Raw genomic sequence first — 69,853 nt, forward strand, 5'->3', positions numbered from 1 at the left:
AATGGGGGGTTTGGAGTCTTCACCTAGGGTTATGTTTGAAATTTAAAATGTAACCGCAAGCATACAGATCAGTGTAGCTACGGGTCGAACACAGAGAGAGCAACCACTTTATTTTTTTATTTCTTTTAATAATGCGAAAGTGAACCGATTAATGGTTTTGATCTAATTCTAATTACCGTCCTAAACATATGTATCTAAAATAACGTCCTAAACATATGTATCTAAAATAACGTCCTAACCATTCGTCATCTAAGAATTTAAAGACGCAAGCCACGTAATTAAAATTAAATAATTAAATAACTGAAAATAAACAACCCACGTAATTAAAAAAAAAATAAATAAATAAAGGAAAAAAAATACTGAAATAAAAATAAAGTAAAAGAAAGGGGATAAAGCTAGAGAGAGACTCACAAGTAGGTTTCTCTACTTAGCCCGAGGGATGCATCATAATATGAGCTTCCCTACTTGACCAGAGAGTCACTCTTACAAGGGTTACTCTACTTGGTTTTAAGGAAAGGGAGACAATTAAAATAAAAACAATAAATTGATGGTTCTATGGCTAGGAGGGGTCAAGCCAACACATACACTAGCCATGAACCTTGAGGGAAAGGGATGGCAATAATGTAACGACTGAAATTAAAATCTTAACTTAAGAAAGAAAGGGTAGTCAGAAGAGGGAATGAGAGGGGGGAGAGAAGACTACTGAAGAAGCCTACTTACTTGAACTTCAACCCTTGAACTGAAAACTTGATCGATTTGAGATACTACCAGTACTAAAAACCAGATTTGAAATAAACCAAATCTGAAATTTCTAGTACTAGAGAAAACAAACCTTGAAAAAAAAATTGCTCCACGGATCGTGATCTTGTCACCTAGATCTAAGCCTAGAACTATAACTTAAAAATTTACAACTCAATTGCATAAATCATAAACATAAAAGGGCTGAAAAAAAATTAAATAGTGCTTGCATTAATTAAAATAAAAAAAAAATCTATTACAAAAGTGATTAAAGAAAAGATAAAGAAGAACTAAAACTAAAGAGAGAGCAAGAGAAAGAGAGAGCAACTAAAAAAAACTAGAAGAAGAATGAATTGTCTCCCCTCCTCTTACATGAGTTGTATTTATAGGGAATGGGGAGGTAGGGTAACAATTTTCTCTTTCCTAAAAGAGAAAAACCCACAATTGATTGTGAGATCTTTTGAGACCAAAAGTGCTAAGGTGGAGGAGAGAGAAGAGAGAAATAAATTTTGAGAAATTTCCTATAATTTTTTTGCTTATTTTCTTTCCTCTTTTTTTTTTTCTAATTTATTTTTCTTCTTTTTCTCTCTCCTAGGGACGATTTTCTTCTTGCTTTGTGTGATTTGGACAATATTTTGGTGATGATGTGGAGGAGAGAGAAGATTTGGACAATCTTTATTTCTCCCTTTTTTTTCTTTCCTTTTTTTTTTCTTCTCTTCTTGCTTCCACGATTTTCCTTTCCTTTTTTTATTTTTTTCTTCTTGCTTCCACGATTTTCCTTGCTTCTAATTTGATGTGGAAATCCCCTCCATGCCCTTAGTGCTTTAAGTGAGTGAAAAGCAGGAAATCTTCAACAAAATTCTCTAAAAAAAACAACCAGTGAGTGAGGAACTTGAGACCTCTTGATGAGCAAGGGAATTTTGTACACCATAGCTCACCAACTACGCTAGGTAGTTGTTGTTACCAAAAACAAATCTTTAATCACTTAAGGATGTGGTCCATCGATCCTTGTTGGCATTTAGAGTATTCATTGTACCTCTGGGACAATTACAAACGGGCTGGTTCTGCATCTCGGTTCAGTTCTGATCCATTATTCTTTTTCTGGCCCGAAAAGAATAATCATTTGTACAGGTGACCAAATGAATGTGTACTTTTAATTGAACACGTCCATCTTGCTCAGAATTTTGTCCTCTTCATAACTATGAAAAGAAATGTGACCTCTTTACGTGTAAAATTGAAGATATAGCGCCCGATAGTCCTTAAGGCCTTGAAAATATAAAACCTGCAAAAAGAGAGTAAAACCCAAGGTAGCTCCATTCTAAATATGTAAAAGGCATGTTTTACTACCCTAGATTTCACACATAAATGTGCTCATCAGAATTTTCCCACACTTAGACTTTGCTATTCCTTGAGCAAAACAAAACGAAAAGAATAAAAACATAACTCACTTTCGTAGGAATCACGGTTGCACTTAGGTCACCCCTAGTGGACGAGTTGTGTCTCGTGGGTGTTTGCAGTGAATATACACTCAAAATTCAGAATAAAAAAATTCCAACTTTGGCTAAAGGTAAGGCCCATACCAATCCAGAGCAAAGATAATTTCTCTGACAAAGGGCCCCCACATTTGAACTTTTATTACCCTTTATCAATTCCAGACACTAGCATATTTCTTAATTTGGAACTCACCTCGTCTCTTCCAAAACATCCTTATCTTAGGGCAAAACCACTTGTGAAGAAATAGGGAACCAATGACTAAGGCGTTGGAGTATTTTTTACCAAACATGTTACCAAGCATTAATGACATTTGCACATTTTTTCTCTTTTTTTTTTTCACTAATAAACTCTATTCTACTCCACTACTTTTGGCCTGAATGACATGGTGAAGCAAACACCAGACATCCAAGTTACTATGTAGCTTCGCTTTTTGCATATGCCCACAAAGGCAGTGATGCTAGAGTTACTTCAGAAGTTTCCTCCCAAGGAATCTCGATCAAGACACCACGCTTCCTGAGGCGCAATGCCCTATCTAGTTCCAAGGGAATCAACTCTTATTATTCTTTATACCACATTTCACATTTCATTTAAAATTGTGCATTTGTCAACCCATGCCAAATTAAAAAGAAGGTCTCAACTCCAAATCAAAAGTACAAGGAACCCACAAACTTACATATAGTCCATCACCATAAAACAGGGGTCTTTTATTTTTCAAAAGAAAGTCTCATCTTAAGACATAGGCTTGTTTCTTTCTTCTCAACAGGGTTTTTATACGTTCAAAATGGGTACCTTAATCAAAACTTTTATTTTCATATATCAAGCATCCGAATGGTCTGATCATTAGCCAAAAACCAAAGTAGGACTTCATCCTTAGCAAGCTCAAAAATAAAAAGAAAAACAAACAAAACAAAGTGAAAAAAAAAACAAAAACTAGTTTCCCTCCCCCACACTTAAGTCATGTAATTTCCTCAATGCATGGAAAGAATTAAAAGCAAAGACAATGCAAGGGGGTCATACTTGATTAATAGTTAGTCATCAATGTAAAAAGGTTCATGGAGATCCATGACCTCTTCACTACTAGTAGTAGGAAACTCGAGGAACGGTTTCAAACGTTGACCATTAACCTTCGAAATTACCCCTGTTCCTGGATTCAAAATCTCCACACCCCCATGGGGATATACATTATGAACAATAAATGGGCCAATAAAATCCGCATTGGAGAACCTTTGCGGCAGTCTTCTTAGGTCCAAAGTGTCCACCACATGCATGATCATGACAAAAAGAGAGAATGGAATGTTGCTCATGATCAAGAACACATCATCAGATAATCTGATCCGGACATATCTTAAACAAATAAGGATCATCCCAGAAAAAGTGCTTAACTTGGGAATGAAACCTATACTTATCTTAGGTGGACCAGTGATCCAGAGTCACACCTGAAACTAAGAAGTTGACAATGTCAGCAAACCATGGTTCACTGGACATTGCAAATAATTGTTCATCTGGAAAGTTCTCGTTGACTGGAGAATCAATAGTCAAGGAATTGGGAAGCCGGGATAAATGGTCTGCAACTAGGTTTTCAACTCCTTTCTTATCCCTAGTTTCTAAATCAAACTCCTGCAAAAGTAAAACCCACCTAATGAGACGGGCTTTGGCATCCTTCTTCTGAACTAGGTATCTGAGGGCAGAATGATCAGTATACACTACCACATGTGAACCAACTAAGTAAGACCGAAACTTTTCTAATATAAACACAACAACTAAAAATTCTTTTTCAGTGGTTGTATAATTTAGTTGTGCATCATTTAAGGTCCTACTAGCATAGTAAATGACAGTGGGTAACTTATTAATCCTTTGACCCAAAACTGCTCCTATGGCAAAATCCGAAGCATCACACATCAGTTCAAAAGGTTCAGTCCAAACAGGTGGTTGAACAATGGGTGCATTGGTCAACTCCTTCTTAAGTTGCTTGAAGGATTCTAGGCACTCTTTGGAAAACTCAAAAGTCTGATCTTTGACAAGTAATGAGGTGAGAGGTCGGGTTGACTGACTAAAATTCTTAATAAACTTTTTGTAGAAGCTTGCATCCCTAGAAAAGATTGAACATCCTTAACAGATTGAGGAGGTGGTAAATTATCAATTAAATCCACTTTGGCTCTATCTACCTTAATTCCCTCCTTGGATATTATATGGCCTAAAACAAAACCAGATTTAACCATAAAATGGTATTTCTCCCAATTCAAAACCAAATTCTTAGATATGCATCTTTTCAAAACTAGGGAAAGATGATGAAGACATTCAGAATAGGAATTCCCATGAATTGAAAAGTCATCCATAAATACTTCTAAGAATTTTTCGACCATGTCAGAAAAAATGCTCATCATGCATCGTTGGAACGTAGCAGGGGCATTGCAAAGCCCAAAGGGCATACGCCTGTAAGCAAATGTTCCATATGGGCATGTAAAAGTGGTCTTATGTTGGTCCTCTAAAGCAATTGGGATTTGATTATAGCCAGAATATCCATCAAGAAAACAATAGTATTCATGTCCAGCTAACCTCTCTAACATCTGGTCAATGAATGGCAATGGGAAGTGGTCCTTCCAGGTTGTCGCATTTAACTTCCTATAGTCAATGCACACACGCCATCCTGTTTGGACACGGGTAGGGATCAACTCATTATTGGCATTAGGAACTACAGTCACACCAGACTTCTTAGGCACTACGTGAAATGGGCTTACCCATTGGCTGTCAGAAATAGGATAAATTATTCCATGATCCAAGCACTTTAGGATCTCTTTCTTAATGGCTTCCATCATCATTGGGTTAGCTCTCCTTTGGGGTTCCGTGGATGGTTTGGAATCCTCCATAAGATGTATATGATGTTGCACAATAGAAGGGCTTATACACTTGATATCAGCCATGGTCCAACCTAGGGCTTCCTTATTATCTTTTAACACTTTAAGTAACTCCTCTTCCTGGATAGAAGTCAAATTTGAAGAAATTATTACAGGAAGAGTCTGGTTAGGCCCTAGGATAGCATACCTCAAATTAGATGGCAACTCCTTAAGATCTAGCTTAGGGGGCTCAACTATGGAAGGTTTGGGAATGGAATTGGAAAGGGGTCCTAAGGGCTTCACGAGTGTATGAAGACTCAAGACTTCAGAAAAGAAATTTTCACTGTCATCATCCAACTCATCCATACACTCTTGGAATTCTGAATCAAAATCAATATCAAAGTTGGTAACTAAATCATCAGAAAAATCCAGAAAATCCTCAAGCATATTAATCTCTTCTTCCATATGTGGTTGCTTGCCAATCCTAAACATGTTAAACTCAACAGTTTGGTTACCAAAAGATAATCTTAGGAAACCATTTTGACAATTGATGAATGCATTACTAGTAGCTAAGAATGGTCTTCCTAGAATTATTGGGATCTCATCCTTGGTTGAGAAGGGCTTAGTATCTAACACAATGAAATCAACAGGGAAAATAAATTCACCCACCTTTAGTAAGACATCCTCAACCATCCCTTTAGGAATCTTAATAGACCTATCTGCCAACTGAAGAGTAGTTCCAGTGGATTTCAATTCTCCCAATCCTAGTTGCTTGTACACATGGTAAGATAAAAGATTCACACTTGCGCCAAGGTCAAGTAAGGCATGCTCAATGTAGGTGTTGCCTATGACACAAGATATGGTAGGGCTCCCTGGATCCTTATACTTGGCTGCTATAGGCTGAGTAATTATGGAACTAATGTTACCTACCAAGAACGCCTTTTTGGGCACACTAGTGATACGTTTGTGAGTACACAAGTCTTTCAGTACCTTTGCATAGGCGGGGATCTGGGATATGGCATCCAAAAGAGGGATGTTCACTTCTACCTTTTTGAAGACTTCTAAAATTTTATCCATGGAAGCAATCTTCTTTTTGTTTACCAAGCGATTAGGAAATGGGACAGGAGGAACGAAAGGACTGTCAGAGATTTGCCCTTTTTCAGAAGAATCATTTTTGGTTTCCTCAACCAAATCATCTTTAGTTTCAAAAAAATCTTTAGGTTCATCATACGAACCTAAAACAAGAGGCACACTTGTGTCCTCAACTGAAGAAGAGTTAACAGGACTAATAGATGGGGAAGATTTAGAAACACTTTGTTGGTACTCTCTACCACTCCTAAGGGCATAAACAACATTACATTGGTTAGAGGGCCCTTGTTGGGTCTGACCTTGTAATATATTCAGTGGTGCATTAGTTGGTCCTTGTGAACTAACAGGCTGATGATGCCTAGGGTTAGGCTCTGGTTGACTGGGTAAAGTTCCCTTCTCCCTCTCACGCATAATTGAGACAACTTGGGTAAGTTCTCTCGTAAGATTTTGATGGCTTGTCATGAGGAGGGCCATATTTTTTTCCAAGTCCCTAATTCTACTTGCCTCTCCAGTGTTAGTAAACCCAGGGGGTTGCTGATAAGATGATAGGAGAGGGGCCCTAGGAAAACTCGCCTGAGGTCCTACATTTGACCTAGGAAAAGTATTTTGGGAAAAAAGATTGTTGTGCAAAGGAAGGCCTTTGGGGTCCAGGTTGACCTTGATTATAGAAATTGGAAGGTCCTGCTTGGTTGCCTTGATTCCAAGAGAAATTTGGGTGATTTCTCCATCCTGGATTATAGGTGTTACTATATGGATTATTCTGGTATAAGGCATTAACACTATCATTAGAAGTGCCCCCAGAGGTGTTGGGGCATTCTTCTATGACATGTCCAGGGGATTGGCACCAAGCACAAATCTTAACTAAATGGACTGATGATGGCTCTCTAGGAACAATAGCCTCAATCCTCTTGATTAGGCTATCCAAATGGGCTTCCTTGGCTACTATCCTATCCACAAAATATCCTTTTCCTCCTATGGTTCTTTCACTCTCGTGGGTTGATTCCCACTCACGGGTTTTGTCAGCTAAGTCAACTAAGAATTCCCATGCCTTTCCTTCATCTGTAAAGGATGTGAATCCCTCAGGGCACATAGACTCTATCATTTGTTTAGTTGGATAATCAATACCCTCATAAATTATTTGACATAAATGCCATAGGTCTAGGCCATGGTGAGGGCATTCTTGGAATAGATCCTTGAATCTCTACATAAGTTTGGAAAATGACTCACTAGGCTTTTGCCTAAACTGAAGGATATCACTTCTAAGCTTATTGGTCTTGTGAGTTGGGAAAAACTTCTTAAGGAAGACAACTGTGAACTGTTCCCATGAGGTTATGAAATTTATGGGCAATCCATACAACAACTTTTTAGCTTGGTCTTTCAATGCAAAAGTGATAAACCTAAGCTTAACAGCATCATCAGAAAGTTATTGGATCTTAATTAGAACACATACCTCTTCAAATTCCCTTAGAAATAGGTATGCATCCTCAGAGGTCAACCCATGGAAGTGGGGTAACATAGTGATGTATTGAGATTTGAGTTCAAAATTATTGCCCTGGGCTTGTGGTAGAACTATGCAAGAAGGTTGGGCTATTCTAGCAGGGTAGAACCTATCTTTCAGAGATTTAGGTGAAGGGTTTTGCTGTTGGTCTCCCATATTGAAGGGTTTTAAAGAGAGCAAACATATATGGTCACTACTTGTTGGATCTCTTCTTTCTAACTGATTCTTAGTATTACGTACCCACCTAACACTCATGCAATAGAAAACTACCCGCAACTAAAGTAAGACAAGCACAAAAGAATGGATAGCAAAACTTTTTTTTAATGATTTTTTTATTTTTTTTAATTTTTATTTTTATTTTTTTTGGCTTTTTGGGAGCTTATCGGCAGGGATCCGGGGTTGCTCAGGTCAATTCCTGAGGTACTGCTACAGGGCGAAACCTGTCTTTATCATACTGTGAGGCATGGCGACCTCCATCGATACAACTATGATTGCAAGTTGTTTTTCTCAGGAATTTAACAAAAGAAAAGGAAAAACAAAACAAAGCAAACAAAACACTCCGATTTACTAAAAGAAAGCGAAAAATAACATGGAACTGTCTCCCTAGCAACGGCGCCAAAAACTTGTTTGAAATTTAAAATGTAACCGTAAGCGTACGGATCAGTGTAGCTACGGGTCGAACACAGGGAGAGCAGCCACTTTATTTTTTTATTTCTTTTAATAATGCGAAAGTGAACTGATTAATGGTTGTGATCTAATTCTAATTACCGTCCTAAACATATGTATCTAAAATAACATCCTAACCATTCGTCATCTAAGAATTTAAAGATGCAAGCCACGCAATTAAAATTAAATAATTAAATAACTAAAAATAAACAACCCACACAATAAAAAAAAAATAAATAAAGGAAAAAAAATGCTGAAATAAAAATAAAGTAAAAGAAAGGGGATAAAGCTAGAGAGAGACTCAAAAGTAGGTTTTTCTACTTAGCCCGAGGGATGCATCATAATATGAGCTTCCCTACTTGACCAGAGAGTCACTCTTACAAGGGTTACTCTACTTGGCTTTAGGGAAAGGGAGACAATTAAAATAAAAACAATAAATTGATGCTTCTATGGCTAGGAGGGGCAAAGCCAACACATACACTAGTCATGAACCTTGGGGGAAAGGGATGGCAATAATGTAACGACTGAAATTAAAATTTTAAATTAAGAAAGAAAGGGTAGTCAGAAGAGGGAATGAGAGGGGGGAGAGAAGACTACTGAAGGAGCCTACTTACTTGAACTTCAACCCTTGAACTGAAAACTTGATCGATTTGAGATACTACCAGTACTAAAAACCAGATCTGAAATAAACCAAATCTGAAATTTCTAGTACTAGAGAAAACAAATCTTGAAAAAAAAATTGTTCCACGGCTCGTGATCTTGTCACCTAGATCTAAGCCTAGAACTATAACTTAAAAAATTACAACTCAATTGCATAAATCATAAACATAAAAGGGCTGAATAAAAATTAAATAGTGCTTACATTAATTAAAATAAAAAAAAAATCTATTACAAAAGTGATTAAAGAAAAGATAAAGAAGAATTAAAACTAAAGAGAGAGCAAGAGAAAGAGAGAGCAACTAAAAAAAACTAGAAGAAGAATGAATTGTCTCCCGTCCTCTTACATGAGTTGTATTTATAGGGAATGGGGAGGTAAGGTAACAATTTTCTCTTTCCTAAAAGAGAGAAACCCACAATTGATTGTGAGATCTTTTGAGACCAAAAGTGCTAAGGTGGAGGAGAGAGAAGAGAGAAATAAATTTTGAGAAAGTTTCTATAATTTTTTTGCTTATTTTCTTTCCTCTTTTTTTTTCTAATTTATTTTTCTTCTTTTTCTCTCTCCTAGGGACGATTTTCTTCTTGCTTTGTGTGATTTGGACAATATTTTGGTGATGATGTGGGGGAGAGAGAAGATTTGGACAATCTTTGGTTCTCCCTTTTTTTTCTTTCCTTTTTTTTTTCTTCTCTTCTTGCTTCCAAGATTTTCCTTTCCTTTTTTTATTTTTTTCTTCTTGCTTCCACGATTTTCCTTGCTTCAAATTTGATGTGGAAATCCCCTCCATGCCCTTAGTGCTTTAAGTGAGTGAAAAGCAGGAAATATTCAACAAAATTTTCTAAAAAAAACAACCATGAGATTCGAACTTGAGACCTCTTGGTGAGCAAGGGAATTTTGTACACCATAGCTCACCAACTACGCTAGGTAGTTGTTGTTACCAAAAACAAATCTTTAATCACTTAAGGATGTGGTCCATCGATCCTTGTTGGCATTTGGAGTATTCCTTGTACCTCTGGGACAATTGCAAACGGGCTGGTTCTGCATCTCGGTTCAGTTCTGATCCATTATTCTTTTTCTGACCCGAAAAGAATAATCATTTGGATGGGTGACCAAACGAATGTGTACTTGTAATTGAACACATTCATCTTGCTCAGAATTTCGTCCTCTTCGCAACCATGGAAAGAAATAGGACCTCTTTACGTGTAAAATTGATGATATAGCACCCAATAATCCTTAAGGCCTTGAAAATATAAAACCTGCAAAAAGAGAGTAAAACCCAAGGTAGCTCCATTCTAAATATGTAAAATGCATGTTTTACTACCCTAGATTTCACACATAAATGTGCTCATCAGGTTATGGGCCTAGGACCCAGGGGTTAAGCATCCAATCTGCTTGGTTCAACCGATCTTATTGCTAGATGCTTGAGAGTGAATATTTTCTATAATTATTACTATTTCATATGTATGGCTAAGTTATCACACATATATACATTAAAATTCAAACTATTACATACACTAAAAACAAGGCTTATTAGATATTTACATTATGCTTAAATGAGGAGAGAGATTATACTTGAATTTGACCCTTGTTTCGGGTCAAGAGGGGTGGACCCCTTATTGGTACTGGCTCTGATTGTCTTTTGTGTTCTCCTATCTCAGGGGAAGATGGTCCTGACCTCCAACTTCCTTTCTTGAGAGATGCTGATTGTGATGGTATCCGGACAGAGTTCTAGCTAGGAACAGTTGCTTTCGGATTTGGATTCGAACAGAGCTTCTAGTAGGGAAGGCTATTTTTGGGCTTGGGATGAGGTGGCACTTGGTAGAGCTTCTATTGGGGATAGGCTAAGGGAGGCCTAGGCTGTGGTGGCACTTTGGCAGAGCTTCTGCTGGGAATAGGCTAAGGGAAGGCTAGGCTGAGGTGGCACTTCGGATAGGGGTTCGGCTAGGAAAGGCTCTTTCTGAAAAGAAACGGGCCAACCTAAAAATGGATTGAAGAACTCCAAATTCTCGAAGAACACTTTGACGATCCGAACAGAGTTTCAGATCTTAACAAAGACCTCTTCGTAGACCCAAAGAACCTCAAAAAGGGGGGGTTTCTATCTTAAGAATGCTAAAAAATGCTCAAGAACACTCAAGAACGTACTATTTTTGGTTAAAAACTGGATCTAACTAAGAATTTGAATTGAAGATCTTCAAGATCCTGAAGAACACTTTGAAGATCTGAATGAGTTTTTGGATCTTGACGAAGATCCGAATGAGTTTTTGGACCTTGACGAACATCGCTCTGAAGATCAGAAGAAAATCAAGAGGGGCGAGGGGAGGAAAATTTCACTCTAAAAGGGGATTCTGGTGTGTTAATGTCTTTTACTTTTTAAGGGAGGGGGTATTTATAGTTTTTTTTCAGCCAAATAGAAGAGGGGTAATCCTTTTATCCAGTGGACGAAAAGGGGGGCTCTTACCTAAAGTGAAGAGATAGGATTTTTATCCAATGGGTAAAAGGGGGGTTGAAGGCAAAAATGGATGGGGAGGGCTTTTGTCTAGAGGGTAAAAGGGGGTTTTCAGAAAAATAGGAGGAGAGAGAAATTTTAGCTAAAAAAGGTGATTTTTAGAAAAGTGGGAGGAGAGAGAAGGTTTAGGTGGAAAAGGCAATTTTCAGAAAAGTAAGAGGAGAGAGAAGGTTTAGCTGAAAAAGGTAGTTTTAAAAAAAGCAAGAGGATAGAGAAGGTTTAGCTAAAAATGGCAGTTTTCAGAAAAACGAAGGAGAGAGAAAGTTTATCCAAAAAAGATGGTTTTCAAAAAAGTGAGAGGAGAGAGAAGTTTTAGTCAGAAAAGGTAGTTTTCAGAAAAATGGGAGGAGAGAGAATGTTTGGGCAGGTAGTGCGGGTGATGTCATGGGTGCACGAATGCATGAGTGTGCGGGCAATGTGCATAGTGGGTACGTGCACGCTAGGGTGTGCAGCCAATGTGCACGGTGTGCGGGCCACCTGCGCATGGTGCAAGCAAGGTGTGCATGGCATGCAGTAGGGGCGTGCACATAATGCTGTAGGGGCTTGCATCTGTGCGGTATGGGTGTGCAGGGGTGTGTGCATGTCTGTGGGACTATGTTCATGGCATGGCTGCGTGCATGTGCTGTAGCCTGTGGGCAGCGAGCACACACTTACGGGCTAGCCTGTTGGCCAGAGCGCGCAGTGTGCACGCGAATATGGGTTTGTTGGTGATGATTATGGGAGATCTATCGGTCCGATTTTGGTGTATCATAAATCGTTGGAATCATATATCTAAGCACTATTTATCTGTACGATCACCTTGACCGGATTCCTTCATATATAAAAAGTCAAATTGGACCCCTTCTCTGCCGTGCGGGGATTTTCAGGGTTTTGGGTAGGGGAATGTTTCCATTAGCACCTTTGTCGGTTGGAAGTTGGAAGTCGAAAGTCGGAAGTCACGTCCAAGATCCAAATTTCATCATAGCCAAAGGATGACAAAATTGGGTGTCTACAGAATGCCCCTCTTTGGCTGAGGCCTATGGCAACAGCTGAAGGGCAAAGAAAAAAACGACCACATTTTCTCACCCGGAGTATATACTGCCGTCATCTTGCTCAGTTATGACAGAGTTGAAAAAATGCAATAGATAATATCTCTAAAGTTTTAGGACTTACGTGGGCTACCAATTAGGGGAAAGGAATTCGCTGCTCTTCCAATCCTACAAAAAAAGTTAGTACTTTGATCTTGATTCTTCTTTAGCTAGGCTTCGCAAGTGCCAGTTTAGGGAATATGGTGTCTAGGCAGGGTCTTTCGAGCTGATCAGGACTATTTGGGACCGATGGTTAGAAGAGAAGAATTTTCTGCTCTTCCAATCTTGCAACAAGTAAAAAAAATGTTTAATGCTTGGATTTTCCTTAGCTAGGCTTCACATGTGCCAATTCAGGGATTTGATCTATGAGATCGGGCCACTCAAATCTGACTCAAAGAAGAAGGGCCTCCTGGGGCCAGGTTAACAACATTGGGCCACCTTGGGCCGAATAAAAGTGATTGGGCCGCCTGGGGCCAAGTAAATGCAATTGACCCACTTGGGGCCGGGTCAATGAGATTGGGCTGCTTGGGGATGAGTAAATGCAATTAGGCCACTTGGGGCCGAGTCAATAGGATTAGGCTACGTGGGGCTTGGTAAATTTCGTCTCCTCTTGATTTTTCCTTGATTCTTGATTTTTGGTTTAGAATTCGATTCTTGATGTTGATTTGGAATTTTTTGATTCTTGATGCTTGATCTGGATTTTTTAAAAAAATTTTTTTTTTGGGTATAAAATGCGTCCCCTCCCCTGTTCATTCTTCATTCTAACTTTTCTGAGTAAAGTGAGTTCCTGGAACCCTATGGTTTTTCTTGAAGTTTTTTCTTTTGTTCTTGGTGTTCTTCATTTTGCTCTTGGAGTTCTTGAAGATATTCATCTTGTTCTTGAGGGAGGAGCTATTTGGAGAATTTGATATTCTTGAGGGCTTTTATGTAATTTGGGAAACTTTCTGAGGCGTCTTGTAATTTTTGAACTTTTTTGAGGCTTTTTGCAATTTTTGAAAATATAGCTAAAAGGAGGAAGGGGAAGACTTTGGGAGAGGTTCAGCTCGAGAGTTGCAGCAGTCTTTCTCACAGGGATGAGGGCCGGGCCGATTGGTATTCTGGGCAAACCCTTCACAATAGCCGGAATCACATCTGCAACTCCATATGGGGTTTCTGGGTAAGTCTTTACATTTCATTCATTATTTTGATCATTTTTTATTCCTGTTTTGTATTGTTTTTGCTTTTTGCTACTTCTTTTCTTTTATAATTTATTTATTATTTCCAGTAGCATGAGGGGAAAGAACTGCCTACCTTGGCCTCTTATGGCCATTCGAACATGGTTCAGTCCTAGTATAGGATGCTCCCTTGCATGGTGAAGGAGATGGTTGATGACAGCTATCTTTACCGGCTGGCCCTTGTAGAGACCCAAAAGTTTAATCCGACATTAGTGGGGGCCCTGATGGAGTGCTGGTGGCCGAGGACTCACACTTTTCACCTTCTTGTTGGTGAGATTACCATTACGCGTATGTGCTTTTATGCCCTGACAGTCATTCCATTTAGGGGTAGAACTATGACCTTACCCGTAGGATACCCGACTGCCAGGGAGTTCGTAGATCTGACCGGTATCACCATTAAAGCCGGCCAAATGTGCATCCACCTAAGGGAGATTAGTGCCTGATGGTGGAGAGTTGGCCCGGGGGAGATCCAGGCAATATGTCTCAGATAGCACGTTCCTTCCTACTATTTTCCGTGGGTCAGTGCCTCTTCAGTGACCTCCAAGGGGGAATAGATATCCGCCTGGTGTTCTTCCTCAAAGATCTTCGCACAGTAGATACCTAGGACTGGGGTAGGGCCGCCTATGCATATCTCCTGTGGTCCCTGGACCTGCTGTCCTATGAGGATAGGGGCCTTAAGGGGACAGGCTACATCATCCAGGTAACTTTCCTTCTCATTTCTGTTTTCTTTCAGTCATTTGGTCTGCACTTTCTTACTTTGATTTCTTAAAACAACCCTAGTGTTTTGAGCATCTGGGAACCATAGCCCCTAAACTGAGGGATCCTGAGACATTCTTCTTCCCCTTGGCCATAAAATGGGGAGATAACCAGGTGGTCCGAGCCCGATGCCATCCTCCGGGGACCACCACTCGTTCTCTTTCGAACGATCTCACTGAGGTATACCATGTCTGATATTGAAATTCTATTCGCCTGATGTTGTACTTACCCTTCCTTGGTTTTTCAGGATACTTGGAGACCATTCAATGACCTTGTGTTTCAGGATTCTGAGAGAGTCGTCTGGGTTCATCAAATATCTGAGAACCGAGTCCTTTTCCAGGGCCTATGGGGCCATGCCTGGTACCTCGGAGAGAGAGTAGTACCCCAGTGGTTAGACATCGATCCACATTCTTCTCCCAATCTTCCTCTACCCACTATATATTGTCCAGAGATTGTCCTTGTAGACGAGATGAAGTACTTAGCTAACGGAGTATGGGAGGACTCCTTTTTTGATCCGGATAGGGACTACGGAGCCTTCCTAGAGGAGGAGACAGTGTGCACCCCTCTTGGTCCCAATGGTCCAATGGTATGTTGCCCTTTCATAAGTATTTCCTACAGATTCTTCCTTGTTTTTGTCTTGACTGATGTTCTTTCAGGGGAGAGTGAGACGTGTAGATCCTTCTGCTATTCGATCGCATGTCAGTGGTATCGATCCTTCACAAACAAGGCCCTCTACTAGTGCCGGTGGGTCTCTCAGAGTTGCTAACGTCTCCTTTCATGGCTTCCCTGCCTGGACCTATCCCAACGTGCCCAACCCCAGTCTCCCTCATCTTCTGGAGCCGAACACAGATGTAGACACTTCCCTAGGGCTGCCTATTCCTTATGATTATGTGAGTATCTGGTCATTTTCCAATTAACTCTTGACTTCCTTTGGCTGATACGCTCTTTCTCAGGGGTCCCCGGAGGTCTATGCTGAGATTATGAGGATGCACTATGGCCTGTGCAAGGTGATAGTTGCCAAAGATCGTGAGATTACCCGATAGGGTGCACTGATTGAGGACCTAACCTAGAGGCTGGAGCAGGTTGAAGTAGCATCTATGGACTCCCTGGTGCTTTATGAGGATGGTTCAGAGTACGGTTCAGATGATGGCTTCTAACCTATAGGGATTTGTTCCTGTATTTCCTGCAAACACAAACACATGGATATTTTCTTTCTTTTTTTTCTTTTTCCCTCCCCTTGTTTGTTCATTAATTTATTGCAGCATCTCTATGAAAACTTACTTTTGGCACAAAGAAAATCTTTCTTCTTTTTTGTGTTTTTTTTTTTTTTTTTTTTTCTTGCAATGCTTAGGCACAATCAATTCCATAACTCAAGTCATAATTAGAATAATTGGAATAACATAAAAATCCAAATACTTCCTCATTCCATTACCAAGTAAATTACAAAAAAAGGGGGACCACTTTCCTACCACAGATGGGATAGGTGAACAATAAGGTGGGGAGACAATTCTTGAGGTGGGTGAAAGTTCACTAACTCTTCTGGGTCCGTCTCCTCGAGCACGTATTGTCGACTAATGTACATAGAAAAATAAAAGAACGTGTGAGTCAATCCCATTAATTTGATGTAGTTGTGGCCAAGGGTCTTCATCAAAAAATCCTCTTGTGGCTTCCCTGGGCACCTCCATGTGATATCCTGCACAGTCGTTTCCTACAGCTACTTTTCCCAATCGGTGATAGACTAAATTCCAAAACTTCTCTCTTATCCCGGTAATAAAAAACTCCGAGTGGGCTTCCCCTTAATGGTGTGGTGAGCTTTAGTTTCTCGAGGAGCCAAATCTGAAAAATAGTAGGACTTCCCTAATAATGATCTAGTCCGAATCTATGGCCATAGCTCATGTCGTCAAATCCCTTGAACGTTTCTGCAAGAACCGTAGGGATGATGTCACCTCCCTTCTTTAACTGTTTTACTACCTCAAACAAAATAGATGGTGCACCATGCCTGGGAGTACGGAGAACATAACGAGCTATCATGCAAATTAAATAAGCATCTTGGGATCGTTGCTGATGCATTCCTCCCATTGGTAGATATTGGATGAAGATCTGAGCCACCTTCATAATGTCGATCTTCCCATACTTGACAAATCACTTTTCTTCTTCTTCCTTCCATCCGAAGAAACCCTAAATTTCTTCTAAGCAATATTTCTTCAAAGAGGGTTGGAACAAACTACCTTTGGTGGAGATAGCATACAAACCCAAAATTCTTCACGAGTTGGGCAAATCTCCACTAATCTAAATCGAAATACATGTAGGTCGGCATCCCAGTGTTGAGGCACCTATCGGAGTAATTGGTGATGTAGCATCATAAATCCAACTTGGCCAAGAAATGAGACATTCATGGATTCCAGCAATCCTGGTGCCCTTATATTTATGTCTACGGTCCATTTCCTCAACGTCTTATCCAATGAGCCTATGAATTTTCCTGAAACCAATACAAACAACGAGATATGATGATTTATCAAAGTATTACTCATTGGCTAATGATTCAAACAAGCCTTTACCACTGTTGCATCAAGCTCTTCCTTTTTTCTTTTGACTTTGACTGATCAAGGGTGGATAATAAACTGGCCTTGATAAACTGGTGCTAGGTGGCGATTTTCTTTTAGAGGATAGAATCCTGGATAAGAATGGACGGACCATAGGTGAATGATAGATACCTAATGGCCTTGCATGCCAAATGGCGATTCTTGGGGGATAGAATCCTAGGTAAGAAGTGATGGACCAATGGGTGGATGACAGATACCTAATGGCCTTTCATGCCAAATGACGATTCTTAGGGGACACAAACTATGATAATCTTTTAAGGTACTTTGATTATTATTCAAGGAATTGATTTATTGCCTTTAGATGGTTGAGACCGCACTTGCACATGTCAAGTTGCCTATGTATCCCTTGAAAGAGATCAAGTCTGATGTAGTTCAGGCCATTCACCATTTTTGACATAATATTTCTTGAGTTGATCTATGTTAACCAGTCTGGGTATTTCTTCGTCATTGTGGTCTACGAGTTTCACAGCTTTGCCTGGTAGAATTTCTTTGACAGTGAATGGGCCACTCTAGTTGGGCCTGAATTTTTCTCTTGGGTCATGAATTGGGGCTCTTTGTTCTCGAAGAACAAGTTCACCATGTGACGTGGCTTTACATTCTTGTTAAAGGCCCTAGCCATTCTCAATTGATAATTATTCAGATTATTTATGGCTTTCATACGCCTTTCATCGAGAAAGTTTAGCTCACCCATTCTCCTTCAGGTAGCGGACTATCAAGGAGTACCCTTAAGGATGGTACCAGGATTTTCATGGGTAGAACCACCTCAACTCCATACACCAAAGAGAAAGGAGTTTCCCCCGTCAAAGATCATACAAAAGTCTTGTATGCCCATAATGTAAGGGGCAACTTATCAGCCCAATCTTTTTGTGTTTTCACCATTTTCTGTAGGATGACTTTGATGTTCTTGTTGGTTGCCTCTATTGCCCCATTGGTCTGTGGCCTGTAAGTGGTAGATTGATGCCTTTTGGTACCGAACTTTATGCAGATTTTATCGGTCATGCCCCAGAAATGGGATCTTTGATCTGATATCAATTCTTGAGATACTTCATATCGAAAAATGATATTTTCTTGGATGAACTTGGCCACCTTAGCAGATGTGAGGACTGCATAGGACTGAGCTTCTATCCACTTGGTGAAATAATCAATGGATACCAAGATGAACTCGTGGCTGTTGGATGCTTTAGGGTTGACCTTTCCAATTATATCAATACTCCAAGTGAAGGATGGCCAAGGTGAACTGAGTGAATGCAACTCTATTGGAGGGATATGTATGATGTTAGCAAATATCTGACACTTGTGGCATTTCTTGACAAAGTCCACATAATCTACTTCCATTGTGTTCCAGTAATATCCTAGCCTGAGAAGCTTCTTAGATAACATCTTGGCATTTATGTGGGGTCCATAGAGACCTTGATGAATTTCTTCTATAATAGTTGTAGCTTGTTCCTCATCTACACAAAACAATTGTATTTTGTCATAGGATCTTTTGTATAACAAATCCTCCTAGAGAATAAACTGGGTGGCATATCTCCTAAAAAAATTCTTTTCTCTGTCAGTTGCTTTAATTGGATACTTCCTTTCCTTGATAAAATCCACTATGTGAGTGAACCAAGATCGACCATCCATAGTGAGAGTTCACTGTATTCTGATAAATGGGCCTACTTCTTTGTTCTACTAAGAATGGTCGGACCTAGCCATAGGGTTGTACTCTACCATAGAAGCCAAGGTTGCAAGGGCATCAGCAAATCTGTTATTATCCCTCTAGAAGTATTCGAACGTAATCTTCTCAAAGTGTTCGATCACCTCTTCCAAATGTTCTTGACATGGTTTTAGCTTCTCATCTCTAGTTTTCCACTTTTCCTGTGTCTAACAGATGACAATGGATAAATCACCGTAAACCTTGATCCTTTTCACCCTAATAGTTAAAGCAATTTCAGGCCTCAAAGCACAAGCTTCATATTTGGCAATATTGTTAGTATAGGGGAAGTCGAGGTGAAATGATGAAGGCAAATAAAGGCCATCAAGAGTGATAAGTAATATTCCTCTACCACATCCCTTCTGATTGGCCGCTCCATCAAAGAATAACTGCTATTCATTAACCGTATCTTCTTCCTCTATAGTTGCGATTCCTTCATCGAGAAAGGCATCATCCAAGGATCTTCCATCTTCTGTGGGGTGAGCAGCCAAATGATCAGCTATGGCCTGCCCCTTGATAGATTTCTGAGTAACATATGTGATGTCAAACTCTGATAGAAAAAGTAACCAACAGGCCATCCTTCCTGTTAAGGCAGGTTTTTCGAAGAGATATTTGATGGGATCCATCTTTGAGATCAAGTTTATTGGGTAAGAAACCATGTAGTGTCACAACCTTTTAGTTGCCCAAATCAATGCAGCACAAGTTCTCTCTAAAGAGGGTGTACCTAGTCTCATATTCTAGAAACTTCTTGCTAAAGTAATATATGGCATGCTCTGCCCCCTTTTCTGTTTCCTTCTGCATTAGCAAAAAGCCCATGGAATATTCTCCCACGGATATGTAAAGTAGAAGTGGTTCTCCTTCCACCGGCAGTGTCAATAATGGTGGGTTCATAAGGTAGCCCTTGATCTTATCAAAGGCTTGTTGGCATTGGTCATTCCATTTCAATAGCTGATCTTTCTTCAATAGCTTGAAAATTGGTTCATAGATTGTAATCAACTGAGCTATGAATTTGCTAATATATTAGATGTGACCAAGAAATCCTCGTATTTGCTTCTCAGTCAGAGGCATGGGCATTTCCTGAATTGCATTAATCTTGATAGGGTTGACTTCAATGCCTCTTTCACTCACCAAGAAGCCTAACAACTTTCTCACCGTTACCCTGAATATACACTTTTGAGGGTTCAACTTCAGTTGATACTTCTTAATTCTTTCAAAGAATCGCCTTAGTGCGGGAATATGCCCCTATCGATCTTTAGACTTCATTATTATGTTGTCCACATAGACTTCCACATCTTTGTTCATCATGTCATCCAATATGGCCGTGGCTGCTCTTTGATAGGTTGCATCGGCATTCTTCAATCCAAAAGACATCACCTTGTAACAATAGGTTCCCCATGGAGTGGTGAAGACTGTTTTCTCATGATCCTTTGAGTGCATGCTTATTTGGTTGTATCCCGAGAATCCATCCATGAATGATAATAAAGCATGCCCTACCATATTATCCACCAATACATCAATGTGAGGTAATGGGAAGTCATCTTTAGGGCTTACTTTGTTAAGATCTCGGTAGTCTACACACGTTCGTACCTTTCCATCTTTCTTCGGTACTGGTACAATATTGGCCAACCATTGGGGGTACTTCACCACTTGTAAGAAACCTGCATTCATTGCCTCACAACTTCTTCTCTAATCTTCTCACTCCATTTTGGCCGAATTCTTCAGAGCTTCTATTTTACTGGCTTTGGCCTAGGGTAAGTCGGCAATCGATGCTACACAATTTTGGGGTTGATACCAAGCATATCATCATAAGACCAAGCAAAGACCTCAATGAATTCCTTTAGAAGATTACTCATCTATTCTGCTTCTTCCTCATCAAGGGTAGTGCCAATTTTTACCTCTCGAAGGCATTGGTCGTTTCCTAGATTAATTACCCGAGTATCCTCACGGATGGGTTGGGATTTTTTTGGTTTGTATTATTTTATTAATTCTTGATATTTATTAAGATCGTCATCGAAAAAAGGAGGCAAGTCATACTCAGAATAAAAAATTTCATTCATAAAGGAGTAACAAACTCGACATACAAGGACTCTGGACTCTTCTCAATAGGGGAGATTGACACAAAATCATAAACAACAGACTCGATAACTGGCTTAATGCTTTCACTAAGGGTAATCAGGCTGGTTGACTCAAAAGCATGAGCAAACTTGAAGTTTTCCCCAATGCTTGTCTAGTTCAGAAGTGGTTCAGTGGCTTGATGAATGAAGAGGTGTGGCAAAGGACCTTCTTCTCCTTCTAAGAAAGTTGCTGCTATTTCTTTATTAGTGCAATGGTTCCTCTGGACAAGTGCCTGCTTCTTCATGAATACCAGCTGATCAATCTCATGCTCTCAGAAGCCAAACTTTTTGAGGGGTGAAGATTGATGGAGATTGCTCAATCCTTTTTCAATGAAGTCTATCTTTTCAAGCCTATTGAGGGATGCCATCCCGGTACCTCGGTCATAGCTTTGACCACCTTCACAAGCCTTCCCATTGCAATTGGTTCGGGCATAGTACATACAAACCATCATCCTCTGTGCTCTCCTCTATTTTGCATACACACTTCTTCCTTTGAAAGGATGGGGCTTGAGCTCATGCAACTCTTGGGTTCTTGGCTCTTGTAGGAGGGAGAAAATGAAGCCTTTCAAACAATGGGAAGTGATAGACTCCAGGTGAGCCTTATCTTCTTTTCCCATTCTCTCTTCATGAGAACTCGAGGACTAGATGCCTCATTTGATTGGATCAATCTTGTAGGATCATCAAAGGAAGACCTAGTCTCAATCAGTGCAATTTTTGCTATCCCAGTGATGCAACTGTCTTAGTCACCTTCTTTGACTAGCATTTTCTGTTGTTCCACTTCATAAGTCACCCAATCAAACTCGTCTTAGAAGAAAATTTCAAGTCCTGGTTGCATCTTGGCAGCGATTTCATCAAACCATGGCTCCACATTTCCACAAAAGGGAAAATCCTCTCCTTCTTTCACAAAGTATCCATTGAGAGTAGGGTAGTAAGTGACGGAGATCTTCCTAGTCATCCTCAGCACTTTCTGCCCCTTGATAGTTGGGGGAGTGTACCCAAGATCATTCTTTCCTTTGTTCACTGCCAAACTAGGTTGCTTTGGAACTCCTTGATGATATTTCACTTGCCCCATGCTAGGAACTAGTGCATATTCTTCATCATCTGATTCACTGGCGGACTCCAGATGGCTTTATATTTAGCCAGGATTTTCTCCTTTGGAGCTTCTTTGGCAATGGCTACGCAAGTGGTGTCTATTTCAAAACTACTCAGTTGCACCTCCTGGTCTTGTTCTTCCCCATTTTCAATGTTGGCCAAAGTATTAACCACTTCAGGATCTCCGGCCACTAAGACCACCTTCCCCTCATGAATGAATATCATTTTTTGATGGAGACTAGAGGACACCGCCTTTGCAAGATGCAACCAAGGCCTTCCCAAGAGTATGTTAAAAGCTGTCGGTATATCAATAATTTGGAAATCAACATCAAAATTCACTAGGCTATTCTTTATAGCAAGGGTAATGATGCCAAGGATCTTCCTCTTAGTATTATTGTATGCCCTTATGGTTTGGGTGGTTGGCCTCATTTCTTCTAAGTTGATGTCGATACACTTTGTTGATCTCAATGGTAGCACATTCAAAGCAGACCCATTGTCAACAATAACCTAGGGAACTATTTTGTCAAGGCATTTAACTGTAATGTGGAGAGCTCGATTGTGTTGGGTTTCCTTAGGAAGCTCAAAACCCAAGAACATCAGGGACTGCACTGCATATGTTGCTCCTACTATATGTGCGAAGTGCGTCAGGTTTATCTCGATTAGCACTTACACATTAGTGAGAGACCTCAAGATTGCTTCACAGTGTGAAGGTGTTGCCATCAACAATCCCTAAATGGAGATGTTTGCCTGAGAATTCTTGAGTTAAGCCAATACTGGGTTCTCTAGCTCTTTCTTTATGCTGCTAGTTCCGGCTTCATTAGCCCTTAACTGCTCTACTGCTAGAGCCTTGCCCTTGTAGTCTTTCCCACTTCTAGTTTCCATCACGTTGATTGATTTTTTCCCAATAATCTTGGTGGGATAACTATCTTCATCATCACTATTGGTTAGGGTGATTATCCTTACTATAGAATCATCTTCTTCTGATTCTCCTTCCCTGCTTGGGGTGGGAAGTCGAGGACCTCCACAAATATCCACTACCCTGGCTCTTAACTTCTTGACTACATTAGAAAGCTGTTGGAATACAACGTCTACTGCCTCTGTGATTGTGTCATCTAGTCCTATTTCCTTTAGATCATCCAATTGCTCCTGGTAGTAATGATAATTGATGGTTACTTTTCCTAACATTTTTTCAATTTATTCTACCATTTCTTGCATTCTCAATGTGTTGGAATACACTTCACACAGTTTTTCTTCCAACTCAAATGTGGAGTACTATTCGTCCATATAAACTTGCATCGGCTCTCCAGATTCCCCCTCATTCTCTGAATCTGATGTAAAATCATCTCCCTCCATGCATAGGGAAGGGTAAATTCCACTTGTTGGATCAACTATTAGGTCATCATTGCTAATGGCGTAGACTGAGAAACATGTCAGATGTTCGGGTGAGTAATATTCTAACTCATCATTATAATCATTGTACCAAGGCCCTTGGCAGTCATCCCAGTCTGGATACCAATCATCCTCTCAAGAGATTCATCTCCATCCTCCTCCTCCTCCTCCTCCTTATCATCATCCTCTTCTTTGCTGATTTCACTCCCACTTGATTCTTCATCAGATTCCTCAAGGCCATCAAATTCTTCGACATCCAAACACTCATAGTATTCAGAGCGTACGGATCAGAAGATTTTCATAGGGCTGGTCCTATCATTACTGGCTCAAAGTTGGACCAGTCCTGACTCATCATCCTCTGTGTCACTCCCTACATGGATTAAGGAAGTGCATTCTTTGATCTGCTCCCCAATAGCCAATGTGGTTACTGCTCTGAGAATATCAGTTTGTAATCTCTTCAATTACCTCTGGATTGTCTTCAAAAGTTACAGCAGACTAAATTAGAGAAGTGGGATCACTCCCCTGGTCTTCCCCTAATGCATTTACAGACCTTATTGATGAAGTCATCTTTGGGGAATCTGGTAGTACAAGCATATCCTTCTAATCATACCCATCCATCCATCCTTCTTTTGGGTTATACACCGAACCTTGAGATGGGATATAAAGTGGGATGGTATGAAGATGATGTAATGTGAGAGGTAGGATATGAAGATTGGGGGTGATAGGATGAAGAGGTTCCTCCACTTTGATGGTGGGGGAAAGGTTGATGATATAGCGAAGGCTGATAATATGGCAGAGGCTGGTAATGTGGTATGGTGGATTCTTTTAATAAGGAGGGATGGATGGGGGGCACTCGATCTTCTAACTCTTCCTCTGATGATTCTCTTCTTCTGGGGGTTCTTATGATTCTAGCCATGACTCTTCTATAAGCACGAGCATTCATATGATTCTTCTAAGCTCTAGGTATAATGAGTTGAGTGGGGTCACTCTCCGTAGTTTCTTCACCCAAATTGTTTACATGATCAGGGAGTGGGCTGGTATTGACATTGGGAGGCTGGTTGATCTTCATCTCAATGGTTCTATTGTCTATCAAGTCCTGAATTGCATGCTGTAAACCCAAACATCTTTCAGTATTGTGCCCCTTCTAAGTGTGGTAGGCACAATACTCAAGATCCCTATACCAAGTTGGAGGAGGGTTGCTGATCACTCTTGGAGCCACTGTCCCTAGCAATCCTTACTTTTTTAACTTATCATATGCGGCCGTTACAGGCATTCCCAGATTAGAAAACTGCCTTCTTGGGGAAGGACCCTTTTGGGCGGGTGCATCTGCTTGTATTATGAAGGGCTATGAAGAAGTGGCTGGTGAGATTGACTGCTGAACTGCACTTACCATATTAGTTTTTGGACCCTTTCCCCGTCTGAATCGGGTGTTCTTGCTTGGATCTTGGGAGGATCCTTGATACTGGGCCTCTCTCAGAATTCTATTCTCCACCTGTGTGCCGGTGGCTATCAAGGCATCAAAAGTTTACAAATGCTGATAGTAAAGAACATCATAATAGGGCTTTGACAAGTTCTCTATTAACATCTCTACTTGCTCTGCTTCTGAAGGCCTATCTGCCATCTTGGTGGCCTTGTCTCTGAATCTCATCAAGAAGGCAGTGAATCCTTCTTTGGGCTACTGCCTCAATGTTTCAAGCTCCTGACATTTCACATCCACCTCAGTATTATAGGAGTATTATTTGGTGAAGGCCTTTACTGCCATCGCCCAATTCTAAGTTTTTGATGACACCAACTGTGTGAGTCACCTCAGTGCTAGTCCTGATAGGGTTAACATGAAGGCTTGTCCCATCTAGTTATTTGCAAGTTTCCATGACTTGGCAATGCTGAGAAAGACCTTAAGATGAGCCTTGGGTTCTCCTAACACATCAAATCTATCAGTTTGCCATTTAATTTTTTCTAGAATTCTTACTCCAGAGAAGAAACACATTTCCTTAGAATCCACTGCTTGGCCTTTTGATTCTTTTCTTGCTCAAATCATGTTCTCCAAATTCTCTAACTGCTCTCTAAACTTCCTTTCTTTCTCATTCTCCAGAGGCTTAAAGCACACATGTGTTGTAAATTCCTCTTCTTCATCTTCGATTACTACCTTAGGAGGAGGGACCCTGGAATAGGCCCCTCGTTGACCATTCAGTCAGGTAAGTGAAGATCCTCTCTGACCGATTGGCTGGACATACTTTGGTTCTCCTGAGTCGACTCGAGAAGAATTTCCACTATGACCTGTAGCTCTATTCTGGTCCACATCTTCTGTTGCTGGTGCCGGCTCATTCCTAGGATCAGCTCTGGGAGGGTTCTGAAGTGTATGCAATATCTGAGCTATCCCTCTTTTGACTTCAGCCATCTCTGTCTACAAGGTCTCCATGGGATGGACCCAGGCCTGCTCGGGTGTTTTCATGTTGGGAGGATCCATGCTTACTGGGTTGTAATCACATAGTAGTAGACAACCTCGAAGAGATGACAGAGGTGATTCTGGATTTAGGTGAGTCAATCGATTATCCTGACGAGTCCAAAGGGACCGTGGTGAATACTTGAGATATGGAATTGTGCCTGAACCAAAAGTGATTTATTTTAGGATTCTTGAATTCCCAACCCCTCGTTCACGCATTCATCAAATTAATAACCAATGATTCATCCAAAGTTAGTCCACTAAATGGTAGGGTGGATAGGGTTTGATGCCCCTGGTCTACCCAATGTCATAAGCGGGAAGTTCATACAAATGGCTTATTGAGAATATTCCCATAAGATATTCTATGTAATAAATTCATGCTTTCCTTACTCTTTTTCCCTCTAGGTGTCGTTGCTCCTAATTTTCTTGGGACTTCTCAGGACTTGACGTGACTCTGACGGGATTACCCCTGAGTCATGTATATGGACATTCTTCTTAAGGAGGAGGGACACCTTTATCTGAAATCCACTTTAGGAAAGCAATTCTTTATGACGGGAATATAGTGTAGGAACATTCTTTTTGAAGACCACAAACAAGTTCTACAATTAGCTTGTGGTGCTCCTAACTTCTTCATCTATTTTCTACATGATGCGAGCACGCGGTGGATGATAGGACTGACAAGGCTTCCTTGATAGGATCTATATACGCAAGGTACATGATCCTTTTGATATACCTGTAGGTACGAGATCAAGGGGGTGACTTCCTTGCCCATTACTCGTGATTACAGACGAGGTTAAGCAATTGGCCACAGGGTGGTGGAATTATGAGTGATTGTGTGCAAAAGTGTAATGTAGGGTAACCATCATTCGATCTCAGAATGCCATAAAGTGCTCAGACCTCCCCGAGGGTGCGGGTATGACAGGGAGTCCCTCACCAAATGATTTCACTTCGAGCACGATGCATGATGCAGTTAGTGAATACAATTACAAACATAGGGATAGCCAAACATGTTTTTAAACAAATATGGTGGAAAATGTTCTTATATTTAAAGCTAGCATCTAGTATCGGAAGCTTGACTTTTGTCCCCAGTGGAGTCGCCACTGTGAGGGTAGCGGTCGGAGATGGGCTATGCATCCCCGTCCTCTCTCCTTTCTCTCTCTCTCTCTTCACCTTCATGTGAGGGGGAGGGGTTCGAGTTGTGTGTGCATCGCTTGCAGACCCCGCATCGCCATATCACAGTTTGGAGATACGTGGAGGCCTATTTTGCAAGAGTGTAAAATTCATCATTTGAGATGGGGGTTTTGATGATGGTCCAATTTGGTGATCAGGATCATGCAAATGGGGTTTGGAGTTGCCATGGGACCTGGGTTGGGCCAAATTCCTGAGAAAAGGGCCTGAAATTTGGTCTGGTCTAGAAATTTAGGGTAAGTGTCAAGTTACAAAGTTGGGAAGGTGTTAAGCACCCAATCTGCCAGGTTCAACCGGTCTTCTTGCTAGATGCTTGAGAACGAACATTTTTCATAATTATTACTATTCCACATGTATGGCTAAGTTATCACACATATATACATTAATTGAATTCAAACTATTATATACACTAAAACAAGGCTTATTAGATATCCACATTATGCTTAAATGAGGAGAGAGATTATACCTGAATTTGACCCCTGTTTCGGGTCAAAAGGGGTAGGCCCCTGATTGGTACCAGCTCGGACTGTCTTTCATGTTCTTTCAGTTCAGGGGAAGATGATCTTGACCTCTAACTTCTTTTCTTGAGAGTTCCAGCTAGGAACGGTTGCTTTCGGATTTGGATTCAGATAGAGCTTGACTGGGGAAGGCTATTTTTGGCTTTGGATTCAGACAGAGCTTCGGCTAGGGAAGGCTATTTCCGAGCTTGGGGTGAGGTGACACTCTGGTAGAGCTTCCACTGGGGATAAGCTAAGGAAGGGCTAGGCTGAGGTGGCACTTCAGCAGAGCTTCCGCTAGGAATGGCTATTTCTAGAAATATTCCAGGGACACTCGGATAGGGGTTCGGCTAAGAAAGGCTATTTCTGAAAAGAAACGGGCTGACCTAAAAATGGATTGAAAAACTCCAAAGTCCCGAAGAACACTTTGAAGCAAAGTTTCAGATCTTAACAAAGATCTCTCTGTAGACCCGAAGAACCTCAAAAGGGGGGTTTTTATCTCAAGAAAGCTCAAGAACGCTCAAGAACACTCAAGAACACTCAAGAACGTACTGTTTTTGGCTAAAAACTAGATCTAACTAAGAATTTGGATTGAAGATCTTCAAGATCCCAAAGAACACTTCAAAGATCTGAATGAGTTTTCAAATCTTGATGAAGATCGCTCTGAAGATCAGAAGAAAATCAATAGGGGGGAGGGGAGGAAAATTTCACTCTGGATTCTTGTGTGTTGGTGTCTTTTTCTTTTTAAGGGAGGGGGTATTTATAGTTTTTTCTAGCCAAATAGAAGAGGGGGAATCCTTTTATCTAATGGATGAAAAGGGGGGCTCTAGCCTAAAGTGAAGAGATGGGATTTTTGTCCAATGGGTAAAGGGGGGTTGAAGGCAAAAATGAGTGGGGAGGGCTTTTGTCCAGTGGGTAAAAGGGGGTTTTCAGAAAAAATAGGAGAAGAGAGAAATTTTAGCTAGAAAAATGTGATTTTCAGAAAAATGGGAGGAGAGAGAATTTTTAGCCGAAAAAGGTGATTTTTGAAAAAGTGGGAGGAGAGAGAAGGTTTAGCTAGAAAAGGCAGTTTACAGAAAAGTGGGAGGAGAGAGAGGTTTAGCCGAAAAAGGTGATTTTCAGAAAAGCGAGAGGAGAGAGAAAGTTTAGCCAAAAAAAGGTGATTTTCAAAAAAAGCGGGAGGAAAGAGAAGGTTTAGCTAAAAAAGGCAATTTTTGGAAAAGTGGGAGGAGAGAGAAGGTTTAGCCAAAAAAGGTAATTTTTTGAAAAGTGGGAGGAGGGAGAAGGTTTAGCCGAAAAAGGCAGTTTTTGAAAAAGCTAGATGAGAGAGAAGGTTTAGCCGAAAAATATAGTTTTTGAAAAACCGAGAGGAGAGAGAAAGTTTAGGTAGGTAGTGTGGGTGATGTCATGGGTATGCTAATACATGGGTGTGCAGTGTGTGCACATGCGGGTGTGCGGGCAATATGCACAGTGTGAGGGCCACCTGCTCATGATGTAGGCACAGTGTGCATACCCATGCAGGCAAGGTGTGCACGGCATGCACGTGTACGATGGGGGCGCGTACACTGTGCGGCGGGGGCACTATACTGTGAGGTGGGGGCATGCATGCGTGCATCTAGGGTGCCCAGCATGCGACAAGGGTGTGTAGAGGTGTGTGCATGGTTGTGGGGTTGTGTGCATGGCTGTGGGGCTGTGTGCATGGCATGGCTGCGTGCATGTGCTGCAGCCCATGGGCAATGAGCAAACAAGCTGGCTGGCCTGTTGGCCAGAGCGCGCAGCACACATGTGAATATGGGTTTTTTCGGTGATGATTACGAGAGATCTGTTAGTTCGATTTTTCTGTATCATATATTGTGGTAATCGTATATCTGAGCACTATTCATCTGTATGGTCATCTTGACTGGATTTCTTCATATATGAAAGGCCAAAATTGGACCCCTTCTCTCCCGCGCGGGGATTTCTAGGGTTTTGGGTAGGGAAATGTTTCCATCAGCACCTCTGTCGGTCAAAAGTCGGAAGTCACGTCTAAGATCCAAATTTCATCACAGCCAGAGGAGGGTGACAAAATTGGGTGTCTACAGATAACTTAGCCATGCATGTAGAGTAGGAATAATTGTGGAAAATGTTCATTCTTAAGCATCTAGTGGGAAGACCGGTTGAACCGGGTAGATTGGGTGCCTAGCACCTTCTCAATTCTACAACCTGACATTACCCTAAATCTTTGAACCAGACCAACTTTCGGGCCCTTCTCTCAGGAATCGGGTCCACCCCAGGTCCTAGGCCCATAACCCTAGGTGGCGACTCCAAACCCTTTTGCATGATCTCGATCCCCATATTAAACCATCATCAAATCCCCATCTTGAATGACAAACTTTACACTCTTATGAAATAGGCCTCCATGTATCTCCTAGTGGTTATACGGCGGCACGGGGCCAACAGGGTAAGCACACATGACACACCCCTCCCTCATGAAATAGAAAGAGAGGAGAGAGGATGGAATGCATGCAAGTCCTTCCCCCCCCCCCGCCCCCCAAAAGGGAAGAGAGATCTCATTTCCGACCGCTACCCCAACAGTGGCGACTCCATTGGGGATAATGTTAAGCTTTCGACACTAGATGCTACCTCTAAATGCAAGAACATTTTCTATTACATTTGTTTGAAAACATGTTTGGCTAACCCCATGTTTGTAATTGTATTTGCTAACCACATCATGCATCGTGCTCGAAGTGAAATCATTTGGCGAGGGACTCCCTATTATGCCTGCACCCTCCAGGAGGTCAATGCATGTCATGGAGAGTACTCTGAGAGAAAATGGTGGCCGCTTCCTGTACAAGGGTATGGGGGTATTATTAAACGGTGATGATGTTCATAATTGTGCCAGCACTCTTGGGGAGGTCCATGCACTTTATGAAATTCTGAGATTGAATAAAGATATTCCCGTATTACACTTCTGCACACAATCACTCACGGTTCCACCACCCCATGGCCAGTTGCTTAACCTAGTGTATAGTCATGTGTAATGAGCAAGGAAGTCAACCCCTTGATCTCATACCTATGAGTATATCAAAAGGATCACGTATCTTGCGTATATAGATCCTGTCAAAGAAGCCTTGTTGATCCTATTGCATCCACCGCATACTCGCATCATGTAGAAAATAGATGGAGAACATTAAGAAAGCCACAAGCTGATCTATAAAATTTGTTTGAGGTCTTGAAAAGGAATTTTCCTATAATACATTCTAGTTGTAAAGAAATTCTCTCCTAAGTGGGTTTCAGATAAAAGGTATCCTTCCTCCTTGGAAATGAAATATAGATGATTTGGCACACGTGATCCAGGCTGATTTCTGTCAAAGTCTCGTGAAATGCCGAATTATCTAAAAGTCCTGAAGAAACTAGGAGGAAGGTCACCTAATGGAATAAGATTAAGGAAAGCATGACTTTAGTGGCAAAGAATGTATTAATAGGGATATTATTGTCAAGGCATTTGTATGAATCTCCAGCTTATGACATTGAGTGGACTAGGGGCATCAAACCTTACCTACTCCCTATCATTAAGCACACTAACTTTGGATGGATCATTGGTTGTTAATCTAGTGAATGAGTGAACAAGGGGTTGGGGATACAAGAATCCTAAAATAATCTATTTTTGGTTTAGGAAAAATTCCACACCTCAAGTATTCCCCGCAATCCATTTGGACACATCAGGGTAATCGGTTGACTCGCTTAAGCCTAGTGTCACGTCCATTGTCTCTCTGAGATTATCTACTACCAAGTGATTACAACCTAGTTCACATGGACCCACACAACTTGAAATCCCCCGAGCAAGCTTTGGTCCTTCCCATAGAGACTTTGCAGACAGAGATGGCGAGGTCAAGAGTGGTTTAGCTCAAATATTGCACATGCTCCGAAACCCTCCTAGGACCAAACCAGCACAAGCTACAGGAGAGTTGGATTAGAATGGACCTACGAGTCATCATGGGACTTCTTCCCGAGTTGACTTAGGAGAGCCAGAACAAGCCAGGCCAACTGGTTAGAGAGGAGTTTAACCTACCAGCTCGAATGGCCAACGAGGAACCTGTTCTCGAGTTCCTCTGCCCAAAGTAGTAATTGAAGATGAGGAAGAGGAGTTCGCAGCACATGTCCAAATGGAACCTCTAGAGATGGAGAGAGAAAGAAGAGTTAGAGAACAATTGGAAAATTTAGAATATATGACCCAAAAAGGAAAGAGTTCAGAAAGTCAAGTGGTGGAATCCGATGAGATGAGTTTCTTCTTCAGGGTAAAATTCTCAAGAAATTCAAGTGGTAAACTGATAGGTTTGATGGGTCAGGGAACCCCAAGGCTCATCTCAAAGTCTTTCTTAGCATCACCAAATCATGGCAACTTATGGACAACCAGATGGGAAAAGCCTTTATGTTAACCCTATTAGGACCAGCACTAAGGTGGCTCATGCAGTTGGAGTCATCCGAAACCCAGAATCGGATGACAGTTGTGAAAGCCTTCACCAAGCAGTACTCCTACAACACTGAAATAGATGTGAAGCAACAGGAGCTTGAAACCTTGAGACATAGCCTAGGGAAGGGTCTACCACCTTCTTAATGAGGTTCAGGGATAGGGCAACCAAGATGGCAGATTGGCCTTCAGAAGTTGAGCAAGTAAGAATGTTGATTGAGGATCTTTCCAAGCTTTACTATGATGTTCTCTACTATCAACATTTGCAAACCTTTGAGGCATTGATCACCACAGGAACCCATGTTGAGAACAAGATTCTGAGGGATGCACAATATCAAGGGACTTCTCAAGATTTGGGAAAAGGTAAGGTTGGGTATGGCAAGAGTCTCGAAACCAATATGGTAGGTGCAATTCAACAGTCAGGACCACATACCACTGCATCTCATCCACAACCATTTGTGGTGCAACCAGATGCTCCTGTCCAACAAGCTCCTCACCCAAGAAGACAGTTCATTGAGTCGGGGATGCCTTTGGCCACCGTATATGAGAAATTGAAGAAACAAGGCCTTTTGGGAACTGTATCTCTAAGAGTAATCCGTAATCCTCCACCAACTTGGTGCAAAGAATATGAATACTGCTCTTACCATACTCACAAGGGACATACTACTAAAAGATGTTTCAATTTATAACATGCAATCCAAGATTTGGTAGACAATGGGTCTATTGAAGTCAAGGTCGAACAACCTCCTAACATCACTACCAATCCGGTCCTAGATCATAGAATAGTTAGTATGTTGGAAGGGGAGTCAACAGAAAGTGACCCCACTTGACTCATTAGGCCACGGGCTCAAAAAAAGTCACTTGAATATCATGGGAGTTAGGACCAAAGTCAAGAAAACCCTAGGAAAGAAGAGTCATCAGAAGATGAGTCAGAAGATGAGGATAATATACCCACCTTCCCTCCTTCATCACCGACCCTAGAAGAAGAACCCACCACTTTATACCATCCGCTTTCACCATTATTCTCCTTCTCACCATACCACAAAAAAGCAGGAACCTCTTTATCATCCTATCATCCACTATCTTCATCAAAATACCCTATTTCCTACATCACATCCCCTTCATATCACCCCACCCCATATCCATCATCACCATTACATCATTCCCATGGGTCGATAGACAAACCATCAAATCCAAAAGAAGGATGGATTGGTGGGTACAGTTGGAAGGATATGCTTGTATTGCCAAAATATCCAAAGATAACTTCATCGAAAAATTTAGTGAATGCTCTAAGAGAAAATTAGGGGGGCACACCCTACCTTCTTGATTCAGATAACTACACCCCAGGGATATCAAGAAGTCATAGATAATCTTCTAATAGTAGTAATGGCATTGACAGTAGGTGAACAGATCAAGGAACATGAGTTCAGCCAATTTAAGTTTGTAAGCAAACAGTCACAAAGGGAAGAGGCATTTGCAGTGCTAGCTGTGACTAGCCTTAAAGAAGAAGAAGGTCCGTGGCCACCAGTCCATTGAGCCATTCCAGAACTGGACAAGCATTGGAGAGAACTTCGAGTTACTCATGCTACTGAGTCAACCAACCTGGATACTATGATAAAAGCATCAAGTCAAGTGTCAAGATCGTCATCGAATTAGTTGTCGAGTCTATTGTTGAGTCGTCTCTTTATGATTATGTGTTTGTTTTCCCTCTTCAGGAAAGTCCAAAGTCAATGTATGTCAAGTCTGTTACTCCTTTCATGAATGAAATTTCCGAGTCCAAGTATGACTTGCCTCCTTTTTCTAATGATGATCTTAACAAATGTCATAACCCAATAAGACAATGCAAACCAAAGAAAGCCTAGCCCATCCATGACGATACCCGAGTTATTAATTTGAAAACTAAACAATGCCTTCGAGAGGTCAAAAGTGGTACCACCCAGGATGAGCAAGAATCAAAACAGATGAAGTCTTTGCCTGGTTTTATGAGGATATGCCAAGGATAGACCCCAACATTGTACAACACCGTTTGCCAACTTACCCTAGCACAAGGCCAGTCAAATAGAAGCTCAGAAGAATGTGTCTAGAATAGAATGAAAATATTAGAGAAGAGGAATGAGGGATTTATATAAGTGGTGAATTACCCCCAATAGTTGGCCAGCATCACACCCATTCTTAAAAAAAACAAAAAGATGGTAGGGTATGCATGTGCATTAATTTTTAGGAGAGTCCAAAAGATGATACAGTTGGGGCATACCTTATGGTCATGGATTATCATGATACAATCAAGTAAGTATGCACCCAGGAGATCACAAGAAGACAGCCTTCACCACTCAGTGGGGAGCTCATCACTGCAAGGTGATGACCTTCAGATTAAAAAATGCTGGGGTAACTTATCAGCTATATGAACCAATCTCAAATCAAGGATCCCATTTCTGGGGCAAAGCATCAAGAGGCACCGTTACGTCACCTATAGGCCACTAACAAAGTGGTGTAGTGGAAACAGTCGAGAAGAATGTCAAAGCCACCCTCCAAAAAAAAAAAAAGAAAGAAAATAGCTAAGGCTCATAGGAACTGGCAGATAAGTTATCGCTTGCTTTGTGGGCATATCAGACTTCTATATGATCCTCGATTAGGGCAACTCCCTTTTTCCTTTGTATATGGGGTTGAGGTAATACTACCAAGAGAGATTCTAGTACCATCCCTCAAGGTACTTTTGGTTAGCTAGTTACTTAGAGAAGAATGGATGAAGGCTAGACAACGAGCTTAACTTTTTAGATGAAAGACATATGAAGGCCATGGACAATCTAAGAAAATATCAATGGAAAATGGCAAGGGCCTTCAACAAGAATGTGAGGCCTCATCACATAGAAGAAGGTGAGCTCGTTCTTCGAGAACAAAGAGCCCCAATTCATGACCCAAGAGGAAAATTTAGGCCCAACTAGAGTAGCCATTCACTATCAAAAAAATCCTACCAGGCAAGGCTGTGAGACTCCTGGACCCTAATGGCAAAGAAATACCTAGATTGGTCAATATGGAACAACTCAAGAAAGGATGAACTTCCTGAACTACACTAGACCTGATTCCTCTTAAGGGATACAGTCTCAACAACCTTCGGGTAATTGGAAGGTTCCTAGATTAATAATCAAGGTATCTAAAAGATCATCATAGCTTGTGTCCCCCAAGAATCGCCACTTGGCATATATGGTCAATAGGTACTTGTCATTCACCTGTGGTCCTTCAAATTCTTATCCAGAATTCCATTCCCCCAAAAGTCGCCGCTCAGCACCAGTAATCAATGCCAATTCATTCCTCACATGTGATTGGTCAAAAACAAAAAGAAAGCTTGATGCAACAATGGTAAAAAGTTTGGTTATATTAGTAGTCTGTGAGTAACCTCTAAAAAAAAAAAAAAATCATCTCTCCCTCCTTTGTTTGTTATAAAAAAAATCATGGATTATTTGGATGTGATCTTGGACATTGAGGCTCCAGGACTGTGGGAATCTATGAACATGTTGGATACATGAAGCTACATCACCACTTACTCCAACAGGTTTGCATGCCCTCCCCACCCAAAGGTAAAGTGGTTCAATCATCTTTAAAGGACTATTCAGAAGAAATCCAAAGTTTCTTTGGATGGGGGAAAGAGGAAATGAAGCAATTTGTCAGCTATGGAAGATTGAAATTCTTAGGGTTTCTAGGATCTTCACCGAATACTTATCATTAGGAGGAATCCATCGACAGGGACCACCAGATGCATATTTGTTTTGCATGTTCTTCAAACTCCCAGACTTGGGGCCCACCTGTCCTTATGGAAATGGGTTAAAAAGGTCATTCCCCACTTCATTTTATGATGAGGTGATGTTTGGATTTTAGCATTATACTGGTTATTTTAATGTGGAATTAGTCATGCCTTAAAATTTTAAAAATTAAAAGATTTTCTAGGCGAAAAGATAAGATTTTATTTCAAAATAAAGACCCAAGACTGGCAGTACAAAAGATAAAAATAAAAAAAAGAAAAAAAATAATAAATAAACACAGAGGGAAAGAAGAAGAAAATAAAGACATCTGTGTTCTCAAGTTTGCAGGATTACAAGAGACAGAAAATGGGAGGTCCTAAGAATCAGCTTCACCATGCCCTGAATCCCATCACTAGCAGGGATCATCGTATCACCTATGACCACAGAAAAAGAAAGATACCCTTTTGGCTCATTTGGCTTACCGATTCGAATAAATTGGGATGCCATCGGATGGCCCGTAAACCCTTTTTGGCTCATTGTCTTATTGTTTCGAATGAATTGGAATGCCATCGAATGGCCCGCATGCCCTTTTGGCTCATTTGGCTTACCTATTTGAATGAATTGGGATGCCATCGGATGGCTCGCATACCCTTTTGGCTCATTTGTCTTACCGATTTGAATGAATCAGGATGGCATCGGATAGCCCGTAAACGCTTTTTGGCTCGTTGGGTTTCAAATCAAGATGCCATCGGATGGCCTGCATACCCTTTTGGCTCATTTGGCTTACCGATTCGAATGAATCGGGATGCCATCGGATGGCCAGCAGACCCATTTTGGCTCATTGGCTTATTATTTCAAATGAATCAGGATGCCATCGGATGGCTTGCATACCATTTTTAGCTTGTTGGCTTACTATTTCAGATGAATCAGGATGCCATCGGATGGCTTGCAAACCCTTTTGGCTCATTAGCTTACCGTTTCGAATGAATCAAGATGCCATTGGATGGCCCGTATACCCTTTTGGCTCATTGGCTCACCATTTTGAATGAATCAGGATGCCATCGGATGGCCCGCATACCCTTTTGGCTCATTGACTTACTGTTTTGAATAAATCAGGATGCCATTGGATGGCCCACATACCCTTTTTGGCTCAGGATTTCCGGTTTGATACAACCGAATACCATTAGATGGCCTAGAAGCCTTTTCAAGCCAAGGATTCTAGTTTAATACAATTGGAATACTGTTGGATGACTCAAAGACTAGATATCCCTATATTGGCACATAGAAGCCTAGCTAAGGAAAATCCAAGAATCAAATATTTTTGTCTTTTGCAAGATTGAAATAGCCACGAATTTCTTTCTCATAATCAACAGTCCCAGATAGCTCAGATTGGGCATTCTATAGACACCCAATTTTGTCACCCTCCCCCGGCTATGATAACTAAGGATCTTGAACACAACCTTTCACCTCCGATCAACAGAGATGACAACTAACTGAGGTATAACTATTCCCAGAAGCACTCTATACTCACCCAAAATCCCCAGAAAACTTGTACGAGAGAAAAAAAGGGTCCAATTATGACATTTTATATATAAAGGAATCTGATCAAAGTGACTGCACAGATGCATGGTACTCAGAATTATGATTCCAATGATATATGGTATGTCAAAATTGGACCTTCGGATCTCCTGTAATCACTCCCAAAAGTTGCACCTTGAGTGCCCAAACCCTACCTATGCGAGCCCCCACGCCTTGCCTTGAGTGCCCAAACCCCGCCCATGCAAGCACCCACGCCTTGCCTTGCACCCCTACCCGCACCCTGCGTGCGCCGACCAAACACCGCATATACCCGACCAAGCCCTATGCGTACCCAACTAAGCTCCACGTGCACCCGACTAAGCCCCCTAGCCCCAGCACCCTTGTTGGAGCCCCAACACCAATACCGGAGCCCAAGCACCCATGTCGGAACCCCATCACCTATATTGGAGCCCTAGCACCTCTATTAGAGCTCCAGACCCATGCTGGAGCTCCAGCGCCCTTGCTAGAGCTCCAACATCCCTAATGGAGTTCCAGTACCCCTGCTGGACCTCCAGCACCCCTGTTAAAGCTGTCGCACACCTGTTGAAACCTCTGACACCCTCGACGGCAATCAGAATCCCCCCTTCCAGTGACTGATTTGGATAAGGAATTCCCTCTTCACCCGCCTATGTACCCTACACTGCCTTGCTAGTGTACCCTACATTGCCCCACACCGTGGCCTCCCATTGGTCCAAAAAGGAATCTTATTATCTTATTGGCCCCAAAAAATTACCTTTGACCCCATTGGCAATAGAAATTTACCCTCCACCCTATTGGTCCAAAATTTTCTACTTTCACCACATTGGTTTAGAGAAATTACTTTTTACCACCATTGGCTAAGGAATTTTCTCTTTCCTCCCTATTGGTCCAAAAATCCTATAAATACCCCCTCCCTTTGATTTTACACACCACAAAAATCCAAGTCTCTTAGTGAGCAACCCATAGTAGAGAAGCTCTGCCCTCTCTCCTCCCCTCCCCCTTTGTGGTTTTTCAAGTCTTCGGAGAGATCTTCATAAGATCCAAATTGTTCTTCGGATCTTCAAAGTATTCTTTGGGCCTTCGGGACTTTCAATCCTTTGCTTTCTTTGAGTGAGAATTTTAGGAAAAGTTTCCTCCTAGCCCTCCCATAGCCTACCCCTAGCAGAAGATCTGTCTGAGTGCCTCCTTAGCCTAGCTCTCCCATAGCCTATCCCCAATGGAAGCTCTGTCCGAGTGTCACCTTAGCCTAGCCCTCTCATAGCCTATCCCCAATGGAAGCTTTGTCTGAGTGCCACCTCATCCTAGCCCTTCCATAGCCTATCCCCAACAGAAGATCTGTCCCAATATGACCTCAGCCAAAACCCAGAAGTAGCTCATCCCTGGCTGAAGCTCTGCCGAAATACTACCTCAACCTAAGCCTGAAAATAGCCTTCCCTAGTCGAAGTTCTATCAGAATTCAAATCTGAAAAGTAACCGTTCCTGGCGGAAACTCTGCCTGAATATTATCATAGTCAGCATCTCTCGAGAAAGGAAGTTGGAGGTCAATACCATCTTCCCCTGAGCCAGGAAATCCATAAGAAAGGATTGCTCTCTTAGAGTTGTGGACGCCTTGTGATCTCATAGAATTGCATCCAAGACTGATGATGGCTCTTTAGGAACAATAGCCTCAATCCTTTTGATAAGGCTACCTAAGTGGGCTTCCTTGGCTACTAACGCATCTACAAAATATCCTTTCCCTCCTATGGTTCTCACTTTCTTGGGTTGATTCCCACTCATGGGTTTTATCAGCTAAGTCAAGTAAGAAGTCTTATACCTTTCTTTCATCTATAAAGGATGTGAATCCCCTAGGGCATATAGACTCTATCATTTGTTTAGTTGGGTAATCAATACCATCATAAATTATTTGATATAAATGCCATAAGTCTAGGCCACGGTGAGGGCATTCTTGGAGTAGATCCTTGAATCTCTCCATAAGTTTAGAAAAAGGCTCTCTAAGATTTTGCCTAAACTAAAGGACATCACTTCTAAGCTTATTGGTCTTGTGAGTTGGGAAAAACTTCTTGAGGAAGACAACTCTTCCCGTTTGGGGGTGAAAAGGACTTGCATGCAGTCAGTCCTCTGTCCTCTCTTTCTCTTTTATGAGGGAGTGGTGTGTCATGTGTGCTTATCTTGTGGGCCCTGTGCCGCCGTATCGCCTCTCGAAGATCATGGAGGCCTACTTCATAAGAGTGTAAAGTTTGTCATTCAAAACGGGGATTTAATGATGATCCAATACAGGGATCGGGATCATACAAAAGGGTTTGGAGTCGCACCTAGGGTTATGGGCCTAAGACCCAGGGTGGGCTCGATTCCTGAGAAAAGGGCCTATAAGTTGGTCTGGTTTGGAGATTTAGGGTAAGTGTCAGGTTGTAGAATTGGGAAGGTGTTAAGCATCCAATCTACCCGGTTCAACCTGTCTTCCTACTAGATGCTTAAGAACGAACATTTTCTATAATTATTCCTATTCTGCATGCATAGCTAAGTTATCACACATATATACACTGACTGAATATAAATGACTATGTACACTAAAACAAGGTCAATATAAAGTCTATATTATGCTAATTTTGTTGAGAAATTTTACTTGAGCTTGACCCCTGTTTCGAGTCAAGAGGGGTGGACCCCTAGTTGATGCTAGTATGAACCGCCTTGTGTATGGTAAGGCATGCCATCTTTCAATTGAGTTAGAGAATAAATCCTTTTGGGCTATAAAGAAGCTGAATTTTGATCTGCCTACTGCTAGTACTCATAGCGGGCTCCAACTAGCTGAGTTGGAGGAGCTTCGCAATGATGCCTATGACAATGCTAGGATTTATAAGGCAAAAACCAAGGCTTTTCATGATAGACAAATCCTTGGGAAGTTTTTCACACCTGGTGATAAGGTTTTTCTCTACAATTCTAGGTTGCATATTTTTCCAGGTGAGTTGAGATCTCGTTGGGATGGTCCTTATGTTATGCAAACTATTTTTTCTTGTGGTACTATTGAGGTGTTGCACCCTAGCACAGGTGCAATTTTCAAGGTCAATGATCAACGGCTGAAGCCCTTCATTGAGTTGTCATCTTCTGCTCTAGAAGAGGTCATAGATCTCCATAAACCTCTTTACGCAAATGATTAACTTTTACCCAGGTATGACCCCCTTGCATTGTCTTTGCTTTTAATTCTTCCATGCATTGAGGACATTGAATAACTTAAGTGTGGGAGAGGGAAACCAGTTTCTTTTTGTTTTTATTTTTTTTTCTTTTTTTTTATGTCTCATTTTCTTGTTTTGAGCTTGCTAAGGATAGAAGTCCTACTTTGGCTTTTGGCTAATGATTATACCACTCAGTTGCTTGATGTACGAAAGTAATAATTTTGATTAAATACCCATCTTAAACTCATAAAAATCCTATTGAGAAAAAAGAAAGAAGCCTGAGGTGGGACTCTCTTTTGAAAAATAAGAAACCTTTGTTTTATGGTGTTGGACCATATGTAAATCTATGGGGTCCTTGTACTCTTGATTTGGAGTTGAGACCTTCTTTTTAGATTGGCATGAGTTAACAAATACACAATTTTAAGTGAAGTGTGGAAAGTGATATAAATGAAAAGTAAGAGTTGATTTCTTTAGAACTAGACAGGGTATTGTGTCTCAGGAAGTGTGGTGTCTTGATCTAAACTCTTAGAGAACAATTTTCTGAAAGAACTCTGGCATCACTGTTTATGTGGGCATATACAAAAAGCAAAGCTACATAGTAATTTGGGTGTTTGGTGTTTGCTCCACTATGTCATTCAGGCCAACAGTAGTGGAGTAGGATAGAATTTATTATAAAAAAAAATAAAAGAGAAAGAGAGAAAGAAAACCACACAGCAAGAAAGTACGTGCAAATGTCATCAATGCCTTGGTAACATGTTTGGTCGAAAACACTCTAACACCTTAGTCCTTGGTTCCTTATTACTTCACAAGTGGTATTGCCTTAAGATAAGGATGTTTTGGAAGATACAAGGTGAGTTCCGAATTAAAAAATATGTTGGTGTCTGAAATTGATATGGGAGAATAAAAATTCAAGTGTGTGGGTCCCTAGATCAAGTGTTAGAGAAGTTATCTTTGCTCCGGATCGGTATGACCCTTACCTTTAGTCAAGGTTGGGATTTTTTTTTCTGAATTTTGGGTGTATATTCATTGTAAACACCCACAAGAAACAACTCATCCTCTAGGGGTGACCTAGTGGTTTAAAGGCATGTTGCACATGCTAAGTGCAACCGTGATTCCTACGAAAGTGAGTAAGTTTTTTTGTTGTTGTTTACTTTTTATTCTTTTTGTTTAGCTCAAGGACTAGAAAAGTCTAAGTGTAGGAGAATTCTGATGAGCACATTTATGTGTGAAATCTTAGGAAAAAAAAAACATGCATTTTACATACTTAGAATGGACCTACCTTGGGTTTTTCTCTCTTTTTGTAGGTTTTGTATATACAAGGCCTTAGGGACTATCGGGCACCATATCTCTAATTTTACATGAAAAGAGGTCTCTTTTCTATCATGGCTATGAAGATGATGAAATTCTGAGCAAGATGGATGTGTCACATTAAAAGTACACATTCGTTTTGGCACCCGTACATATGATTATTCTTTTTGGTCCAGAAAAAGAATAATGAACTTTTTCTTTCCTTTTCTTTCCTATTTTCTCTCTCTTTTTTTTTTTTCCTCTCTCTTCCCTCTACCTCATTACACAAAATCCTCCAAGGGGATCCACCCTTGGATCTCCTCCTCTCTCCCCTATTCCCTATAAAAAGGGAGTCGACCAAGGAGAAAGGGGCATCCCTCTCTTCCTCTCTCCTTCTTTAGTTATAGTTGTGCTCTAGCTCTAGTTCTAGTTCTTCTTTATTTTTTCTTTAAACACTTTTGTAATTGGTTTTATTAAATTAATGCAATGTCTTTTATTTTTATGGTTTATGTTATTCAAGTTATGCAAGTTGCAATTGTAATTCTCTAGTTTAAGGCTTAGATCTAGGTGACAAGATCCAAGCTGTGGAGCATCTATGTTCAAGTGCAAGTTTCGCTTTAAGATTTGTTTTCTCCAGGCCTAGCAATTTCAGATTTGGTTTATTCTAGATCTAGTTTTTACGGTTGATAGTATCTTAAATCAATCAGGTTTTTAATTCAAGGATTGAAGTTCAGGTAAGTAGGCTTCTGTAGTAGTCTTCTCTTCCCCCTCCTCATTCCCTCTTCTTGCTACCCATCATTCTTAATTTAGGATTTTCATTTTCAATTTTACTTTGATGCTTTCCCTTTCCCCCAAGGTTCTTGGCTAGAAGATGTGTTGGCTTTGCCCCTCTCTAGCTATGGAACCATCCTTTTACTTTTATTATTTATATTGCCTCCATTTCTCTAAAGCTAAGTAGATAAGCCCTTATAAGAGTATTCTCTGATCAAGTAGAGAAGCTCGTACTATTGACGGTGCATCCCTTGGGCTAAGTAATGATACCTACTTGTGTTCCTCTCTCTAGTTTTATTCCCCTTTTATTTTTATTTTTTTTATTTCAGCCATTTTTCTTTTCTTCTACTTTATTACTTTTTATTTATTTGCTTTAAGTGTTAAATTCCTAGATGATCAATGGTTAGGGTTAGATGTGAATGGTTAGATTTGTAATTACAATTACAATTCCAATTTCCCTAGTTGTATTGGTTAGGACGTACTTTTAGATGCATGTGTTTTAGGGCGGTAGTTAGAAATAGATCACCATCATCAATCCGTACACTTTTGCGTTACTAGAAGAAGCCAAAAATAAAGTGGCTACCTCCTTGTGTTCAACCCATAGCTTTGATGACCCGTATGTTTGCGGTTACTTTTAAATCTCAAACAGGAAGTTCTATCGGAGTGCCACCTAAGCCTAAGCCCTCCTATAGCCCCTCCCTAGCGGAGCTCTATCGGAGTGCCACCTAAGTATTAGCCTTCTAGTAGCCTTCTCTAGCCAAAGCTCTGCTAGAATCCTAATCCAGAACTAGCCTTCCCTAAGACGAAGCTCTGCTAAAGTTCTATCAAATTACCAGCTTGGGAATCGCTCTTCCCTAGCCGAACCTTTATCCAAGTATTCAGAAATTACCACAGTTAGCATCACTCGAGAAGGGAAGTTGGAGGTCAAGACCATCTTCCCCTGAGCTGGGAGAATCTATAAGAAAGTTTGTACCCGCACTAGCTGGGGGTCCATCCCTCTTGACTCGAAACATGGATCAAGCTTAAGTATAATCTCTCACCCGAATTAGCATAATGTAAACATTTTATTGACCTTGTTTTAGTGTACATATATAGTTAATTTCTTTTGATGGATGTATATGTTATAACTTAGTCACGCATGCGTTGTAGGAATAATTGTGAAAAATGTTTGGTCTCAAGCATCTAGTAGGAAGATTGGTTGAACTGAGTAGATTGCATGCCTAACACCTTCCCAATTCTATAACCTGACACATACCCTATTCTCTGGACCAGACCAACTTCTGGGCCCTTTTCTTAGGAATTGGGCTCATCCCTGGGCCCTAGGCCCATAAACCTAGGTGGCAACTCCAAAACCCTTTTGCATGATCTCAATCCCCCGTATTGGACTATCATCAAATACCCCTCTCAATGATGACCACTACATGCCCCCAATAGAGGCCCCCAATGATCTCCAAGTGATGGTACGATGGTGCAGGGCTCGTGGAAGCATACACACAACACTTCCCTCCCCAAGAAAGAGAAAGAGGGAGAGAGGGCTGAGAAATCCCCAAAGATTTTTGCCGCTACCCTCACAACCGCACATGAGGAAAAACTTAAGCACGGGTAGGTGGCAGGGACTTGAGCAGAGTAGGGTGATCTGGTATTATGATGTTGTAGAGGAGATGATGAGGAAAAGGAGAAGGTGAGTAGGGAGCATTTGTTGTTTCTCCTTGTCCATGCATGGGGAGAAGAAGAGAGATATAACGGGAAGAAGTGATTGAGATTGTGTTGGCTACAATTCTCGGTGACCACATGACAGATGGTGTTGTGCACAGGCTTGAGAGAAAATGTCATGGAAAATGATTGGCTGACTTCTAACCAGGGAGAAAGTGCAGTCTTTCCAGTGCCTCAATTGCTCCATAGACTTATAAACTCATAAGGAAGAAAGAGAAACACAATCCATTAAAATTACTGCAATAAGAACACAATCCATTACAATCAATTATAGCAAAATAAGGGGTTGTCATGTTGAGACAATCATGATGAAGCAAGGGGTATAGCTTGAGCATATCTTCAACAACTTTTTGAAGACTCTAACACTCAAAATCCATCTTCAATAATCAAATTGCCCCTGAACATAAATGCGATAAAATTATCGATAGTGAGCCAAAAAATGCATAACACCATGGCCACACCCATAGCACTCAAACAACTTTATACACACCACATATCATGGCTATGTCATTAGAGTGACCATACACTACCACCTCATCACTGTTGGCCATGTCATTCGTGAGCATATGCAAATTATCAGAATACTCCCAAGAATGCCAATTACTAGTGAAAGCACCATAGCCCCTTCACATCAACATCCTCATGATCATAATACCTATCTCATATGAATTTACCATAATAGCCCTAGAATTTGTACTTGTTGTACCTGATACTCTGCCATCTTTGTCATATCACACTGTGTTCATTGCCACGTCACTCTACCAGTTGTATACTTCTAATGACTTAGACTGCAATGTGTTGATAACAATGATAATAACATGTACATTATGTATACAACAGTTTTGACCTACTTCCGCTCCATGATTGATGGAACCATGTAATTTGACAACTAGAAGCTTTGTTCGCTCTCTTGATTAGACGTTTATTTACCGAGAAAAAAAAATTAGTTAGACCAGGCAAATTGCCACTTTGACAGTGTCTTGTAAAGCACTTAGCATCAGTTGCGAGATCTAAGGGGCTGATTCTGGATTCCATAGGTAGAATAGTGTCAATTTTACTATGAGACCTAATGGGGTTTACTATTAGACCTACCCCATTATTGTCATTATGAGTCCGGATCCTCTCTAGCCGGATGGAGAGGATAAACTCTCCAACCATAGTTTCCTCATGTCATGTGTGTCATGAGCCTTGACGGATGCTTACCCCCGTTAGGTCTCTAATGAACTGATTTTTCTAATTTTTTTTTCTTCCTGTTTTTCATCTCTCTATCTGTTTATAGGAATTAATTCAATTTATTTTGTACAAAATAGAAAACTTAGATTCTCTCCTTCAATCCAATTTCTGGAGACTCTCTTTCTCTCTCTTCTCTCTCTCTCGCTCTTTGCCTCCCCATGTGCAATATTTCTGCAGTTTTCAAATCGTTGCCCTCCTGAATGATCACCTCAGTGGTGTCTGGTTATCTTTAAGCAATAGCTACACTACAAGTGTGATTTCAGAATGATAGAGTCCGGTAGAAGACCAAGCAATTAGAGAAAGAGAGAGATTACATGGTTTTGAAAGACCGTAATAACAATACTTTTTATAAACCTTTGCACAGCGATTCGAGTTTGATCTTAAATGAAAACAACAATCTAAGTGTGGCCTTGCACTAGTTAGGTGCCTTGGAGCCATGGAGACAACATAGCAATTTTGTTTGTAATAACAACAAGAAGTTGAGCTCCACGTTCTACTATGTGACACATTGTATGCATCATCAGTAGTTCAAGGTGTGTAGTCTAGGTTGGCTCTTCAATTCCGAGCAATCAACTAAACGAATGAAGATTTTCAAAATAATTCAAATTACACTAAAATTCCTATTTGACTCAAGCTGGTTGGCGAACTTAGCCTGTGCTTCAACTACGAATTCAATTTTTCTTGGTGACCAAACTCTTCCTAGAGACCTTAGCCAAATCATTAGGGAAGATAAAGCTGGGTGGCTGATATTTAGAATGTAATTTTTTTTCCTTTGGGCTTTTTTGGTTGTGCTTTGAGAGTGCGAGTGCTTCTGTTTGTTGGGTTGAGGTAAGGCCGGTTATGTCCCCCCTTATATTCTCTTTCTATTTTATTAGTAATATCTTTAGGGGCTCCCCTGGGTCCCAGATAATATTCAGGGTAAAAAATTTAAAAAAAATTAATAAGCGTCCTAACGATGGTAAACATCCATCAAGACTCACGAGTCATGACACATGGCATCATGAAACCATGGATGGAGAGTATATCTTCTCTATCCAACTGGAGAGGATCCGGAGTTTTATATGGACATGATCATCCATATGGACACATGAAAGGACACCTACTTCTACCATGTGGAAGCTGATGTGTCAATTGTGACAATTGGATATCCAAAGATTGTTTCGAATTGACCACATTTCAAAATTTCACTCATATTTGATCATTATACCTTAGCGGTGGATCTAGAAAAATAATCAATAAGAGTTCTTTCATTTAAAAAAAAAAAAATTAATAAGAGTCCTCATGATGGTAAACATCCGTCAAGACTCATGAGTCATGACACATTGCATGAGGAATCCATGGATGGAGAGTATATCCTCTCTATCCAACTGGAGAGGATCTAGAGTCTTTTATGGACATGATCATCAGTATGGAACACTTGCTTCTACCTTGTGGAAGCTGATGTGTCAATTGCGACAATTGGATATCTAAAAGTTTGTTTTGAATTGGCCACATTTCACAATTTCACTCATATTTGATCATTAACCCTTTCATATATTAGCATATCCTTAAAACACTAGATCAGTCTTGGGTTTGGTCTCAGTTGATGTCAATTCGTACGTATAAAAAAAAAACCAGTTATTTTGGACCAATTTGTCCTTATACCCTACACATGGATCGGTATTGAATTAGTCAGGATCGGTCATTTGTTTCATACAAATACTATTCCAATCCTGGTGAATGTCTAGTGATCCAGACTGATCCAATCCAATTTCTAAAACTGTCGTCTATACATCTTCTACATAGTCTTATTATTTTTAAAACTATGGTCTATACATATTTTATGTAGTCTTATTAGATTGTTTAATGCTATGTTGTCACATGAAAAATTCTATTGGATAGACATGAGAGCAAGGGACCTCTAGATTTACCTATCAATAAAATCTCAATCTCACCCACTTGCCACAGAGAGTGGAACAAGTTCATGTAAGAGAACAATCTCGTACGTCCATGGTCCATGGATTTGGAATTCACTTTCTCTCTCTTCATTTAATAGATTTCAAATCTACAGACTAGGAGAGTACGAGATTATTCTCGTACGGTCTGTTATCCTTTTTTTTTTTTTTTTGATAAGTAATTTTTATGTATTAAAAAAGAGAAAATGTAAAAAAAAAGGCAACCTCTATCTCCACCTTTGGACTGGACGAAAGAGAGGAGGAGAAGCCCCTAGGGAACAAAGCAGGACAACCCCTGCATTACAAGAGAAACCAAGGAGAAATAAAGAAACAAATTACAATCTACAGTAAATCTTGAAATCTAAATTCTCTATCACTAACTTTTTTAGTTTATCATGAAAATCATGAGGCTGAATAATAGTCTCCACCCGAGATGTAGCCATAGATGCTAGGTAATCAGCAGGTTTATTAACCTTCCTCCATACATGCTTGAACTCCGTTCTAGACAGGCTATTAGAGATGTAAAAAATCTTGCTTTCGATAACTCTAGTTTCTCATGGTCCCTCAATTTCTCAATTTAGAATTTCTATAGCCAATTTGGAATTTGACCAAATTGAGATCTCCATCATGTCGATATCTATGCATAAAGTAATTCCTCTAAGGATAGTAAGAAGTTCCAGCCATAAGATATTAGCCTTCTCCCCAAGACCAGTATAAGCAATAATAGAAACCCCCTTCTTGTCCCTGATTATGCCTCCATAAGAAGCTCGGACTTGTGAGAGGGACCCATCACAATGTAAAGCAACCATATTATTTGGAGGCATAAACCATGACAAGCTTTTGGGATCATAATCTTCCAACTCACATGAATTCCCCGATTAGACATGATAACTTGATTTCTAGGATTACATTCAGCCACAAAATGCATCCTAAAGCACTTAGTTTTTACATCTGAAACAATTGCTTCCATAATTTGAGGTCTTGTCCTATTTTTAGATTTGAAAATCCTGAAGTTTATTTCTTGCCGTAAGTGTTGCACTGTGGCACAGAAAGCTAACTTTCCAATGACCCTTAATATCTAGAATGTTAACAGGGTTCCTCCCCTTTTGATTGTAAAGAGATGCCACATCCTTCTATAAAGCATGTGAGAAAGTGCATTCAAAAAGTAAATGGTTTTTGCTTTCCTTACCTACCCAACAGAAAGTGCATTGGGGATTGACATTAATCTTCCGCTTGATAAGTTGATATCTCTTGTTGGCAAGGCATCAACAAGACACCACCATGTTGTAAATGAGAGTCTTGGAATATTACCATCAAGCCAAACAATCTTGGCCCAAGATATCTTTGTTTCCTTCTTTCTAATAAGTGTTAGAACTCCCTATGGGTTTGAGTTTGAAACCCTATTGAGGAAATCACACAGGAAAAACAAGAACACGAATCTAATAAAATTATGGAGGATCGATTTGTACCTTTCACCTAGTATGCTGAAGATGATTGATGTTGGTCACTCCCACTTTCGCTGTCTTGGCTTGACTATGGATCTTCTACAACCCCTTAAGCCTCCTTGGTTCTCTCACTTTAGTGGTAAAGTGGGAAAGAGTTAATAATGGCTGTAGGGACCCAAAACCTAGTATTTATAATACTGTCCTACACTCAAAACCCTAAACCACAATGGGTTGAACCAGCATATCCCTAAGCTTGAGAGTGGACCGAACCGGTTCATGCAATTTGACTCTCACCCATTTAATCAACATGAATAATTAATTTATCCCATAAATCCAATAATCTCCCACTTGGGCTACATTAATTATAATGATGTCTTTTAAATTGGTGTGGCCATAGAATCTTATTACATTAACCACTTTTACTGTGATTCAGTTGAAAAACCACTCACATCGAATAACAGCAGAAGATACACCTCAATATACGGCATACAACTTTCTGTTATTATAAACATAAGTAAGTTTCTTAATACGAATCTATGTGGGATACCATCATAGAAATATTGACATATGCTCAAATTACACTGTTGTCATTCTATGTAGGTCCTTAACTGAGATATTAACCTTCACTGTGGCAAATTGCCTTTGATCTGTGGTTAATATCTAACTGTGGCCTTCCGCTCATAAACTGTGACAAATATTGCCTATGAACTGTGACAAATACTGTCTTAAAATGTGGCAAACATTACCTTTTGAACTGTGGCAAAATATTGCCTATAACTAAAACAATTACTGCCTATAAAAACATTTTCAAATGAAATCATAAACCAAATATTTCAAGAAATAACTGTGCATAATGTAAATGCTAAAACTTAACCATAATTCATCAAACTGTGCCCCAAAACATACGGGCTAAGGTTCAAAACATAAACAAATACTAAACAAAACCAGAGCTCCCACTAATCAAGCATTTCAAATAACTGTATGTAAAGAAATCCTAACTACTTGATGGGACCAAATTTTATTTGCTCTCAATTGCTGATGATCAGTCTACCTCACCCTTTCTTAGTATCATCCTGCTTATCAACCCCAGAATTCTTCCTCTTCTCTAACCATTTCTTGAAAATAAAACAGTCCTTCTTCACATGTCCTTTCTTATGGCACCAGAAACACTCTACATTGTTGGTATTCTCTTCATCCTGAGCCTTTTGAGATGTGTCAAGTTCTTGAGAGCTATTAGTCCTGTCATATGGCTTGACGCTTCCTCTGTTGGAAAAATTTTTGTTCCTTCTGCTTGGTCCACCAGAAGATCCCTTGTGGAAAGTTGCATGTGCACTCTCAAACCTAATTTGTTTCAATTTTTCTTCCTCTTGAGTGCAAATGAAAATGAGCTCATTTAGGCTCTAATCGTCCTTCAGTGCAATGTAGGTAGATTGGATAACCTTGTACTGACTAGAGAGGGTATTCAGTGCAATGTGTACAATATATTTTTCATCAATCTGTATTCCAAGATCCTTAAGTTTACCAGCATTAGTAGCTACACCCAAAATGTATTCTCTAACACTCCCACATCCATCATACCTTGTATTCATTAGCCTGGTCATCAATGTGATTTTCTCAGCTTTCTTGTTGTATTGAAATCTAGCTTTAATAGCATCCAGGAATTCTTTTGCAGTGTCTTTGATCTCTATGTTCCCACGTATAATTTTAGGAACTGCCCTTTTTAAAACCAGTATGCACTTTCTGTTTGCTTTAGTTCATTTCTTAAACTTGGTCCTTTCAGCACTTCTGCTCGAGTCTGTGAGAGGCTCAGGTTTAGGCTCCCTAAGTGCCAAGTCTAAGTCAAGAAGACCTAAATGCAATTCTAATTCCTCCACCCACTTTTGATAGTTGTTACCAATGAGTATTGGGATGGAAGATACATAACTTGAGAGAATGACTATCTTACTACAGCAGTAACAACAACACAATACATGCCAAATATCAAAATATAAATCATAATATAAAAGCATGTAATACCATCAATATATTTTAAATAAGAGTTACAACTAAAAATATATCCCTATCCTTTGGGACAGGAATTAGCTGATGCTCTTATATTCTTCTTTTAACTGTGAAAACAACACTAACTTTGGAATTCAATCACCTTTGGGCAAAAGAACTCCAAATTCAATGTCCCTTTCTGAAATGTGGATGATTATCCTCAAACCTTGATGACATAGCCTTTGGGAAAGTATCACCTTTACTGTTGGGGAAGATACAATCGAACTGAATGTACCACTTTGGTGGGTTTCACTCAGTTCTATCATATCTTTCCCATTGGAGATGTATATCTTTATGTTCAAAACATATATATAAATATGTCACTAGGACAACAATAACCATACAAGAGTCACAACCGCAACTACATTCCTATCCTTTGGGCTAAGAATGCACTGGTCCTCTTGTAAATTCATATTTACTGTGAAAAGAACAATAACTTTTGAAATCCCCTCACCTCTGGGCTTAGGAACCTCTAGGTTACTGTCATTTTCTTAACTTTGGTGACATCACCTTTAGGCAAATGTCACCTACATTGCTACCCTGTGGAAAATCATGAAATAATAAGATGTACCACTTTGGTGGATTCCACCTCATCATTTCATGGTTTCCTAAAGCAAAATTACTTTGCAACTAAGAATGAGCGGAAGCTTACACCCTTTTCCATATTAACATATCTCAATTTAAAAAAAAAAATTTCTCAATTTCATGGTAACCAATAACATATATATTTTTCAAAGCATTGATTTATGCCATTTTTTTTCAATGATTGAAACTAAATACAACATAAAATTTCAAATAAACATGTTATATTAAAAATTAGATCATTAAATGTGGACCGAAACAAGGAATCCAACGCAAAAAACATATTTCAATTTGGCCGTAAAACGAACCTTTAAATGAAATTTAAAGTAGTTTAAATAAAAAACCCAAAAGGAACAAATTGATACCAAATACAACATAAAATTTCAAATAAATATGTCATATTAAAAATTAGATCATTAAATGTGGCCCGAAACAAGGAATCCAACGCAAAAAATAGATTTCAATTTGGCCTTAAAACGAACCTTTAAATGAAATTTAAAGTAGTTTAAATAAAAACCCAAAATGAACAAAAACCAAACAAGCCTTTAAGTTTTTATTTTTATTTTAAATCAATCCAAACCAACTGGTTCGGGCATATGAGTTCCAGGTCAAATTCGGGTCAATTAGTCAACGACCCAGTCAACCTTTGACCTAGTCAAATAGTGCACATGAGTTGACCCACTATGTCTCGGGTCAAATTGGTAGGGTTTCCGAGTTAAACTGGCGATGACTCGCCGCCGTTTTTTTTTGGAAAATTTTTTTTTTCTCTCTCCTCCGACAGCCGATTTTCGACGGAGTGTGCCAACGAGTCCGGAGGTTTCCGGTGACTTGCAGCATACCGCCGCGACCATCTTCTCGTGATCTGCAACTTTTGCAAAGAAAATTTTTTCATATAGGATCTTTAAATGATGGTAAAATTAAGATTTTTATGATTTTCATGATTTTTAATCAAATCAGGTTCTAAGTAATAATCAAAATCCTCATGTACAAGAAAAATTCAATCGATTCTTGTCCCATGTGGTCTGCTCTGATACCACTTGTTAGAACTCCCTATGAGTTTGAGTTTGAAACCCTATTGAGGAAACCACACAGGAAAAAAAAAAACACGAATCTAATAAAATTATGGAGGATCGATTTGTACATTTCCCTTAGTATGCTGAAGATGATTGATGTTGGTCACTCACACTTTCGCTGTCTTGGCTTGGCTATGGATCTTCTACAGCTCCTTAAACCTCCTTGGTTCTCTCACTTTAATGGTAAAGTGGGGAAGAGTGAATAATGGCTGTAGGGACCCAAAACCTAATATTTATAATACTGTCCTGCACTCAAAACCCTAAACCACAATGGGTTGAGCCAGCATATCCCTAAGCTTGAGAGTGGACCGAACCGGTTCATGCAATTTGACACTCACCCATTTAATCAACTCGAATAATTAATTTAGCCCATAAATCCAACAATAAGCTGTCACGACGATTTTGTAGAGAAAACCCCTGAAGAGTTCCCTTTTCAGATCACTAGATCCTTCTCAGAATAGTGAAGTCTAGCAATAGGAGGAAGCCCTTCCCAAGCTTTCATAAGAAGTAAAGAAGTAGCTGGAGTCGGACGCCATTCCCCATTCCTTAAGATTTCTTCAACTGTGGCCAAGTGAGGTAAACCAGCATCACACTTTATTCTTTCTCCAAACTTTTTAATCATAATCCCACTTGGGTGCCAATTGTCCAGCCAAAGCTTTGTGGTGTTGCCATTACCAATAATATGCAGAACATAGTCTTCCATTTTATCTCTGTACTTTAAGATTTTCCTCCACGACTAAGAAGCAACACTAGTCGCCTTAACAGTCCATATGGTATCCTTTTTGAGGTACCTTTTGTAGACTCATTCCACCCAAATACTCTTTTTGTGTGAAGTTATCCACCATATTTGCTTCATAATTTCTGCCACATTCATCTCCTTGACCCTCTTCACTCCTAAGCCCCCTTTCTCCTTTGGCTTGCATATAGCATCCTAAGAAACATAATGTACTTTCTTTTCCAAAGAAGGTCCAGACAATAAAAATTTTGAAAAGATAGACTCTACCTTAGCTATAAGATTACCTGGCAAAGTAAAAATTCTTGACCATAGATATAGCATCCTTGGAAACTGAGGAGATCAACTGCAGTTAATTCCATCCAGCTTTGTCTTGATTAGGTCTAAAATAGGGCTGCAATCGGTCAACGTGAGTCTACCTGAAACAAGAGGTATACCAAGATACCGAATTGATAACTTGGTTTCCTTGAAACCCATTAATTCCAAAAGTTGTATACTACTAGTTTAGGTAATTCCCCTTAAAATAATAGAGGACTTAGCCCTATTGAGATGCAGCCCAGAGTAGGAGGCAAACTCATCTAGGGCCCCCAAACTGGCTATGATGGATTCATCGGACAACATTCACAAAGATCATAAGATCATCTGCAAAAATAAGACGAGACAGATGACTGGCTCTGCATCTTGGAAGAAAATTGATCTTCCCATCAACTTCAAGCTTTCTCATAACCCGAGAAAATCCCTCTATAGTCATAGTGAACAGATAAGGAGATAGGGAATTTCCCTGCCTTATCCCCTTTCCTCCTAAAAAATACCCAGCAAGACTTCCATTGATGAGCACAGAAAAATAGAGGAGGCCACACAAGCCTTAACCTAGCTCATAAAAGTTGGAGGGAACCCCATTCTTCTTATAATTTCCAACATAAACTTCCTACTCAGAGAATCATAGGCTTTTTGGAGGTCAATCTTCAACACTGCAGTGGGATGTGCTTTCTTATGCTCAATACCCCTAACAATATCATAGCAGATCAGGATACTATCTACAATAGATCTTCCTTCAATGAAAACAGATTGGTTTTCACTAATCAAAATGGCAGTCAGATTCCACAATGGCAGAACTAAATGACAATCAGATTCCACGTGGTCCTTTTTTCCTTTTTTTTTTTTTTTTTTTTTTGTCTTTTTGTTATTGACAACCCAGTCATCATCTAGAGCCTGTAGAACTGCCTCCAACTAATCAATTGAACGATGATGGAATAGGGGTAAAAATGTCAAAAAGTCTGTTTCTTAAGCAAAATCAAGGGTATTTCTTTTTAATAAGGGAGATCCGATACCAATCCGTATCAATATAATATCGGTTTTTGGGATGGCCAATTTCCGATCCGATACCGTGAACTCAAAACATGGTTCAACCAGAGGATCCAGTGACAGTTTTTTAGTTTGTGATTTGACAGAAACTCCAGGAGAGGAGAGATACCTCTGTTATAGTAACCTTATCCCCTATTGCTTCGACTCTCGACTACCAGAGAGAGAGAGAGAGATATGGAGAGAGAAGCAGCAGTTCCTCACGTGCTCATCTTCCCCTTCCCGGCTCAGGGTCACATGAACTCCATGCTCAAGTTAGCGGAGCTCCTCTGCCCAGCAGACATGTACATCACCTTCTTAAACTCCGACCATAACCACCAACGTCTCCTTCGCTTCACCGACGCCGAAGCCCGCTTCAGTCACTGGCCCAAATTCCGCTTCGAATCCATCACTGATGGCCTCCCAGACGACGGCCACTGTTCCGCTGAAAGCACCTTTGAAATGTTCAACACCTTGGAGTCCATCACCAGACCTCTTTTCCGAGATCTGGTCATCTCCCTATCCCATCCACAGCAGGAAATTCCACCGCTGAGCTGCATCATAGCAGATGGAATCATACCTTTCGTCATTGATGTGGCAGAGGAGCTTAACATTCCAATCATTTCTTTCCGAACCATCAGCGCTTGCTCCTTCTGGGCCTACTTCTGCATCCCCAAATTAATTGCAGCCGGCGAGCTTCCCTTCCAAGGTACGGTTCCTAACGTGTTTTCGCGTTAATCCAGCTTAATAGCATAGCTGACTCCGGAGGGGTTTTGTCTGTGTCGGGCACCAGTCTGGCCTATTTTCGATCCTTGAATCAAGATCAGCGTTGGCATCCATATAAGTTTTCCCCGTTTCTCTGAATAAATTTAGACATCTTATTTTATTGTAGGAGACATGGATGTGCCGATAAAGAGCGTGCCGGGGATGGAGGGTTTTCTGCGCCGACGAGATCTCCCCAGTTTCTGCAGGGCAGAAGAGTTGAACGACCATGTGTTTCAAACGGTTCTAAGTGCGACCCAGGAGACGACTCGGGCGTCCGCACTCATACTCAACAGTTTCGAAGACCTGGAAGGCCCAATACTCTCTGAAATCCGTTCTCGCCTTCCCAAGCTCTACGCTATCGGACCGCTCCATGCCCACTCCAAAACCAGACTGCTTGAACAATCCTTACTGTCGTCGCTTTCTGCCAATAGCCTCTGGGAGGTGGACAGAAGCTGCATGAAGTGGCTCGATTCCCAGCCACCTAAATCGGTGGTCTACGTCAGTTTTGGCAGTTTGGCAGTGGTGGGCAGGGAGACACTGTTGGAGTTCTGGTACGGTCTGGTACGCAGCGGGATACCCTTCCTGTGGGTCGTACGGTCAGATTCCGTCACCGGAGGAAACGTGAATGAGGAGATTCCGGGGGAGTTAGTGGAGGCGACGACGGAAAGAGGGTGTCTGGTGGGGTGGGCTCCACAGGAAGAGGTGCTGGCCCACCCAGCCGTGGGTGGGTTTCTCACCCACAGCGGCTGGAACTCGACGCTGGAGAGCATATACACTGGGGTGCCTATGATTTGCTGGCCCTACTTCGCGGACCAGCAGATTAACAGCAGGTTTGTCAGTGAGGTGTGGAGAGTGGGTGTGGACATGAAGGATACATGCGACAGAGGAACGGTGGAGAAGATGGTGAAGGAAGTGATGGAGCGGAGGGAGGAGTTGATGGGTTCGGTGGACAGGCTGGCGAAGCTTGCAAGGAGTTGCGTTAGCCAAGGTGGGTCCTCCCGTTCCAACATGGACAGGCTGATCAAAGACATAAGATCCATGGCTCGGTCATCTCCAAAACTTCACCCAAAAAAAAAATAAATAAATATCATGTCCATAACTTTCTTTTATTTGGTAAAATGTCCATAATTTTGAGTTCAAGTGAAAAAGACCTTTGGCTTCGGGGGTTTGGCCTGATTGAGAGCCAAGTTTGTCAGATGTGACTCTTCTCCAGCGATCCTCTAACGATCATTTAAGGGTTGAAAGAGCTTGATCACACATCCCAGTACCTGTCAACATTTGAAGATGCGTGTTCAAACACTCTTAGCCCTTATATGGATCGTTGGAGGGTTGGTGGTGTTGAAGAGGATCTTTTCCCAAGTTTATCATGGTTGCATTTTTTTATTTTTGTTGTTATGTTTTATGAGGTTTGGCTTGATTGACAGCCAAGTTTGTTTGTTGCATCTTTTGAATTACTTATTTTTGTTTTGTTATTAATGGAACAATATTTTTTTAGGTAGTTTCCCTTCACCCACGTGTAGATATTTTTTCACCAATCCATCATTGTTATTGGATGGATATATGTATGTCAAAAGTATGGGGTACTTAGGACATTGAACTAGGATGTAGGGGTATCACTCGGGGGGTTCCGTCCATTTTTTATCTGCATTGAGTTGATTCGATGTGGAAATGGTCAAATCGAAACTAAACCAATAAGGAAATGTTGGCTTTGGTATGATTTACATTTGCTTCGGTTTTGGTTTGGCTTTGATTTCTTATAGTTTTGGTCTAGTTTGTGTTAGTATGCAAATTTAAACAAAATTATGCAAAAACCTGATTTTTTTTATAAGTATTCGGCTGATTTCGATTTTCCTACTGGTTTGGTTATAGTTTTGATATGGATTTTGTACTACTTTTGGTTTCGTTCGATTTCTGTTGCGGTTCGATTTGGCTTTGGGGTTATAATATCCCAAACTGAAACCTGCCCAATAAGACTTCAATTCAATTTGTTCTGAACTATTTTTAGTTTGGTCCAATCGATTTTACCAGTTCTGACTAGGTTTTGACACCCCTAGTAGCATGTTTTAGGGCGCCGAGAGCAAATGGGTATGGGTCACCTTGGGGTTTGATACGGATCGGACTGTATTAGACAATTTTACCTATTGTTTTTCAAAATATCGGTATTTTTTTTTTAACTGTTTTACCCTTAGTCTATACCATTCCACTAATAGCCACTCACACAGGGGTGTTTACTGCTCTTCACTGCTTTCAGTGAAGTTGAATGGTTCTCATTCAACCCCTGTATGACCCAGTCCATACAGTCGTGAGGTCAGTATGGGCCCGTGGGACTAGCCAAGCCGAAGGCTTGGATACTAGTCGTTAGCAAAAGAAAAAAAATTCCATTCCACTAATATGGGATGACACAATATTGGAATCAATGGCTAACAATACCAAAATGGATAACCTGTATGGGTGATCCAATAATTATACCTCAAACCATGACTAGTAGGGGGAGTAATAATGGAGTCGGACTAAAATTTCCTTCTTTGTATGCTAGGTAGCTGACATGTGGCATACAAATAACTTGATACCACTTCCTCTCTCATATATATATATATATATATTATCTCACATTTCTTTGGATCCAGAGATAATTGGGACTGGGAGCACTTAGGCACACACCATAGCACACATCGCAAGGGGTTCTCAACCATCAGATGTGCACTTTTGCACCGAAGAGGATCTTGTTCCTTCTTTTCATTCTTCTTTTTTATTCATTTATTTCTCAATCCCTTTCCTTTTGTTTGAGATGGGAAGCAGTCGTCTTTTTTTTTTTTTTCAACGTCTTTCTTATTCTTCGCATAATCACCACCCTCTTTTTCTCTCATCTCCTCCTCTTCTTTAAGAACTTTCTCAGCCATTAGTCTTCCAACCATTTTCTTATTCTCCCCTCTCTAAACTATTCTCCAGTTGCATCCCAACCCTGCACAGATGACTCATGTACCTAGAATTGAGTACGGATTAGCTCCACATATGTAAAGAGTAAATATTGACACGTAGCCAAACCATAAGAAGTTACCCCCAAACTGTTATTTTTTCTTTTTTATTCTCTCAATATTCTAAAATGTTGGGACCCACATCATCTTCTTCTCTCATTTCTTTCATCCCAAGCAAGAGTCTCATTGGAAGCAGAAGTCTAGGATCCTATGGCTGAAATAAAGGAACAAAAATACCAAGTTCTTCCATCCTCAACCCTACAAAGAAGTAGGAACAATATCAGAAGACTAAAAGCACAAAGTGGTGTGAATGTTTGGAGTAAGAAATGGATGTTAACAAGGAAGTCTTCTCATTCTTCAATAACCTTCATACCTTGGAAGGGTCTTCAAATCTGGATAGTGCTCTCCAATTCATTACTCCTAGTTTCACCAGATTATAGTTCCATAGCATATTGCTTTTGTTGTAGGTAAAAGTGTAATTCCCCGGCCCCATTAACCTTGCATAATATTGTCCTCTTTGACCCATGGGCCTTAAGGTTTTAAAACGTGTTGTGTCATGTTAAGGAGGCTAGAGGTTATTAACTAGCCCAGTAATCTCTCCCCGGGCAATATGGGACTAAAGTTTGTACACCCTCGCCGATCTCTCAAATCCCCTGGTACTTATTGTATTCTTGGTGGAGACACCTCACCGATCTCCTAGGTGGGTCTAGTACTTGTCGTATTCTGAGGTCATTACAAAAGTGTCTCAGAGAATGCATTGATTGCTCACGAGCTTTCCACCACATGAAACAATTGAAGAAAGGAATAAACTATCTTGCCACTATTAAGCTAGTTATGAGAAAAGCTTGTGACAAAATTGAATGGAGCTTCCTTTCTAATATCCAAGCGAAGATGGGTCTATGTAGAAAGTGGGTGTTTGGCTTATCTATCAATGTGTGAGTACAATATCCTATTCCTTCCTCTTGAATGGATTGCAAAAAGGATATATCAAGCCTTCTAGAGATCTCAGACAAGGTGACCCCTTCTCCCCAAGTTTGTTTGTTCTGTCCTCTGAGTGCTTGATATTCTTGATTTCTGGTGTTGTTGCCAATAGAAGTCTTAAATGGGATGAAGATTAAGGCAACTAGTCCGCAGATAACTTATTTCTTCTTCATAGATGATTGTCTTGTCTTCCTTCAAACAAATCAAAGCTCTCTTTGAAGCCTCAAGGTTGCTCTCTCTCTCTCTCTCTCTCTCTCTCTCTCTCTCTCTCTCTCTCTCTCTCTCTCTCTCTCTCTCTACTGTGGGGTCTGAGGTTAGGCTATGAATGATCATAAATCATTTGTGTCCTTTTCCCCAAATACCCGGTCAAACTTTGTCATACGTTTGTCAAAATTATCCAGGTGGATGGTCTAGTGGATCCTAGGACCTATCTAAGGCTCCCATCTAAGATTGAAAAAAATAAAGAAAGTAGCTTTTCAGCATATGGAAGACAGAACCATTAGCAAGATTGCGGGTTGGAAAGAAAAACTTTTATTCCTAGCTGGAAAAGAGGTCTTTCTCAAGTTGGTGGTGATGGCCTCACCCCCTCCCCCTATCGTATGTCTCACTTTAAGGTTCCAAGTGAGATTTTGGATGATATGGGGTAAGGCTATTTGTAACTTTATATAAAAATAAAAAATAATAAAAAAAAATGAGATGAGAGGAAGATTCACTGGGTGGTAAAGGAGTGTTTGTGTCTTCCAAAGTTGGATGGGGCCCTTGGGATAAAAGACCTAAATATTTAGAACCAGGCTTTGCTTACGAAGCTAAGGTTGCCATTGATCACAAATGATGAGTCTCTCTAGGATAAGCTTTTAAGAAGTATTTACTTTCCATATGAAAATTTTTTATGTGCCCAAGTGGGTGGTAGAAACTCTTGGGCCTAGAGGAGCATCTTCCATTATAGGTAGTTGCTTGATGTGAGGGTAACGGCCGGAGATTCCCCTTCCTTCCCCCTTTGTGGGGGTAGGGGGGAAGGCTTTATGCATTTAGCCCTCTCTCCTCTCTTTCTCTTTATTGGGGAGGGGTGTGTCGCGTGTGCTTACCCGCAGGATCCGCATTGTGGTATCATCGCTCGAAGATACGTGGATGCCTATTTTGTAAGAGTATAAAGGTCGTCATTGAGATGTGATGAGCACATTTATATGTGAAATCTAGGGTATAAAAACATGCATTTTGCATATTTAGAATGGAACTACTTTGGGTTTTACTCTCTTTTTGCAAGTTTTCTATTTTCAAGGCCTGAAGGACTATCGGGTGCCATATCTCCAATTTTACATATAAAGAGGGCCATTTTCTTTTCATGGCTGTGAAGAGGACGAAATTCTGAGCAAGACGAATTGTTGCATTAAAAGTAAGCATTCATTTTGGCACTCATACACGTAATTATTATTTTCGGGTTAGAAAAAGAATAATAGACCAGAACTGAATTAAGATGTAGGCTAGCCCTTCTGCAGTTGTCCCAGGGGTACAAAAGAATATTCCAAATGCTAGCAAAGATCGATGGACCCTTCTTGAGTAATTGAAGATTATTTTTTTAGTAACAACAACTACTTAGCGCAGTTAGTGAGTTGTGGTGTGAAAAAATCCCATGTTAACTATGAGGTCTCAAGAAAAGAGAGAAAAAGGAAAGAAAAAAAAAGAAATAAATCTTGTCCAAATCGTGTCTCTGTCCTCCACATCATCAACAAAGATGTCCAAATCTTCAAACAAGCAGAGAAAATCGTCCAAGGTTTGTGTGCAAGTTTGAAGGAGAATGAAAAGCAGAGGAAAAATAGGAAATAAGAGAGAAAATATATAAAAAATAAGAAAGAAAATAAACAGAAAATCATTGGGTCTCCCATCTTGCACGATTTTTCTCCTCTCCCCTCCACATTAGCACCTCAATCTAAAAAAATATCGAACCTTTTAGAAACCCAATTTGTTGGATTTTTTCTCCCCTTCCCTATAAATAAGAATCATGTAAGAAAGGGAGGCTCCAGCGGGGGTCTCGAGGGTCGGCGGGGGCATCGGGGCTTCGACAGGGGCTCTAGGGCCTCAGGAGTTTTGGGGCCAGTGCACATAGGGTTCTGGTGGGGGTGCCGGCTCTTGTAAAGCCAAATGGTGTGCGTGAGGACTCGTAATATTGGGTAAGGTTGATGCATATGTGGGCAAGGTTTGGGCGCTCAAGGCAAGGTGTGGGGGCTTGCATGGGCAGGGTTTGGGCACTCAAGGCAAGGTGTCGGGGTTTGCATGGGTGGGTTTGGGCACTCAAGGCAAGGTGTGGGGGCTTGCAAGGGTGGGGTTTGGACGCACATGAAGTAACTTTTGGGAATGATTTTAGGAGATCCGATAGTCCAATTTTGACGTACCATATATCATGGGAATCGTGATTCTTAGTACTATGCATTTGTATGGTCACTTTGGACCAGATTCCTCCATATATGAAAAGCCATAATTGGACCCTTCTTTTCTCTCGTTTAGGATTTTTGGGAATTTTGGGTGAGTATGGAATGTTTCTGGGTTGAGTTACCTCAGTCAATTGTCATCTCTGTTGATTGGAAGTGAGATATCACGTCCAAGATCCATAAGTCATCGTAGCCGGGAGAGGGTGAAAAAATTGGGTGTTTATAGAATGCCCCTCTTTGGCTGAGGCCTATGCCAACAGCCAAAGGGCAAAGAAAAGAACGACCATATTGTGTCACTCGGAGCATGTACTGCCATCGTCTTGATCATCAATGACAGAGTTGAAAATGCAACAAATAATACCTTGTAACTACTTTAAAGTTTAGGATCTTACCTGGGCAATCGATTGTTGAATAAAAATTTGCTACTCTTTCAATCCTGGAAAAAATGTTAGCACTTTGATTCTTGACTTTCCTAGGTGGGATTCCATATTCCAGTCTAGGGATACCTGGTCTCTAGGTAGGGTCTTTCGAACCTATCTGGGCTAGGTTCTTTCGAACTGGTCTGGGCTATCTGGTCTCCAGGCTAGTTCTTTCAAATCGGTCTGGGCTATCTGGTCTCCAGGTTGGGTCTTATGAACCGGTCTAGGCTATCTGGTCTCTAGGCTGGCTCTTTTGAACCGGTCTGGGCTATCTGGTCTCTAGGCTGGTTCTTTCGAAGCAATCTGGGTTATCTGGTCCCCAGGTCTTGAAATACTGGTTTTGGGTGACGACTTTTGGGGGGTAGAATTCTGGATAAGAATTTGGAGGACCATAGGTGAATGGAAAATACCTAATGGCCTTGCATGCCAAATGGTGATTCTTGGGGGACATAAGCTATGATGATCTTTTTAGATACCTTGATTATCAATCTAGGAACCAATTTATTGCCTTAAGATTGTTAAGACCGTACTTGTATATGTCAAGCTGGCTACGTATCCCTTGAGAGGAATTAGGTCTAGCATAGCTCAGGCTATTCACCATTTCAGACATAATATCTCTTGATTTGATCCATGTTGACCAGTCCGAGTATTTCTTCACCATTATGGTCTATGAGTTTTACAGCCTTACTTGGTAGAATCTCTTTGACAGTGACTGGATCACTCCAATTGGGCCTGAATTTTCCTCTTGGGTCATGAATTGGGGCTCTTTGTTCTCAAAGAACACGCTCACCCTCTTCTATGTGAAGGGACTTCACATTCTTATTGAAGGCCCTTACCATTCTCAGTTGATATTTCTTCAGATTATCCATGGCCTTCATAGGTCTTTCATCGAGAAAGTGGAGCTCGTCATGTTTGGTCTTCACCCATTCTCATTTAGGTAACTGAATATCAAGTAGTACCCTTTAGGATGGTACTAGGATTTTCACGGGTAGGACTGCCTCAGCCCCATATATCAAGGAAAAAGGAGTTGCCCCTATTGAGGATAGTACAAAGGTCCGATATGCCAATAAAGCAAGTGACAACTTATCCGCCCAATCCTTGTGTGCTTCAGCCATAACCTTGATGCTTTTATTAGCTACTTCTACTGCCCCATTGGTCTACTCTGTAAGTGGTAGAGTGATACCTTTTGATACCGAACTTTGCTCAGATCTTGTAAGTTTCGCCCCAAAAATGGGATCTTTAATCCAATATCAGCTCTTGAGGCACTCCATATCGGCAAATGATATTTTCATAGATAAATTTTTCCACCTTAGCAGATGTGAGGACTGCATATGATTGAGCTTCTACCCACTTGGTGAAATAATCAATGGTCACCAATATGAACTCGTGATCATTGGATGCTTTGGGGTTGACCTTCCCTATGATATCAATACCCCAAGTAAAGAATTACTAAGGTGAACTGAGTGAGTGCAACTCCATTGGTGGGATGTGTATAATATTGGAAAATATCTGACATTTGTGGCAATTTTTGACAAATCCCACACAGTTTGTTTCCATTGTGTTCCAATAGTATCCTAGCATGAGAATCTTCTTAGCTAGCATCTTGGCATTCATATGGGGTCCACAAAGGCTTTGATGAATTTCTTCCATGATTGTTGCTGTTTGTTCTTCATCCACACACAGTAGCTGTATTCCATCATAGGATCTCTTGTATAACAAGTCCCCATGAGGAATAAATTGGGTGGCATATCTCCTTAGAAATTTCTTTTCTCTATCTGTAGCTTCAATCGGGTACTTCCTTTCCCTGATAAAGTCCACTATGTGAACAAAACAAGACCGACCATCTATGGTGAGAGAGTTCACCGAATTCTGATAAAAGGGCCTGCTTCTTTGTTCCACTAAAAATGGTCAGACCCTAGCCATAGGGTTGCATTCTACCATGGAAGCCAAGGTTGCAAGGGCATTGGAAAAATGGTTGTTATCTCTTTGTAAATATTCAAATGAGATCTTCTCGAAGTGCCTAATTACCTCTTCCAAATGTTCTTGATATAGCTTCAGTTTTTCATCTCTGGTCTTCCACTTTCCTTGCATCTGACAGATGACAATGGATGAATCACCATATACCTTGATCTTTTTTAGCCCAATGGTCAGAGCAATTTTGAGCCCCAAGGCATAAGCTTCGTATTCGACAATATTGTTGGTATAAGAAAAATCAAGGTGGAATGACAAGGGCAAGTAAAGGCCGTCAGGAGTGACAAGCAATATTCCCACACCACACCCCTTTTGATTAGCTCCTCCACCAAACAACAACTGCCATTCATTAGCTATGTCTTCTTCTTCTATTGCTGTGATTTCTTCATTCGATAAGTCATCATCCAAGGCTCTTCCATCTTGTGGGGTGGGTAGCCAAATGATCGGCTACAACTTGCCACTTTATAGATTTCTGAGCAATATAGGTGATGTCAAATTCTGATAACAATAACAGCCATCAAGCCATCCTTCCTATTAGAGCCAGTTTCTCAAAGAGGTATTTGATTGGATCCATCATTGAGATCAAATGTACTGGATATGCTACCATGTAGTGTCGCAACCTTTTTGTTTCCCAAATCAGTGCAGCACAAGTTCTTTCTAAAGATGTATACCATATCTTATACTCCAGGAACTTCTTGCTGAGGTAGTGGATGGCATGCTCCAATCCCTTCTCTGCTTTTTTTTTTTTTTTTTTTTTTTTTTTTTTGTGCTTGCAATGAGCCCATGGAATATTCTCCCACTAATAAGTATAATAGAAGTGGCTCTCCTTCCACCGGCGGCGTCAAAATTGGTGGGTTCATAAGATATCCTTTGATCTTATCAAAAGCTTGTTGGCATTGGTCATTCCATTATGTGGGCTGATCCTTCTTCAGCAGCTTGAAGATTGGTTTGCAGATCATAGTCAGTTGTGCTATGAACCTGCTGATATATTAGATGTGACCCAGAAATCCTTGTATCTGCTTCTCAATGCGAGGCGTGGGAATCTCTTAGATTGCTTTGATTTTGATAGGGTTGACTTCAATGCCCCTTTCACTCACCAAGAATCCCAACAATTTTTTTGCCTTTGCCCCGAATACACACTTTTGATGATTCAACTTCAGCTAATACCTCTTGATCCTTTTAAAAAATCGTCTTAGCGTGGGAATATGCCCCTGGTGATCCCTTAACTTTACTATCATATCGTCCACATAAACTTCCACATCTTTGTTCATCATGTCATGCAATATGGTTGTAGTTGCTCTTGGATAAGTCGCCCCCAGCATTCTTCAGTCCAAAAGGCATCACCTTGTAATAATAGGTTCACCATGGAGTGATGAAGGCTGTCTTTTCACAATCCTCTGGGTGCATGCTCACTTGATTGTATCCTGAGAATCCATCCATAAATGATAAAAAGGCATGCCTTGCTGTGTTGTCGACTAATGCATTAATGTGAGGTAGTGGGAAGTCATCCTTAGGGCTCACCTTATTGAGATCTCAGAAATCTATGCACATTCGTACCTTGCCATTTTTCTTTGGCACTGGTACTATATTGGCCAACCATTGGAGGTATTTCACCACTTGGAGAAAACCAGCATTCCATTGTTTCACAACTTCTTATCTGATATTTTCAGTCCATTCTGGATGCAATCTTCTGAGCTTCTGCTTGATAGGCTTTGCCCTAGGGTGGGTCGGCAATCAATATTACATGATGTTGGGGTCTATACTAGGCATATCCTCATAAGACCAAGTGAACACTTTGGCGAATTCCTTCAAAAGACTGATCATCTACTCTGCTTCTTCATCATCCAGGGTAGGATCAATTTTTACCTCTCTAAGGCATTGGTCAGTTCCTAGATTAATAACTCAAGTATCCTCATAGATGGGTTGGGCTTTCTTTGGTTTGTATTGTTTTATTAGATTATGATATTTATTAAGATCGTCATCAGAAAAATTAGGCAAGTCATACTCGGAATCAGAAAATTCATTCATAAAAGGAGTAACAGACTCGACATACATGGACTTTGGACTTTCCTCAAGAGGGAAGACTGACATATAATCATAAACAAAAGACTCAACAACAGACTCAACTACAAACTCGATGACTGACTTGATGCTTTTATCAGTGGTATTCAGGCTGGTTGACTCGGTAACATGAGTAAACTTGAAGTTCTCTCTAATGCTTCTCCAGTTTAGCAGTGGGTCAATGGGTAAATGGAGGAGTAGATGCGGCAAAGGGCCTTTTTCTTCTTTCAGGAAAGTCACTGCTATTTCTTCAATGGCGCTGACATTGTTCTCTTTAACAGATGCTTGTTTCTTAACAAATACAAGTTGATCAACCTCATGCTCTCTAAAGCTGAACTTTCTGAGGGGTGAGAAGCAATGGAGACTGCTTAATCCCTTTTCTATAAAGTCCAAATTTTCAAGCATATTGATTGAGGCCATCCCTTCTCCTTGGTCACATCTTTGACCACTATCATGGACCTTCCCATTGAAGTTGATTCAAGCATAGTACATGCAAACCATCATTCTTTGTGCTATTCTTTTCTTTGCGTACATGCTCCTTCCTTTGAAGGGCCTAAGCTTGAGCTCATGTAGCTCTTGAGCTCATGGTTCTTACAGAAATGAATAGATGTGGCTCTTCAGATCAGTGGGAAGCTGTAAACTCCAAATGAGTCTTATCTTCTTTTCCCATTCTCTCTTCAAGAGGGTCGGAGGGCTTGGTGCCTCCTTTGACCGGATCAATGCTGTAGGGTGTAGACACCTAATTTTATCACCCTCCTCTGGCTTGATGAAATATGCATCTTGGGTGTGACTTCCAGCTTTCGACCGACAGAGATGCTGATGGAAACATTCCCTATCCGAAACCTTAGAATCCTCGCGTGGGAGAGAGGAAGATCTAATTTTAACTTTTTATATATGAAAGAATCTGATCAAGATGACCATACAGATAAATAGTGCTCAAAAACACGATTCCGATGATATATGATATGCCAAAATTTGGTCGACGAATCTTCGACAATCATCCCCAGAAAATCACGCCTTGTCGCATATATACCGTGCACATGGACAGTCTTGTTGGAAACCTAGAAATACCCCCCACCTAGCCCAAACACCCTAAAAATTCATCCCCTACCTAGCCAGATAACCCCGAAACACTCCCAGTTCTGAAACACTAGAAATCCCTGTGCGGAGGGAAGGGGTCCAATTTTGGCATTTTATATACGAAGGAATCCAATTAAGATGACTGTATAGATGAATAGTACTTGAAAATACAATTCTGACGATATATGATATGCAAAAATCGAACTGACGGATCTCCTATAGTCATCACCGAAAAAACCTATAAACACGTGCGCGTGGCGTGCTTTGGCCAACAGGCCAGCCTGCTCGCATGCTTGCTGCCTGCGGGCTGCAGCAGATGCATATAGTGTCACACCCCGTTCACATTGAACCGGGCCAGTGACTGAGTTAACACCGGTTAACCCAAACCTGCCAGGATCATCAGATACTGTATTCCACCACAGCATACACACAACTAATATAAACTCATCAGATCAGCGGAAGACTAAGTTTTACCTGTAAATAATCCCATAATACTTGATACCCGGATAGTGATACAATAATTATATACATTTGGGCCCGAAGGTATGATATTTACACAAAAAGAATAAAATTCAAATATCAAGTACATAAGGAAATCCACCAAAACAATCAGAGTACACAGCTCGGCATCAAGTAGTAGAGCTCAGCTCGGCCTCAGAAGTGGAGCTCAGCACGGTCCCAAAGGTGGAGCTCAGCTCGGCCCCAGAACTGCTGTCCCGTAGCACAACTCTCGCACGAGCAGTCAGTGCCGTGCTCTAACTCCTCAGGGGTCCACCAGTCCTCTTTAGGAAACTTGACTGTGGGACCCACCCCGTGCTCCTCAGATGTATGACCTGCAAAATCATCTAAAAACGGGGTTATACGTGGGATGAGCTCACTAGCTCAGTAAGTAGAAAGATGGACCACACAACAGTCCACACATCACAACACATCATATGCACTACATGCCATGCTATACATTTTAAATCACATCCACCTAAGCAACATTACTAAGTCCTCGGTTTTAGTGCTACTACAACCACAGTGCGCGTATACGCCGGGTACGAGCCGCGAACTCCCTCCCGCGATACGCCCATAGGGCTGTCGGAGAAGGCCCACCGTGAGTACTCAGAAAAGTAAAGACAATGCCGTCCACCGGCTCTCACCAGAAATGTAAATAACTAAAAATAAAGGTGCTGACTCCAGCAATTTAAAAGCAGTACGATTGGCCCTCTTGAATGTACCACCGGGGTTGTCGACTGTCCTACATGACCCGTCGGGCGTTATGTCTAACCACCACAGTGACCCGACGACCGCGACCCCTGCTTCCCCCCAAATGATAACCCAACACCTTAACCCCTGTTGGGAAGGGTCGTAGCACGGGATGGTGAAAATCCTAATACCGCATGCTCCTATATGACAATAGTACGATTGCATAGTGCCTCCGTGTCCCATTCCACGGGCCACCAATGCACTCGTCTCCAAGCCGACTACGGCATCTAGTCTATCAATGCAACATGCACAATGATGTCCACATTCAACATATAAACATCTCATTCAATTGGCATTTGGAAAGTAAACATAGCACATATGCACATCAATGTGTGGGATGACTAGACTACATAGCATATTCATGATGGCATGACTAGACTAGATATATTTAAATGAATGCCAAACAATGCCTTGAAACAAAGCCAAACGTCCTCTCCCCACTTACCTGTAGCGTACAAAGATTCCCGTTGGGTACGGGTGAGATCCAGTGCGAATCGGGTAGGATTTGGTGAACCTAACATAATTGAGCGGGGTTAGTACTTCACCATTTTAGAATTAAAATTAATGAAATCCGATGACAAAATCGTGTTTAGAACGTCAAAAGAAGGTCACACGTCCGATTTGGGTCCAATCAGACATAAGGATCACCCTCGGGGCCACACGGGTGGGTCAGACAGGTGGGCTGTCTGGCCCACCGGTCCTACCCACCGGTTGGGACCGGCGGGTAGGGGCCCGCCTGTATGGCCCACCGATTCCACCCGTCGGTTGGGCCAGGGGCCCCTGCTAGGACCGACGGGTAGGATGGCCCGCCGGTTGGCCGCCGGTTGGCCCGTCGGTTGTGCCCGAAGGCCCCCCTGCCTTCTCAGGTGGGTGCCCATAGGCGGGTAGGGGCCCACCGGTTGCACCCACCGGTCTTGGCGGGAAACACCCTGTTTCTTCCCCATTTTCTCCATTCTTTGGGGAATTAAATGGGGCTTTTCCCCACCCATTCTTCACACCTTCAAGGTCCTATAGGATGGTTCTAACCTAGATCTAGGTTAGATTCAAGTGATGGGAAACCATCTTACCTTCTTTGCTCAAGAACAACCTCAAACCCTCCAAATCACTTCAAACCCACAATGCTTCTTCCACCTTGTCAATATCTCTTCAAATCCTTCAAGATCAACACGTAAACCATCTATTAAACCTTAGATTCATCATTTCAAAGGGGATTTACAAGATCTCAAGAAACCATACTCGAATCAAGGGTTTAAAGCTTGGGTACGGTGAATGTTCACAAAACCCAACTTTGCTTACCTCTAACTGTAGATCTAGAGTTG

At 40.9% G+C, this 69,853-nt stretch overlaps 1 protein-coding gene and 2 non-coding genes across 3 annotated transcripts; all 3 read left to right on the forward strand.

Moving 5' to 3' along the window:
* The first annotated feature begins 7,315 nt into the window (after positions 1-7,315).
* LOC122094541 lies at positions 7,316-7,422 on the forward strand. The gene has a single exon (XR_006144856.1). It is a non-coding gene; the product is annotated as a small nucleolar RNA R71 (small nucleolar RNA).
* Positions 7,423-39,208: 31,786 nt separating this feature from the next.
* On the forward strand, positions 39,209-39,315 carry LOC122094574. The gene has a single exon (XR_006144889.1). It is a non-coding gene; the product is annotated as a small nucleolar RNA R71 (small nucleolar RNA).
* A 15,370-nt stretch (positions 39,316-54,685) lies between these two features.
* LOC122093480 (7-deoxyloganetic acid glucosyltransferase-like) lies at positions 54,686-56,868 on the forward strand. The gene is made up of 2 exons (XM_042663828.1): positions 54,686-55,314; positions 55,498-56,868. The coding sequence occupies exons 1-2, from the start codon at positions 54,804-54,806 to the stop codon at positions 56,448-56,450; spliced, it is 1,464 nt and encodes a 487-aa protein (XP_042519762.1). The 5' UTR covers positions 54,686-54,803; the 3' UTR covers positions 56,451-56,868.
* Positions 56,869-69,853: the final 12,985 nt, after the last annotated feature.

The sequence above is a fragment of the Macadamia integrifolia genome, chromosome 11, assembly GCF_013358625.1.
Source record: "Macadamia integrifolia cultivar HAES 741 chromosome 11, SCU_Mint_v3, whole genome shotgun sequence".
NCBI lineage: Eukaryota > Viridiplantae > Streptophyta > Magnoliopsida > Proteales > Proteaceae > Macadamia > Macadamia integrifolia.

What these genes read in the sequence shown, in the direction of transcription:
- LOC122093480 (XM_042663828.1), top strand. Translation starts at nt 54,804, where the DNA reads ATGGAGAGAGAAGCAGCAGTTCCTCACGTGCTCATCTTCCCCTTCCCG. An exon ending in CGGCGAGCTTCCCTTCCAAG is followed by an intron (nt 55,315 to 55,497) that starts GTACGGTTCCTA and finishes ATTTTATTGTAG; the next exon opens with GAGACATGGATGTGCCGATA.